This window comes from Lactuca saligna, chromosome 7 (genome assembly GCF_052625555.1).
Source record: "Lactuca saligna cultivar CGN05327 chromosome 7, ASM5262555v1, whole genome shotgun sequence".
NCBI lineage: Eukaryota > Viridiplantae > Streptophyta > Magnoliopsida > Asterales > Asteraceae > Lactuca > Lactuca saligna.
In genome coordinates this window covers 26724345-26796433 of record NC_136423.1, presented here as the reverse complement: position 1 = coordinate 26796433, position 72089 = coordinate 26724345, and the positions used below count along the sequence as shown (strand labels likewise).

Here is a 72089-nt window from a genome sequence, read left to right as displayed (position 1 = left end):
TATACCATGTAAGGTTCGCTATACTTATAAACAATGGCTCTAATACCAATCTGTTACACCCCCAAGCCGGAACAGCGGAAATGTTTGGGGGTGGAGGACGTCATGTGTAGTATCATAACAATTGCATTATAGTAATCTAAGTAAACACAATCATCACATTGAATAATAGAATATTTACATTAGTTTGATACATAATTTGATACACCAAAAGCATAGCAAAATAAAGTCTAGGCTCTTTATGCTCTTTCTACTCAAAAGTCTTCCGAGGTACCTGTCTACTTATTTCGTGAGAATACAAGCGGTTTTGAAAGAGAGTATCAACATAAAGCTGGTGAGTTCATAAGTGTGTTTTTGTAATAAAATCCTATGTAGAAATCTGTAAAATGTATGTATTTTTTCCGAGAAAATCCAATATTTTCTAACATGTTTATTCGTTAAGGTAGGTATCGTATGCCTTGTTTGAAAACCCTGGCTACCGCCAGCATGTAATGTATGATCTTGTTTGATCTGTAAGAAAACTTTTTTATGATCTCCTTAGCTATCATTAGTAATGTAAACAATGTATAGAACGTTACTCTGATTGTTTGTAAAATACTGAAGTTTAACTGGGAAAATCCTATATTTTCCCTTGAATGTGTGTTGTTGCTTTAATGGTTCTGAAACTGTAAGGCATACGTATTTTTCCACACTTATGTTATTAAAGCAATTGTTCATGAGAAGTATATTATTATGTAAACATATCGTTATTATCTACTGGCGAGTTTTATGACCATACTAAACTGATACGACGTGAATCGGATGTCAATATCCTTTATGACATTGTCACTCGTAGACCTGTCGGCCCTACTGTAGCTAACAACAAGGTGAGGGGTTGTCAATTTCGTATAGATCTATACACAAAATTATGTTCTCCCTCGAGAAGACTCTATTTCATAAGAGTAGTCCTCCACTTAGTTATGTTTGTAAGCGCGCAAGGACGTGTCTCCCAACTAGGTTAACGACTTTACAAGTAATAAGATGTGAAACGTATTGTTCTTTTGTACTTGAATTCGATGTATGTCTTGTAGAGTAAATACAGTTATACTTAAATAATTATTAACTATTGTACTCTTGTAGTAATGTATATCACAAACTAAATCTGTCATAATTTATATGTTTACTCATGTGTGAAATCTGAATCAGTAAAAGCTATGTATTGAAATCCCCAAACTATACCCATTATTGTTTGCTTAAAATGTTATGTTCGTGAATTGTAAATTGTTCAGAAAACTATGCAATTATGTTTAAAAAAACGTCCATTATGCTCCGCATATTACAAACGGTTTAAAATATCTATATGTTTTATGAAAGACGTTGCTTTGTATCAATTGCATAAGTTTTAGCTCATTGAAAACCTTTTTTTGTTTTAGTTCACAAAAACCTTTGGTGTTTGGCTTGTATTTCCCCTGAAAATGTTTAAAAACCTAAACGCGTAAGGGTATGAACTCACTGTTTGATGTGTGATTCGAATGTAAGAACGATATGGATGCTGAGCGTCAAGTGAAGTCTCGGATTCAATAAGATCCTAATTATCATGTAATAACATATATATGTATCAAATTAGGGTATAACACCACTTACATATGATGGGGAAACACTCTAGGGACTAGGAAACACTTGAACTAAGTGTTCAAAATCATATATGATTGAATGAGGGAAGTTTACGGTCACACAAAGGTGTGTACGACCATGGGTTTATGGCCCAAAGGAGTTTGAGGCCCAAGAGTGTACGACCCATGGGTTTACGGCCCATGGATGTACGGCCAAGGAGTGTACAGTCGTACACTCTTGATGAAGTGTGCATTTTGACGTGTTTTAAGGTCCTTTCTAGCCTCTCGGAAGTTTTCTAGGTCCCATGCATAGCTTAAAGAAGAGTATAAGGCCAATCTTTCACCAACAAGTAGGGTTTACGGCCATTGAGGTGTGTACGACCGTACATATGGGTTTACGGCCGTAAACCCTTCATGTTCATGCTTAGTTGGTCGATTTCAAGGTGAAAATCAAGCATTTCTAGTAGATAATAAGCATAGGAAGCAGTTACCTACGATTTGGGAGCTTGAAGAGGGGTTTTAGCCACCAAGAACTAGTGTGTGTTCTTGGTGAAAGATGAAGATCTAGCCAAAGATGAAATTTATGGGATGAAAACAAGGATTTACCACTAGATAAAGGAATTTAACAACAAATCAAGATGGGAAGCACTTACATCTTTGAAGATCTTAAATGAAAACTCGTTGAAGGTAGAGAGGGAGAGAGAGAGAGAGAGAGAGAGAGAGAGAGAGAGAGAGAGAGAAAGAGAGAGAGAGAGAGAGAGAGAGAGAGAAAGAAAGCTCTAGACTTGAAGTGTGTAAAGTGGTGAATGATGGCTAAGTACCCCTTATACAGGGGGAGTTTTCGGCCATGAGGGGTGGGGGATGTACGGCCGTAAACTCATGTTTACGGCCGTACACTCCTCTTGAAGGAGTGTTTGGCCCGAATGTTATCCTATGACTCATAATAACTCATCCCTGAATCTAAACATTGATTGTACTGATATTAGAATACCCAAATAGACCCCAACAATGCTAAACAATAGCAGAAATGAATCTAACTTGATTGATTTTGAATGGTTGAACAAAAAGAAATTTTAGGTTGTCACAGTGTTGCTAAATTGATACCATTTAGACACCCTATGAATACTTTTGTTAAAATTTAACCAATCCTAAACTATTTATATTTTACTTTTTGGATAAACAATGCAAATTCAACCAATAAAAAAATCTTAAAAATCAAATAGGGTGTCTAAATGGAAAAATAGAGTGTCTTTTTAGGCAATCTCTTCCTAATAATTACATTTTATTTTTTTATTTAAATAACTAGTGATTACGTAATTATTATGTCTTTTTTATTTTCTTTTAATATATACTAGCGTATTTATTATTTTCTTTTATTAACCTTGTTTTTTTATTTAATTTATTTATTTAGTTTTTTTTATGATTTAAAAATATTTTTTTGACATTTTGTTTGAAGATATTGTTTAACATAAAAAAACATGTTTGATGCTTTGTTCTTTTATATTCTTTTGACATTTTGTTTGAATATTAGTATGCTATTTTAAATCTCCTCATGTTTAGGAATACTCATATTTGGCTACTAAATTACACCAATCGTCCCTCGTGTATATGTCATAAAACGTGTTTAATCCTTAATTTCAAAAATAACTTGAATCGTCCCTCGTTTGTTAACAAGTTACACACTTCATCCCTCCAGGCATAAAAAGACCATTTTGCCCATATTTATTTCATTTTTGATTTATTTATTAATTATTAACTATTAATCTAGTAAATGAAATGGTTTAACTAAATATATGGTTCTTTCACTATTTCCATTGATCAACACAACCATCACTACTGTCGAGTACAAGCACCACCACGACGGTTTGATTTTTTATGTTTACCGGAAGAAGCCACCAGCTCCAATACTCTGGCGAGTGGAAGTCATCTCCAGCGAGACTCTTAAGACTCTAACAACCCTCTATCTCTTCTCCTTTTTTCTTTTGTTCCCCTTTATCTCTCAGATCTCCAACTTTTCTGGTGAATCTAGACTGAAAAGGAAGAATAGATCGGCAAACCCCAAATTGAAAAGGAAGAACTTTTTCAGTGTAGCCCTAAATCATCATCACCATATGAAGTATCAAAAACAAACCCTAGATAGTCGATGTATCCCTTCATCTTTTCTAATGTACATCTGGAAGAGTCATAGTCACCACCATCACATAAATACATAGCCACTATGTTATATCTATATGCTTTCAAATAGAGGCGGTGATAATTAGGGTTTTAGACAACATTAGGGCTTCAGTGTAGAGATACAATGGAAATGACAACTCACAACATAAGTGATTTCGGTGCCAATCTACGGTGGTGAAGGCGGCTCTACAAAGTCAACCTTCTCCGGCGAGGTGATGACCCCAAACATTGTTGGAAGTGAGGGAGTTGGTTAGATACGATGATAGATGAAGAGATAAGGTTCACCGGAGGATGGATGCAGTGATGATGGTTGTGACTTGTTGGTGACGTACCGACCAGCTGTGTTTCATTTTTCCCTTTCATCGAGTGTGTGCCTGTTTGTTTCTGATCAGTAAAAATGTAAGGGCGGGGAAAGTGATGAGGGGATGGTATAGGAGTTTTTTTTACCAAATGGGTGTGGTTGAAAAAAATATTTACCGTTTCAAATATATTTACCAAAACAGCATAGTAGTCAAAATATTTACCAAAACAGTTTTTTTTAACTTTTCTAATATATATATATATATATATATTTTTTAACTTTTAGTGTTTTTTAATATAACTTTTGACATTTTTTTAACCATTTGCTATTAACTTACATAAAAAAATTCCAAATGTATTATATCTCATTTAAGCATCATAACAAATTAATGAAATCTCAAAAAATTTCCTTAATTGTAAATAAGATTAATTGATAAAAACAATAATGTTACACATCGTAGATTAAAGTAAACATCAAACGCACGATATATTTTTTGGGTACAAATCCAATAACGACTTCTTACAAAAACAGAATGAAAAAATAAATATGTCTATTGATTGACCAATTAGCTTTAATGTCTCTGCATTCCCCTTGGTTTAGAGGGACATTTTTTTCCAATTATGACCACTTTGTCTACAAATCCCACAAAGGTATCCATTTTTTCCTTCTTTGATGTCCATTCCATTTCGTAGTCTTGTTGAGCGAGAACGACCTTTTTTATTCCGTAAAAGCTTTAAATTTGGAAGCAATTGTCTAGATGAAGATTGTGGCCAATACGCTTCATGAGGAAGTGGGGAAAACTCGGATGCCCAAGTAAAACAATACTCTGCAATGGAGTAACATTTATGAACATATTGCCAACTATTCAAGGATAGTTTGGCACATACACTCAAAACATGAGAACATGGATATTTAAATATCTCCCACTAACCACATGTACAAGTTTTTTTGTCCAAATTAACTACTTGCACATTTTTTCCTCTTTGAGTTATCAACTCAAATATACCTTTCTCTCGATTAAAAGATCTCAATGAGTGTGCACTTGCTTTTGACATCAAAGCCACTTGTTTTACAATAACTTGAGGAGTATATGCATCTCCATTAGCCTGGGCACTAGATCCTAACGGACGTCTCACTTCAAAATAATGTACCAATCTATAGAAAGTAAGTTGGACACAAGCTGTGATTGGTAAAAAACGAGCACCTTTAAGTACACTGTTAAAAATCTCTGACAAATTTGTTGTAAGAAGCCCATATCTCCTCCCACCATCATGTGCAAGTGTCCATCTATCAAGTGGATGTCTCTCTAGCCACTGTCGAGCTTGTGGATTTAGCTTCCCAATTTCTTCCATGATAGAGTTGAATTTTCGAACTTGATTCTGACTCCCGGCACGATAAGCTAAAGCTTTCAATTCTGAATTGCGAAACTTGTCATTAAAGTTGTTGATAAAATGTCGTAAACAATACCTATAGAGTAAACAAATTAATGTTACTTATAAATAATAACTATGAAAAAAGTTATACAAAAAATAGTAATAATACCTATGAAAACCACGTGGCTCTAACCATGGAGATCCATGCTCATTGACTACCTTTAGGATTCCTAAATGATGATCAGATATTAAACAAATGTCTTCACGCTCTTTCACCACATGACTCTTGATATAAGAAAGAAACCAATTCCAACTATCATATGATTCATTTTCTACAATAGCAAATGCAAGTGGCAAAATCTGATTATTACCATCAACTCCCATTGCAATCAACATCTTTCCCGTGTACTTACCATACAAGTGTGTGCCATCAATACTAATCACAGGTCGACAATGTGCAAACCCCTTAATAGAAAGAACAAAAGCCCAGAAAACACGTCTAAACTCCACATGTTCCGTATCGGTTGATCTTGAAACACACCACTCGACTATAGTCCCTGGATTGAACTTCTGAAGTGCACCCAAAAATTTTGGTAAAGGAGCATAAGACTCTTCCCAATTTCCAAACACTTGTTCGATTGCCTTCTGCTTTCCAGCCCAAAGCTTTTTGTATGAAGGAGTATAGCCTAATTTATCAACTATTTCGGCTCTCAAAGCAGGAACACCAATAGAAGGTTGCTCTTTTATAAGGTGTTTGGTTTCCTGAGCGATCAAGCTTGCATCTAGGTTTGTATGGTCTAAAGAAATATTGTTGTTTAAACAAGTATATGGACCAATGTACTTTGTAATTTCAAAATTTCCACTCCGTTTTCGTTTACTTGCACGAAGTTGCCATTTACAACCAGATTGTAAATGCAACTTGCATCTTATGCTCCATAGAGTTGGGCGTGTCTCAATGACCTCAAATTGTCTATGTGTCTTAATGCATTGGAGCTTGATAGCTCTCATAAGTTCTTCTTTATCCTTGAAAGAATCTTTTTCCAGCTCCCGTGTAAAATCATTCTTGCTTATTGATTGTGACACAGTCCAATTACCATCACTAATCACATTTGTTTCTTCTATATTGGTAAAAGTTGATGGTACTTGATGGTTGTTGTCAAAAGATGTGTCACCCCGATCTACATGTGGTGGTTCATGTTCTTGAGTGATGTCAACTCCATCATCTTCATCATATTCTTCTCCTATGTCATATTCTTCATCAATTTCATTATCACTAATTATTCCATTACTCATAACAGCAGCTTGAGAAATTGTGTAGAAATCTTCATTATGAATCATATCTGATATGGCATTAACATGGTTTGTATTAGGTAATAGTAACTCGTTGTTCCTTTGCTCTTCTAGCACAGCCGGTTCATGATTTCTGCTACAAATATTACAAAATAAGTTGAAACTTGTAAATCGTGTAAACCACAAATGATTATACCTAGATTCCATCTCTATGTGTCGAATTTGATCAATGTCTTCAACCTCTAAATAGAGATCAATGTTACTTACTTCTTGATGGACACGAAGCACATCAAACATGATGCCAACATCATCATTATCTTTGATAGGAAGAGGAATGTATTTTACAACATTTCCAATACCAACCGATGGATATCTACAAATTAAGTTGATGTGGTGGTGTTGTTTATCAAAAGATGTAGCAAGATATATACGGTCAACCAGTTCATCAAATTGTATTCTACAGTTAACATTTATTGCTTTTTTTGGAGCTTTGCTATAATTTATACCATCTGGTCCATCACAAGTTGTCCCACCCTAATAACAAAGCATTGTAACAACCACCATCTACAACAAAACATAAATTCAATCATAAAATTGCTCCAAAATATGAATGTTGAAGCAAACAAAAAAAAAGAAACTGTGGAATTACAATTGCAAATAAGCAATAACCAAAATGAATCACAACAAAAAAAAAAAAAAAAAAAAAAAAAAAAAAAAAAAGAAGAAGAAAAAGAAGCAGTAGCCACAATATCAGTCACGATGAAGTAATAACCATTAAAAATCACAGAAAAGTTGTTTATCATTTATAATAAAGTATGAGCCACAATTGGCAACACCAAGTATGAACTAAAAACCATGTATTATTGTTGGAACAATAGACATATTCAGCATTGATTTAAAAAAATTAGAATTGTGTAGAAGAGATATTGGCATATTGCTATTAATTTGATTGTTTTTTAATTCCAAGCAAACGTATAAGTTGGAAATAGGATACAAGGGTAAATTTGTCAACATTGTAATTGATAAGGAATTGAATCAAGATTCATACAGTTTAAATAAAGAATTGAAAATCTTTTACTTGTAGATTTTAATATACATCCTGGAAATTAGTTTCATGTAATCTAAGAGTTTGCAAATAAGCAAATACAGTAGAATGGAATAGCAAATAGTAGTTGGAATCAATCCAAAACTAACAAGCTGAAATCAAAATTCAATAGAGGATTCGGACTTACAATGAAATCAAGCTACAACCGAGTTTGTTGTGGCTAGAATCGGATTCACCAACGTCGACTATGGCCAAAATCGAAGAAGAATCAGGTCCCTGTCGTCTTCTGCAAGGGAGTACTCGCCGGAATCAAGTCGCCGGCGTCCGTTTGTGTTCGGAATCGGAGCCGTCGGTGTCGGCTATGGCCGAAATCGAATGACGATAGAAGTGTTCGATTGAAGACGGACTTTGGGGTATAGAACGTCGACTGGTCTCTGTGATTGAGTCTTACGTTTTTTTTTTCTTTTTGTTATTTTTTTTTATTTGGTATAACCCTAAATGGTAAATATGTTTAAAACTACACTTGTTTGGTAAATAAGTTTTTAAAAAACACCCATTTGGTAAAAAATTCATGGTATAGTGAGCCCTGTTTTTTAAATTGAAAATAATAATAAAAATATCAAATTAATTGAAAGATAAAAAATCAAGGGTATTATTGTCATTTCAGTTTTGGCATAGACTAAGTTTGCAACAAAATCGTCTTTCAGGGATGAAGCATGCAAGGTTAAACCAAACAAGGGACGGTCCGAATTAATTTTTGAAAATATGAATTAAACGTGCTTTTTGACACTTGCACGAGGAATGATTCATGTAATTTACCCTCACAAATTGACTACGCATGTTGCTATTTCATATTTTTGGCACATTTGTTTAATTTAAAAAAAAAAAATAAACATTTTGGTCAAGTACATATTTTTAAGTTTTGTTTGTTTGTATTTAATCTAAAATTTTATTTTTAAAATTTATTCTTGTTTCTACCGGTGAATTTAAAAAAAATGACTTTTTGTTTTTAAAAAAATATATGTCGTTTTGTTTGTTTGTATAATCAAAAAATCTTTAAATTTTTATTTTTTTTGTATAGTTAAAAAAATCTTTGAATCTTTGTTAAACAATAAATTTAAACAAAAAATGTTTGGTGTTTGAATATATTTTCAATGTTTTATTAGCTTATATTTATGACATCATTATAAAAAAATAGAAAAAAATCTACAATATTGAATATTCTATAATATAAATGAATAAAATGTTAATAAATTATTATAAATTTCAAATCATAAATAAAAAAAATAATAAATAAAAATAAATGATATAAATAAAATAATATATTTAAATAAATATTAAAATAACTATTACATTGACCTAAACAATACAATAATTATTAAGGTTTTAAAAAGCTCGTCTTGACTCCATCATAGCATGCCATGGCTCCAAGGCTTGTATGTGCCGCCAAACTTAACAATAACGCCGCCTTGACTTGTATATGTGTATAAAAATAAATAATAATTGAAAATACATATAAAAATATGATTTATATACAAAATTGCCGCCTTAACTCACACCTTACAAACGATATAGTTCGCCATGGCTCGGAAAAGCTTGATGCTTAACATTGCCATCAAATCACGTTTTACTTTATTTAAAACCTTGATAATTATTAATTTACCTAATAATAAAAGAGAAAAAAAAACTTTTTCACAGATAACATTGTCAGATTGTTATCTTATTACCTAAAATATAATAATGGAGTGAGTATGATAATAATAATTAATAAATAATAGCTCTCCTATTTAAAACACTTATTGAAGTGAGAACCCTAGCGTCTCCAATGTGGCTGATAAAAACATCATCATCACAATGAAAATCAGAATTTTATGCTTCCTCCCAAAGCGTTTGGATTGAGCGAAGATGATGGAACAACGGTTGATGAAACATTAATCATGAAAAATCCATTAATTTCCCTTTAATTGTGATTAATTTCTTTTGGATGTTGCTATTAAGACACACCTTAGACACCTTATGAACATTTTTATTAAAAGTCAACCTATCATAAACTGTTTATAATTTATTTTTCTGAAAAACAATATAAATTCAACCAATAAAACAATATTAAAAATCGAGTAAATTACTGAAATCATCCCTATGGTTTAGTTAAAATTCTACGTTTAGTCCCTAACTTTTTTTTGCATTCGGATCGTCCCTATAATATGATTTTTTTTTTTTTTTGCGTTTTTCGTCCTATGGTTTGGTCAAAATTGCATTTTTGGTCCCTAACTTTATGTATATAAGAGACGAAAAATGCAACAAAATCAAACAAGGACGATCCGAATGCAAAAAAAAAAAAAGTTAAGGACCAAACGTGCAATTTTGACCAAACCATAGGAACGATTTTAGTAATTTACACTAAAAATCAAATAGGGTGTTTATATGAAAAAATAAGATGTCTTTTTAGCCAACCCATTTTCTTTTTATCCAAAATCCCTAAATGCCTCGGAGAGGAAGACCACTAAAAATCTTTTGAAGTTCCAAAAAAAACAAAGTGTGAAACTGCATCACATTCATGATGCATAGCTCCATATACAAAAATGGTTCATCCACAGTAAAAACAATGATGTGAAATCAAAGAAGAGTTCTACTACCTCCACTACAACCAACCGTTAAAAACAATGAAGTGGTATCGGAGAAGATGAAGTTAGTCAACGTTGACTTCTTGACTATATTTGACTTTCTATTAGAGAGTTAGTTGTTTGTTAGCTATAGTTTAGTTAGTTGATCAGAGTTAAGTTAATTAGTTGTTTTACTTGATGTACATAAATTGTATTTGGTTGTTCAGATGAATTAATGAGATGAGAAATTCTTTCCAAATCTTGAACTTCTACATGGTATCGGAGATGGAAAATACGATCATGCGTTCTTCGTTCTTCATACTGTAGATTGATTTTTGTTCTTTAATCTACATATTTTTTTGATTCAAATCACATATTGATTCTTGTTCTTCAATCTGTTTCATTTTTTTTCTTTTTCATTAGATCGATATTGTTTTTTGATCTAATTATGCATCATGTCTACAAATTCATCTTCATCTACAAATTCATCTCCATCTGGAACGATTGAAGTTTCTAATATGTTGTTTCTAGGACCTTCGGATAATCCTAGCACAATTTTAGTTTCAAAATTTTTTGATGGATCTGGTTTTTCGATGTGGAAGAGATTGATGATTCTCACACATTTAGCCAAGAATAAACTTGGATTTTTTGATGGATCTCAAGCTCAACCAGATGAAGCTTCTGCACTGTTTCAAAATTGGAACAGAGTCAACTCAATGGTTATAAGTTGGCTGTTGAATTCGTTATCAAAAGATATTGCTGAAAGTGTTCTTTTCTTACAAACTGCTAAAGAGATTTGGTCATAACTAATTCAAAGATATGAGCAATCTAATGGAGCACTGATATATCAAATTCCTAAACAATTATTCTCAAACAGTCACGGATCGAATGATTTTCCATCTTATTTCACTAAGATCAAGCGAGCTCGGGATGAACTCAAGATGATACATGAAGTTCCAAATTGTTCATGTGGTTCTGCTGCAAAGATTAACAAATTTCTACAAGAACAAAGACTAATTCAATTACTAATGGGGCTTAATGATTCATACAAGTCCATTCGAGGTCAGATCTTAATGATGAATCCCCTTCCTAGCATTGCTACTGTTCATTCCTTGTTGATTCATGAAGAAAGACAACGTGATATCAATACTAGCCCTACTATTGTGTCTGAAGCAATGGCTATGAATGTTAACAATTCTCATAATTCACATAAGAAATAGTTACAATGAACTCATTGTAGAAAGACAAGTCATGTTAAGTCTCAATGCTATAAACTAAATGGTTTTCCTGCAGATTTTAAATTCAGTAAGACAAAGAAAGTTGAGTCTACAATTCATAATGTGAATGATCTATCTTCATCATGTGCTCCATCTACACTTTTTTCTAGCTCTCAATCTATCACTCCTAAACAGTACAAACAGTTGATGCAACTTCTCAATAATAGTGTCAATAAGGGTCAACTTTGTTATTAATGATGGAGCTATGGATACTGCAGGTAATTTTGTTGACTCTTATGGCAAGCATGTTTCTTACATTTTTAATGTAATTGATTCTAATAGCCAAGAATCTACATCATGGATAATCGATTCGGGAGCATCAGATCACATTTGTTCAAACAAATCAATGTTTTTATCTTTGAAAACATTTAGACGACCTCATCTAACCGGTTTACTAAATGGGCAATCTATTCATGTTTCTCATAATGGCAGTGTTCCAATTCATAAGAATATTGTTCTTCATCAAGTTCTTTATGTACCAGAGTTCAAACGCAATCTTATTTTAGTTGCTTGTGTCACTTCTCAACTCAAGGATTGGATTCTTTTTAATAATGAATTCTATGCAATGCAGACCCTTTGTCGAGCAATAAAATCATCATTGGACAAAGATTGAGGAATCTTTACATTAGAGATTACAAATTCATCAAGAATCGTAGTCCTTTAGTTCATTCTCTCAATAATTGTTAGTCTTGTAATTAAGAATGATTTTCATAATCTTTGTCACAATAGATTGGGACATCTTCCTCTTTATAAGATGAAATCCATTTCTTTGTTGTCTAAACATTGTAATGACAAGAACTTTGATACTTGTACTATCTATTATAAAGCTAGGCAGCACAAATTTTTTTCTTGCTGATAGTAATACCAGTTCACATGAGTTATTTGAACTTGTACATTTTGATATTTGGGGACAGTACAAAATTCCAACATATAATGGGTATAGATATTTTCTTACTCTTATGGATGATTATTCAAGATGCACCTGGGTTCACTTACTCAAAAATAAAGGAGATGCTTTTGCTCTTATACAAGCATTTACTAAGTACGTTCAAGTTCAATTTAAAACCCATACTAAATCATCCGTTCTGATAATGCTCTTGAATTGGGGTCAAGCAAAGAAGGAATTCAATTTTATGCAACTCATGGAATTCTTCATCAAAAATCATGCCCTCATACACCCCCAATTCTTCAATCAATGCTTCTTCTGATGCAACTCCATCAAATAACAATTCTGCCCCTGCATACAATGTGCCTTCTCTAAATGTTCCTTTAAGAAGCTCAATACGAGCAACTCATCCTCCAACTTATCTCAATGACTACATATGTAACAATGTAATAAATCGTGATGATAATGGTTATGATTGTCCTCATACTATCACAAACATGTTCATTCCTGATTCTACATGTTGTTCTCATGTTGTTAATTTGACAAAAGTTTCAACATTCAATGTCAATTCCAAAGTTGTTGAACCATTATAGTATCATCAAGCAAAGGGTAATCCATTATGGGAAGAAGCTATGCAAAAGGAATTTGCTGCTCTTGATGCTAATCAAACATGGGAAATTGTCCCACTTCCAAAAGGAGAAAGACCAATTTCTTGCAAATGGGTATACAAAGTCAAATATAATTAAATGGTAGTATTGAACGATATAAAGCAAGGCTTGTTGCTAAAGGCTTCACTCAAAAGGGTCAACATTGTTCGATGTTTGGTCGACTTTGCAGTAAAAAAGAAATGAAAAGTACATCAATTTGATGTTAATATTGCTTTTCTTCATGGGGATCTACATGAAGATGTATATATGAGATTTCCTCCTGGTATGAATAATTCTTCTTCACAACTTGTATGCAAGTTAAAGAAGTCCCTTTATGGCCTTAAATAAGCTTTTAGACAATGGTATGATAAACTCTCTTCTGAACTTAATGCTAAAGGCTTTATCAATTCTAAAAATGATCATTCTTTGTTCATTTAAAAGCTTAAGCATTCTATTGTAATTGTGGTTGTCTACGTGTAACATCCGAATTTCCAGGTATCATATTTTAATTGTTTAATTTGAGTTATGAGGAGGGACTCGGCGAGTTGACGCTTAGACTCGCTGAGTAGGATCGTGATTGTTGACTGGATTAATGAACGAAATCGACAAGTCGATGGGTGGACTCGACGAGTCCACGCTGAGGTCAGAAACCCAAAATCTTCGGGCCTGTTCCCTATTTAAGGGACCTTATAGCCCTCATTTGCGGCTACCAGTACAGAGAGAAACCCTAGAGAGCTTGAGCGAGTTGTGTGAGAAAGAGAGCTATTTTGATCCCTTTTGTTGTGGTTTTGCAAAGAAGAAGGTGTTTCCAGCAAGAGAAGGTTAAGGGGATTATCATTATGTGGTTTTCAAGCTTGGGTCTTCATTTTTGAGGTAGAAAATCGATCCTTTCTTCTGTTTTGTGCAAATCCTTGCATCTAGGGTTTTTATACCCCTTTATTGGCTTGAATTGATGCATATGTTGTCCTTCTTAGTGTTAGACTCTGGATCTGGACCATTAGAGGTCCATAGAGCATTATCTATCCATCTTTATGTTGTTCCATGGAGGAAATGAACCTAGGATGCCATTTTAGAAGCCATTTCACCAAAAGAAGCTTTGTATGCGTTGCATGAGTATCAATATTTGACCTTTACGTGATTATTGGACATGAAGAAGTCAGATCTATATGTTAAAGAAGCAGAACTGACCTCAGGAGGTCGATTGGATGATTGTGATGAAAGAAACTCACCGAGTCCATAAGGGGACTCGACGAGTCTAGTCGGGTTGCCCCGCGACTCGTGATCGGATGTAGCCCGTTGAGTAGAAGGTTCACTCGATGAGTCGAGTGAGGTTTAGAAAGATCCAAAGTACACGCTTGGACTCGCTGAGTCACCTATGTGCACTCTACGAGTCTGGTCGAAGTTTGACCGTTGACTTTCGTTGACTTTTAGGGTTGGGTCAACACTTGGAATTTTAGACCATTAGAAGGGTAAAATAGTCTTTTAGCCTTCTGAGAGAACATTGGAACGAACTAGTCTAGTCTAGAGAGCCGTTATTGATTTGAGATGATCGCTTATATGTTTAGGTGGGGCTAAGTCACTGCTACGAGGTTCAGGGATACCGAGCACGTGAGTTACTATATAGCATACGAGGTGAGTCTTCTCACTATACTTTACCTAGAGTGGTAACTATGTGTGGCCGGAAGGTCTTATATGTTATGCGGAGTATGTGATATGTGTTTTTATGTGATATGTATGTGCTATGCTATGTTATGAGTAGCATGATATGGATCGGAAGGTCAACAGTGTATGGTCGGGAAGGTTAAGATGATGAGGACCGGAAGGTCATACGGTTAGGGCCGGAAGGTCTACCAGAGTTGGGACAGAAGTCCCTTGAGACACATGGATCGGAAGATCCCATAGAGTTATGGCCATGAGTGGCGTATGTGTTGTACATGGTATTTTGGGGAACTCACTATGCATTTATGCTTACAGTGTTATGTGTTATGTGTTTCAGGTTCTAGAGATGATCATGGGAAGGCGCCGGTATGATCCGTACACATTGGCAGGAGATTTGTTTTATAATCTTGGGATATGATTTTATCGTGATGACGTTTGTTAAACTTGAAAATTTGAGAATATTGAATGATTTTATGTTATTTGAAAAATGAAAAATTGTTTTGAAAATTCATGCTGTTAGAAGTTGGTATCAGAGTCTTAGTTTGAGGGATTTGGATGCACCTTCGGGCGTATCTGAACTCAAACTGAGGATTTGAGAAAGTTTTCATACAATAAACAATTTTTCTAAAAAGTAAAAGAATTTGAGAAAGCGGAAAGAAGCAGTGTGTACGATTAATCAGCACCCAAACGTTGATTTCCCAAAATACCCTTACGTTATGTGTTATGAGATATGATATAAAATGCTATGTATGATAGAGTAGGCTAGGTATTCATATATAGGACTAGAGTAGCCTGATCTGTGATGCCTTAGCCTAGGAGATTACTACTGCTATGAGATGTTTGAGAGTGAATGGGTAGCAGTGAGGAGCTTATGAGGGGCCTACTGAAGGGTAGCCGTTGCTTAGCGAGAAGTAGAGTACTTGTGATCTGGGATCCTAGGAGGAGGATTTGGAATGAATGTTGATGTGGTGCGGAAGGTAGTATAGGGCCCGTACTACTGGAAGCACCGAATTAGTGCGCAGTCCAAGTAGGAATCCTTAGGGTACTAAGTGATGGGTTTTAGGTAAAACAAATAAACTAGAAAAACAATTCCTAAGTTCACATGCAACCTACTTTGGATCTATGTTTTATCTATTGAACATACAACTTTGAATTGCAAAACAAGAACCCTAGAGGAGAGAGGCTATAATCGAAATCTACAAACTAGGGTTAAGTAATTACATACCTTTCAATTATTATAGTAAACAATTGATGATTCCCTTGATCTTGATCTTGATCTTCTTGGAAGCTTAGCACCACAAGTGTAATGCCTCTAATGGAATCACACCCAAACTAGCAAGAAGGAAATTAGAGGAGAGAGGGAAGAGGGAGTATGCAAAATTTCGGCCCTTAGGGTTTCTTCCAAAGAAAAGAGTGACCAAAATATGAACCAGGAGGCTCCTTATATAGCTGAGGGATCTAGGGTTTAGGGGAAACCCTAGTTATCCTTTGCTTAGGGCCTTATCCAAGCCCCTATGGACGAAATTATTAGGGTTTCCCCTAAAGATTTCGTCCACCCTTATCCAAGGGAGTTCTAGAGCCTTCCACTCAACTATTAGATAATTGCAAACTAGTCCCTGCACCTTATAATTAATTCTTTTAACCCCGAAATTAATTCTAATTAATTTCTGGCTAACAACTAATTAAACCAAATGATTTCTTATTAATATATTAATCTTTTAACATATTAATAAAATCATTTATATTAATTTATTAATCTTATAATAAATTAATATCTCTCCTTTCATAATTTCCTTGTCCGGTTGCTAGGTTTGAGGGCAACCCAAAAGGACTGTGCTGCTATCAATTCAAGTACATACCAATTTTAGTTATGGGCTTAGACACCTAATCCTACACTAAGGAATAAGTAGGGTTGAGTTGTCGAGTGTGAGTACACTCGAGCAAGTCTCTGATATTTTTATGTTGTATTTCAGAGACATCATGGTTGCGAAACGCCACAGACCAGAGACCAGCGACATGAGTGACCAGTAGCTTCGTCAGATGATCCACAAGGATGTGGCTGCGGCTATTTGCGTAGAGATACCAGAGATGTTTGGGTCTATCAAGACCACTTTGATTGAGACGTTTGACGAGAGATACACATCGGTTACTGAAGTTGCGGCTTCTGTAGCTACTGCAGCTGTGGCCGCTGCTAGACCTCAGGGGGGTGACTCAATGTTGTTCCGAGAGTTCAGCAACACGAAGACACCAGAGTTTGATGGGAGGCAGGATCCGATTGCTGCGATGTATATAGATTTAGCTATAGCTTAGTTAGTTGATCAGAGTTAAGTTAATTAGTTGTTTTACTTGATGTATATAGATTGTATTTGGTTGTTCAGATGAATTAATGAGATGAGAAATTATTTCCAAATCTTGAACTTCTACAAGTAGAGAACACTAGAAGCAGTAGGAACCACCGTTCACAGGAAGTGAGAGGGTAGACCGGCGGTGAAAGCATCTGCAATTAACAATAATAATCTCTGAGTTAATAGAGAATCAGACATTAATATTACGAACATTGGTTGATTGGAATGGCTAAGGCATTTGCATTTGGATTAAGGCTTAAACAAATCCACTTACAGAGAAGAAATGAGAAGAAGCTAGAGTATTTTTTTTTCTTTACTAAAAAGATTACATGTTGTTACTAGGAAGGGATTTTTCGTGCTCGTGAAATCATCATTCTCAATCCCGTTTGACTTCATCCTCCCATGCTGTTGTGATATCGTTTCAATCTCCATGAAATTATATAGGAATTTTTATTTTTATTTTCTTGCTCCTAAGATTTTCCTAAGATCTTCACAAAAACCGAAATTTTTATTTTTATTTTCTTGCTCCTATGATTTTCCAAGAGTCTTTGATTAAAATCTCCATGGACTTATTTAGGTTTTTCATGCTTGATTTCAACTTCTTATGATTTTTAATTCAGATGCATAACCTAGAATTGTTGCTCCTAGGACTTTTTTTTGGTTGTAGGTTTTTTTTTACACTACTAGAAAAAAGGGTGTTTTCCTACGGATAATAGTTACGGAAAATTTTCGTAGCTAATTAGCTACGGAATGACTACGGATTAGCTACAGAATGGGACGCCCTAATTTAGTTACAAAATAGCTACAGAATAGCTACGGAATAACTACAGATGTTATTCCGTAGTTATACCGTAGCTAATTAGCTACGAAATAACTACGGAATAACTACAGATGCTAGCCCGTAGTTATTCCGTAGCTAATTAGCTACGGTATAGCTACGGGATAGTTACGGATGTTAACCCAGAGCTATTCCGTAGCTAATTAGCTACAGAATGGCTACGGAATAGCTACGGATACAATATTGAACCCTTAAATGAGTAAAGGATCTCGAAGGTGCAAACGACTTTATGAACACTATTAATAACTATAAGTTGTTGAAAATAAAGATAAACGAAGAAAAAAAAACGATATTTAATGCCCGAAAAATAAAAAATAAGAAAAATCCGTAGCTACTCCGTAGCTAATTAGCTACGGATTAGATACAAAATTTTTTATTTTCTATTTTTTGGGCACCAAACGTCGTTTTTTTCGCTTCGTTTTTTTACACCTCTACTATACATGATTATCTATAGTTTCACCAACTTATAGATATTAATATCATTCATAAAGTCGTGTGCACCTTCGGGATCAACTATTCATTTCACAGTTTTAACAATCTAATTACTATACTTTTCACCAAATTGTGATGAATTTATTGTTCTATATGTATATTTACATATATGAAAGACTTGTGATATATGTGTACGTGTATGTGCGTATGTATATGTGTTTGTGCGTATTTATATGTGAATGTAGATCATAAGTGTGTTAAACCATTAAACGAGTCATGGATCTCGTATGTGTACACGACTTTATGAATGATATTAATAGCTATAAGTTGGTGAAAATATAGATAATCATGCATAATAGAGGTGTGAAAAAAACGAAGCGGAAAAAACGACGTTTGGTACCCGGAAAATCAAAAACAAGAAATATTCGTAGCTAACCAGTAGCTAATTAGCTACGGATTTTCCTTTTTCGGGCACCAAACGTCGTTTTTTTCGCTTCGTTTTTTTCACACATCTACTATACATGGTTATGTATATTTTCAATAACTTATAGCTATTAATATCGTTCATAAAGTCGTGTGCACATACAAGATCCATTACTCGTTTAATGGTTTAACAATATATTTCTTATGAATACGTTCACATACATCTCACAAACATGTATACCTACATGATGATGATGATGATGATGATGATCATCATCATCACCAGCATCACCATCTTCATCATCACCATCATCATCATCATCATCACTACCACCACCATCATCATCATCATCATCATGAACATCACCATCACCACCACCACCACCACCACCATCATCATCATCATGAACATCACCATCACCACCACCACCACCATCATCATCATCATCACCACCACCACCGTCACTACCACCATCACCATCATCATCACTATCACCATCATAAACATCATCACCATCACCATCATAAACATTACCACCACCATCATCATCATCATCACCACCACCATCATCATCATCACCACCATTATCATCACCACCACGACCATCATCATTATCACCATCACCATCATAAACATCATCACCATCACCATCACCATCGCCATCACCATCACCATCACCATCACCATCAACATCACCATCATCATCACCATCACACCATCACCATCACCATCACCATAACCACCATCACCATCATCACCGTCACCACCATCACCACCATCATCACTATAATCACCCCCATCATCACCCCCTTCATCATCATCATCATCATCATCATCATCACCATCATCACCATCTTCACCACCACCACCATCATCATCACCATCACCATCATCGCCATCATCAATATCACAACCATCACCACCATCATCACCATCATCATCACATCATTTTCACCATCATCATCATCATCACCACCACCACCACTATCATCATCATCTTCGTCACAACGACCACCACTACCACCATCATCAGCACCACCATCATTATCATCATCATCACCACCACCACCATCATCATCACCATCACCATCACCATCACCATTATCGCCATCACCATCACCATCACCATCAACATCACTATCACCATCACCATCACACCATCAACATCACCATCACCATCACCATTATAACTATAACCATCACCATCACCACCACCACTATCAGCATCACCTCCATTACCATCACCAACATCACCATCATCACCGTCACCACCATCACCACCATCATCACTATCATCACCCCCATCATCATCATTACCATCATTACCCCCATCATCATCATCATCATCATCATCATTACCATCATTACCCCCATCATCATCGTCATCACCACCACCATCATCATCACCACCACGACCATCATCATTATCACCATCACCATCACCATCATAAACATCATCACCATCACCATCATCATTGCCATCACCATCACCATCACAACATCAACATCACCAACACTATCACCATCACCATTATCACCATAACCATCACTATCATCATCAACATCACCATCACCATCAACATCACCATCACCATCACAACGTCAACATCACCATCGCTATCATCATCACCATTATCACCTTCATCACCACCACCACAATCACCATCATCATCATCATCATCATCATCATCCATCACCATCACAATCACTATTTCCATCACCATCACCATCACCATCACCATCATCATCATCATTATCATCATCACCATCATCATCATCACCAGCACTAACACCATCACCATCACCATCACCATCATCATCATCATCACCATCATTGTCATCATCATCATCCATCACCATCACAATCACTATTTCCATCACCATCACCATCACCATCATCATCATCATTATCATCATCACCATCATCATCATCACTAGCACCAACACCATCACCATCACCATCATCATCATCATCATCATCACCATCACCATCACCATTACCATCACCACCACCACCACCACCACCACCATCATCATCATCATCACCAGCGCCAACTCCAACTCCAACACCATCATCATCATCACCATTACAATAGTTTATTATTTTTTACAATCTACCAAGCAATTTTATTATATATTTGGTAGGTTTATATTAACATATATTATGGCATGCTGCAAGCATTCTATGAATCAAAGACAGAGGTATATCTTAACATTCTCTTAAATAAATTAAAAACTTCAAGTGAATTGTGTCTTGTGTTGTAGGTGGTTACAATTCATCATTATCGAAACAAAAGGCAAATGAAGGTTGGAGATTAAAAGTTATGTATATCGCTATAAGTATTATAAAAAAATGCATTGTTATAATAAACTAAAGTACATTGCTATTATTGTTTAAGTATTGAATTGTGTTACAATTTTTTTGGGTTGATAGGTTGTGTGCAGAGGTTTCTACCATGGAACAACAACAACAAATGAAAGAACAAATGGAAATGGTTATGTGGATGCTGAATATGTATGGAAATCAACCCGATGCTCCCCTCGATAATCCACCTTAGGACAATTGATAAGTATTTTGGAACAATTGAATTTGTAAACACTTGATATTGTTTGTTTGTGCTTACTTTTGTATGGTATTTTGGACAATGGAATAAAATGTGTCAAACTTGGTATTAGGGATGTTTTTTGATGTATTTTATATGGTTTTTGGGACAAATCTGAATTGAATGTGGTATTTGACAAAAAAATTGGAAGATTTTAAATTATTTTTTTTAAATAAAAACGAAGCTAGCTACGGAATAGCTACGAATTTCCGTAGCTATTTAGGTCCGTAGCTATTCCGTAGCTATGTGCATCCGTAGCTATTCCGTAGCTATTTAGGTCCGTAGCTATTTAGCTCCGTAGCGATTCCATAGGAATTCCGTAGCTATTTTTTCTGTAGTTATTCTGTAGCTATGGTAGCTACGGAATTTTCCGTAGCTATTCAGTAGCGGTTCCGTAGCTAATCCGTAGCTATAATTTAGCCACAGGCCATTTTACTACATCCATTTTTCCGTAGCAATTCTGTAGCTATCCGCTTATTGCTACGGAATAGCTCAACTATTGATCAAGTTTTCTAGTAGTGTTAGAGGGGGGAGGGGGTACAAGTACAAAATTTTAGGGAAGAAAGAAGACTTTAAAGAACATGATGGAGAGTATGGTGGAGTAAGAAAAGAAGAAATGGGTGTTAATAATGGAGAGAGAGACCCATATATATTTATTTTTTCTAAATAAAAGAATATATAAAAAAAGAATAGTTTGTAATAAAGGTAAATTAAATTAAAAAGAAATCATTTTATATCGGCCAAACAAATAGACAAAATTTTGAAACCACGTACATATATATCCCATACCAATTTTAATAGTTTTTCTTTTTCTTTTTTTTTTTTATTCGGAAAACCACAATGACCAATAACAGAATTTTGTTAATAATTTATAAATGAGCTGCAGAGGATAAATTTAGTTAAAGAAGCTTATGGATAATTTCTATAACACGTAACATCTTGCATAAGTTCATAACAGTAAGGCCATGCGGAGCGGAGCGGGAAACATGTGCGGGAGGGCTTCCCTCTCACCGGAGAACCGCACCGTCGGTGAGGGGAGCAACCCGCAGGAAGGAGATGCGGGAGGGGGTGCCGTGTTTTCTCTCCTGTTTCTATTGGTCAGTTTTTTTTTTTATATGTTTTTTAATATTTATAAAATTATATACTTACTAAAAATATATCAAAATTCATAGTTATAATATATGTATGAAATATATTTAAAAAAAAAAATAAAAATATAGTAAAGAGAGATTGGGTTGGGTTTTAGTGAGAGAAAGGAAAATAGGAGAAAAGATGACGAAAAAAGTGAAGGAAACTCTTCACCACCAGTGGTCGAATAGATAAATACTATCACACATTTCTCAATGATATCCACTACAACAAAGTAAACGATGAACCCTACCACATACAAAAAATTTGATTAAAAGATTATACTAGACACGACTGAATATTTTGAAAGCTAGAGGACTTGGACTAATAAATTCTGATCAATATATCTGTAGAATCATTAAAGTCTTCAACCTAACAAAATTAAATACCTGTATCACTGTTGTGTACTTATTTAAACGAGAGTAGGTATCTTCTATATTTCAAATTTAAACGATAGTATTTGTATTCTCTAACTCTAATATGATCACGAGGGTGATTGTGGCACTCTTTGCTATGCTTGTACATGCACAAGCTATAGACATTGCAAAGCTAAGGGTCTTTGCAGCCAAGAACAATGTGTCTTGCATTTTTGTGTTTGGCGACTCTAGTGTTGATCCTGGTAACAACAATAACCTTCTTACGGACCAAAAGGTTAACTTCTTGCCTTATGGTAAAGACTTCTACAATGGCCGACCTACCGGACGGTTTAGCAACGGAAGACTTGCAACTGATCTCATTGGTATCGTACTATTTGAATCATTTTCCGATTACTATATATCACCATGTACTTACGTTACATATCTGTCTAATACCTTAATTTGTTTTACAGCGGAGGCATTGGGTCACACGAAAACCATACCTGCGTATCTTGATCCAAATTTGACAAATGCACAACTTCCTAACGGTGTTAGCTTCGCGTCTGGTGGTTCTGGTTTTGATGATCTTACTGCCGAGCTCTCGGTAAGAACTCTGTAGATTATGTATATTTTTACTCCTTTATAAAAGAGTGTCTTGAACCAATGGTCATATGTTTGATGTTACTTTTGGCATGAATTAGAACGTGATATCACTCTCCAAACAATTGGATTACTTTCGGCAATACAAGGCGAGACTAGGAAGGCTGGTGGGGAAGAAAAGAGCTCAGAAAATCGTCACAAATGGTGTGTTTTTACTGAGCATGGGGACGAATGACTTCCTACAGAACTATTACATCGAGCCTACTCGTGCTAAACAATTCACCATAGACGAGTATCAAGATTTCTTGATTTCTGCCATGACAAAGTACATTAAGGTCTCTCTCTCTCTCTCTCTCTCTCTCTCTCTCTCTCTCTCTCTCTCTCTCTCTCTCTCTCTCTCTCTCTCTCTCTCTCTCTCTCTCTCTCTCTCTCTCTCTCTCTCTCTCTCTCTCTCTCTCTCTCTCTCTCTCTCTCTCTCTCTCTATATATATATATATATATATATATATATATATATATATATATATATATATATATAAAAGTAGTTTTTTTCGGAAAACAATAAAATTTCAACTAATAAAAAATATTTGAAAATTTAACGTATTTGAAAATTTAAGTTGGATGTGTATATGGTAAAATAAGATGTAATTTTACTCATCCCAATTGAAATAGACATGCTAATATGGATTATATTGCAACGTGTGTAAATATGACTTTTTAACCTATTAATGTTCTACTACAAACAAACCTTTCATTAAGCTGCAAACAAACTTTGCATTAATTGATGTAAGTAACATCATTACATAGATTTTACTAAAAGGGTAAGAGAAGTGATTCGTATATAACAATTTTTTGTCATACACAACAATTCATGCATTATATAGTTGTACAATACAACATTTTAAAACACCAATTGTTGTGTATGGAAAAAAATTGTTGTGTACGGATCAACTTCCAAAGGGTAATGATAATTCCACTTAGCAATTTTATCCTTCCACTTAAAAATAAGTGTTTGGACCCTTTTACCCTTAAGTTAAATATTGGAAAGTGAGAGAAAAATCCTCAATTTTAATATTGAAGAGAGGAAAGATAGAAAGATTTTGTCAACAAAAAACACAATTATTTTTATTAAAAAAACACTGTTTATCTTATTTTACGTAAAAAAAATTATTTGTGTTTTTTTTCTATTAAAACCGTGCATTAAGATTTAGGTTCATATAAATTTATTAAGAAAAAGCATTGGCCAATTTTTCCAAATAAACACAGGAAACAAAATAATAATAATAATAATAATAATAATAATAATAATAATAATAATAATAATGTAGTAATAAATTAATAAATAAACCATTCTATTTTATATTATATTGTATTTTTTATGTTTTTTGATACATAGTTTGTCATTATTGTAGTTTAACATATAATTTGTCAATTTTGTATAATTTTGTATAATGTGGAAATTAAAACCTCTTAGTTTAAACCAATCTCAGCAACATGAACTCAAAAAAAATTTCCAACCAAATCTAGGTGTACTTAGTTGGTTGAAAAAACAGATATATGATATGCATACAACCAAATCTATTCATATAGCTTAATATACTCTTGTGAAATGGCTAGATTGATTTGATACAAATGGGACAAAGCTCACATTGGGGTTCATTAAATCCTGAAATGCCATTGGAACGGAAAATATGATTACACGATAAATAAAGTTCTTTATTTTGTATCATATTATTTGATGAATCCATTCTCATTTGTTGAAGCAGTTGTAACAGAACCTTAAATCACATAGACAGGACAAAAAGAAAAAAAGAAAAAAAGATTATGTTTACTACAGCCCCTAAAGAAAAGAAAGAAATAAATAGAAATAAGTGTGTATGTGTAACGGATTGGAAAACTTCTACCTTATCAAGATTATCTGTTTTTGCTTCATTTTCAGTCGTTTGGGCAACCCCTGTTCGTTGATGACTTAGGCAGTTAAACATGTCTTTGACAACTAGCAGTAATTGGACAAATAATGGGGATAGATTCAAGAGTTATAAATCAAATTAAATAAAATTAAAAATAAACGAAAAAAGAAGCAGAACAATGTTCATGTGCTTGTCATTTGGCAGTTGGGGACTCTAAACTTACTATCAATAGTTGATTAGTGATGAAGAAGGAGCCAATCTTTCTCTCGATGAAGAAGTTGCAACGTACAACGATGAAGCAATGAGGAAGCCGTAAAAGTAGGGATTTTTCTATGTCTGTTCCAACATTACTTCAACTAAGGGGTAAAAAGGTCCAAACACTTGTTTTTTAAGTGGATGGATATAATTATCCGGTGGAAATATCAATATCCTTACTAAAAAGTTTTTGTGTTATGTTCTTTTTATTATAATGAGAATTTATAAATAACGTTGCCTAAAAAAACAAAACATGTGTGTATTACTCTATTCAAAATAAATTCTAAAGAAAAAATATCTGTTTATGACTTTGTTCGTGTTGCATAATAATATATAGTCAATGGAAACATAACAAAAAATTTAATAAAAAAGTTGCAGGGGATGAGTTGCTAGTATGTGAATAAACTAATGTCATATTAATGGTTTTATTCTTTGTATATTAATAGTCTTTGTTGGTTTGCTTTTTAGTTTTTACTATGTTTTTTTAATCGAAATTTTAGGAAATGCACGTCGAGGGTGCAAGGAGATTAGCAGTGGTGGGAATGGAGCCATTTGGGTGTATTCCACTCATAAAAGCGCTTAGAGGAACAGTTGAGTGCGATGATGTTTACAACAAGGTGGCACTTACCTTCAACACAAAGATCAAAACACTTATGGCTTCTCTTAAACCATCATTGGGAATCATAAACTTCTACACAGACATTTATAGTCTTATACTGGACACAGTTCAAAACCCAAGAAAATATGGTCAGTTCTTATGTTCAAATTATTTTGCATGCTTAACTCGTAGTATACTAAATATAATATTGTAATTAAACTTGTAGTTTATATATTTCTGGCTAGAACACCTAATTTTGAGAAAAAAAAACCTTGGTATCAAATCGAAATTTTATGCTAATGCAGTGACTTATGATTTGCTAATAAATAAAATTCAGGTTTTGTAGAGGCATCAAAGGGTTGTTGTGGATCAGGATTAGAGTTCGGGTCAAGCTGTAAAGGGTTGTCTACTTGTGTCAATAGAAGCAAGTATGTTTATTGGGATGCTGTTCATTTTACCGAAAGAATGTACAAAATTATTTCTGAAGAAGCTCTTCAATCTCTTATGAAGACTCTTGCTTAATCATGTTACAACCCCTTTACTAATGTCTCTATGTATGTATGTATAAGTGTTCTAGATTTTATTAAGTTTCATTATAATATGTTTTCTATATGTACTTGTATTATATATTAACTATCTTTCATGTAAAATAAATATTTAGTTTTGTAAAAATGGTAGAATTATGTATTAAATTAGGTTCTAATACGTAGAAACCACGGTTAATAGATTAAACCGATATTAATAGTCAAAATCATAATCATTAATCAATTATTTTAAAACAATTATTAATTGACATATTTATATGATTTGTTTCACTACAAGAAAAACAGGTATCAGCGACGGAATCAACGACGGAGAAAATCCTAGCTAGCTAATTAGCGACGGATTTGCAAGGGATTAGTGATGGAATCTATATGTATTTTAATACCCAAAACTGTATCTATCTAGAGAGGGATTACCCTAGTTAATCACTAGGTAAAAATCTATTGCTGATTTTTCATTCCCCCCCCCCCCCCCCCCAATTTATTTCATTAGACTTTTTATTTCCCTCCTACTAATTTCGTTCCCACCCAATGCTTCCTCCTAAATCGACATCCTAATTTATCCTCCCAATATCGACTCAATACCTTGCTTGATTCCAAACTCCAAAAAACATAAAGCCATGTAAGTAACAGGTGTAGCTCGATTCCAAAGATAGGCATCTTTTTGTTTTACCCAACTCGATTCCAAAGGCAGAAACCCTAGCTAAAACCCACCACGACCCCTTCTAGCCGACCGGTAACACTTTTCACTGTAAGTTTCTAAGTGTGTGACTTAATCTATTCGGTTAATATGTGTTTGATTCAATGGATTCTTTTCTTTAGTTTTTTTTGGAACGACATCCTTTCTTCCGTTAATGATGGTTGTGTGTTCTTTTGGGTTAAAAATCGCTTCATGTATTGATCTGTTTTTGCAGATCCATTGCTCGCATTTTAATAGTTTGATTTGGAAACGTGTTTTTCTGGTATGGTTCTATGTACTCGATAATTATAGGGATTAGTTGTGCTTAAATGATTATTATGTTTTAATAGTGTGAGAAAGACTGATTACGAGCTTATGACTCCAATTTTCAGATATGATGTTTCTTGGGTTGTCATGTAGCAAGTAAAAGTCTAGAATATTTATTATGATCTTTAAATGATAACAAAACGAAGCAAGATCTTTAATACATGGTAACTTTTACGCATTTTTTTTTTTTTTTTTGAAATATGGTGCTCATCGTTTTTACCCTCTTTGTTTATATCACAAAGTTCATAACTTTGGCTTCATTTTCAATGAGAAATCATCTTTTTTTTTACCTTTTATTTGTTCATCTTATTATATCACAAATTTCACAACTTTGCTTTTTTCAATGACAATTTTATGTTTTTCTTTGCATCAATCCCACATATAAATAGAAATACAAAACAAACATTATACTTTGAAATTCTACCCATTTATATCACTTTACTCTCAAAGTGCAATACTCTAATAAGAAAACAAAATCTAAAGCTTATGTAAAACATTTTACAAACAATCGAGTCCATATCTTTATGAATTAATGGTTTATTTTCTTATTATCTTGTATATATTTTTTTCCAGAATGAAGGCTGGAAGTTAGACCATACAATGGGTATAAACTCCAAATCATTCACTCGAAATGGAAAACTAGAGTAAGGTCTCTTATAAGTTATAATGTTATCACCAATTAATCAATGGTTTGTTTACATTTTAAAATGAACTTAGTTTTAAAGGATGAAAGATGAGGTTATTAAAAGTACATTTTTACAAATTGTTTTCTTTGTAGGTTACACTACAAAAAATATGTCACGTAGTGACCAAAGCGAAATGGTCACTAACAATAGAATGAGTCGTCACTAAATGATTTAGTGACCAAAATTTCGGTCGTCACTTTTCGTCACTATAGGTCCGTCACAAAACCGATTTAGTGACCAGATATAAATATGGTCACTAAACAGTGACTAAAATATAATCGTCACTAAATCTGTGACGACCCGCTTCGTCACTAAATGTTGTCACTAATCAGTGAAAGTCGTCACTATTTTATCTACTTAGTGACCAATAAAAGTCGTCACTATTTTATCTACTTAGTGACGAATAAAAGTCGTCACTGTTTTATCCGATTAGTGACCATAGAAAGTGGTCACTGGTTTATCCAATTAGTGACTATAACAGGTCGTCACTGATTTAGCCTTTTAGACAAAAAAAGGTCAATATTTAAGAAATTATTAAAATATTAAATGTCATTTTTAAAATGAAATATAATAATATCCAATTAGACAAAAGACATGACAAATGCTATAAATGTTTATAATACGACAACAATAACCAGATAAATTTTCATATAAGAACGGATGATTTCCCACCTAAATTATACATGAAATTATAGAGTTGCTAACACCACAAAAGCAAAATAGAAGTAATCAAATGAAAAGTTCCATTTGTTGGGCATCCTTATGGAATACTTTTCAGACTCCTGCAAAATACAATGATAAAATGGTCATTTACCAAATAGAATGGTCAAATGGTCATTCATTGAATAGAAGGGTAAAATGGTCGTGTACTCAAAGAAGAGAAGGATATTGTTTCTTTTGTTGGTAAGCATTGTTTCTAAATAGAAGGGTTAAACGGTCTTATGTCTAACAAAAGTAAGATATTGTTTCCTTGTTAGCAAGCATTGTTTTTAAATAGAAGGGTAAAATGATCATTGACCAAAGAGAAGGGTAAAATGACCAAAGAGAATGTATTATTTTTGTACCTTTAAGGCATGCAATGAGGTTTATTTGGAGAGCCTTTCGAAAGTGATGTTTTGAGAATTTACGCAAGGCCATACCATGCGTTATAATGTCTTCCGTCAACTTGAAGGGCGTTTTGGTAACATTTTATTCCATTCTCAAAGTCCTCCAATGCCACATATCTGTAAAAAAAAAGATAAATGCATATAAAAAAAGTGATGTAAGGGTGCATTTGTAAATTGTACATGGGACAGGAGTCACAGGACAAGCTTTTATGGATATTTTTTATAATGAGGGTAAGGGCATTTTCGTCTTTTGTACAAACGGGACATTGAGTTTAATTTTTTTCCGTTATGTTGTTGGATGAATGGATAATGTGATCTTTGTCTCGATAATGTGTTGTATATATATGTAAGGTTTGTTTCTTTTTTAGAATGAATATAAAACATATGAACGAGACTAAATGACCATTTTACCCTTACTATCCAAAAAAAACAAATTTCAAAATATGAAAAATAAAAGAAATAAAAAATCATATTCATGACCACAAAGGGTGTGAGCATATGCAATTTTTGAATTCAGTTGTATTGCTCATTGAAAGTTCTTGAGAGCAGTTTCATGGTCTTTTTGCATACTAAAGCAATTTCCCATTGCACACCAGTCATATTTATATTTAAAAAATAAATAAATGAAATATAAAAAATATGTCCTTATAGAAGACATAAGTCAACCACTTATATATATTTAAAAATGGTTACCGTGATTTAGGGCTAATCGATCCGTTAATATTAGCTCTTGTGCCAAATAACTCAACCTCATACCCTCCTTTAGGTGCTACAACATACGAGACCAAAGATTATGTAAAATTACCATTTTGCCCTCTGGAGGTTTAGTTATAGTGTTATAATATCAATGAGACTTACATATAAAAGAGTAGAATAAATATCCATTCCTTCTAAGCTATAAGTCCGACAAAAACACACCTTCCTTTCAACTATCTCCTGTTAACCTCCTCCTGAACCTCTCCAGTTGTAGACAAACACCAGATACAACAATTATAAACCCTCTCTCTCTCTCTCTCTCTCTCTCTCTCTCTTAATAAAAATAAAATATGAAATGACATTCTTACCCTGGAGATGTACTCCCAGGTTCGCTTGAGCATCGATCAGCTTCAGTGTTGAACTCCTTTCATTTCATATAATATACGATAAACTTGTTAGGATTCAATAATAACTTCTGATCTGAAGGAATAATATGTCTGAATGCATACATACCTTTCAACATGACAAATCTAGAAAGATGCAAACTTATCTTTCAACTCCTTTGCTACTTTGCATAAGCTTGTCATGTTCTGGGTTTTCGTTTTCCACAAACCATTCACCTGTTTTTTTTTCATAACACTTACCACATTAACAACATAAACACCACTATAAACCTTTAAAATGTTTCAACACCAAAACTTATGTTTATGTTTATTCACCTCCTATTTTATACTTACTTTCTAATTACTTCCTTATAAGTAGCTTATTAAATTAATATTAATATAAATGAAATGTTTATGCTCAATACTTGAATGTTTAAGAATATGTGATTTTCCTTCAAATGTGAAGTCATTATCTTTGAAGGAAGTAGATATTATAGAGTCGATATTTAGAAAAAAGTAGAATTTGAGGTTTCTATTTCAAATACAAACACAATAAAGAGTTACAAAAAGGCCTCCATAAAGTGTCATGTGAAGGAAATGTGGATTTTGATCTTAAAGGCAACATCTTTAATCATTAGCCACAAAAAGAATGTCACGTTCCATTTACTATTTTATTTTTGAAGTTTTTAGCATGGCATATATTACAATTCTATCCATTTCTAATCTATCATATCAATTTGTAGTGGTGTAACTTTTACTGGAAACAAAAATAAAAAAGGAAAAAAATATACCTGCATACAAAAAAGTTTGGAGTCTCCTTGCACACGGATATGCCTAAAACCTTTCTCATGCTAGTAAACAAAGCACTGCCTAAATTACTCATATAAGTTACATAATCCCATTGAATATATTTACCACTTTTATCAAGAAATAGTTCCGCAAGCCCTAAAAACTAAAAGATGGCAAGTGATTTGTTGACTATTTTGTATGACGGAATCAGAAAAAGGAATGGAATGGTTCATTCCGTTCCTTTCCATCCAATCAAACAAACCAATTAATAGTTTAAAATCATTATGATTTGTTGACTGTTTTTAATAATTGTGATTGTCTTTTTCTTATTATTTGTGCAGGAACTTGTGGAGATGATTTTCCGATCTGCAATGCAGGTTTTAGAATTTCCAACAACTAGAAATTCGTTGGTTTTTACTTTTTAGGTTAGACGTCAATAAGGCAAAAGAAATCTAAGGTTTCTATATGAAATGCGTCTTTACTCTTTAGTGTGAAAAATTAAGTAAATTAAAGTTTATATGTGAAAAGCGGATCAGGATATCATAACAAATTCATGGGAAGGGAAGGTTAGTCAAATAGCACAAATCATGGCATACAGGTGTATATATGACAAGGTGATTCAACTTGATTAAATGTGATTGTAAACTCAGCTAAACCTAGAAAAAGAAGTTGATAGTCACTCAATCGATTGACTTATATTATCATGCAAGTATGGAGTACCTGTTTGACTTCGAATGGAGAACAGATGTGCGTTAATGGGAGGGTGTGGAGGACGATGGACCGACGACAATGGACCGCCGACCTAGAAAACGAAGTTGAGTCATTCAATCGATTGACTAATCTGATGATGCGAGTATGGAGCACCTTTTTGACTTCGAGTGGAGAATAGAGGTGCGCCAATGGGAGGGTGTGGAGCGGCGATGGACCGGCGACAATGGGTCGGCAGGATGCTGTCAATGTTGGTGTATCGATTTAGGGCAAAAGAGAGCGTATTGACTCGATTTAGGGCATAGTACTATAGTCAAAATTAGTCAACCTTGTTTATCTCCTTACTAAACCAATTAATCGTGTTTACAAAAAATTCTATGTATAATTAATTTGGTCAAAATTAGTCGGTCAAAATTAATCAAGTCTTCTTATTTAGTTAAGAAATAAATACAACTATGACTTTTTCTAATGTGTTTATCTTTTTATTTTTTCAACTTTGTTCAAATATTATTATAGTAAACATGTTTGATAAACACCAGTCAATAATGTAATGAGTCTTTACAAAATTATGTATAAAAAAGTTGTAGTTATTTTAGAAAATAAAAAATATTAATTAAAAATATTTTAGTTTTTATTAATTGAAAACTATAATATATATATAATCAGTGACCACTGCTTTATGGTCACTAAATGTTATTTTCTTGTAATTCATCAGTGACCATTATTGAGTGGTCACTAATTGTTTTTCCTCATTTAAAGAGTACCTAAAGAGTAGGTATGCGATATTGAACAAAAGTAATCAGTGACCATTATTTTTGGTCACTAAACCTTCAATACAGTGACCATTTTTTTCGTCACTAAACTTCTAACATATTGACCATTAGTCTTAGCCACTATATAATTAACATAGTGACAATTATTTTTAGTCACTAAATAGTTGTTATGATATGGAACAGAAACAGTTTAATTTTTTTGCATTATAGTGACTGAGTTAGTGACCACCACATATAATTCGTCATTAAATTTGTAAGAATACCAAAATTTAGTGACCACTTAATTTCTAGTGACTAAAAGATACTTTCAGTGACCAAATTTTAAGTCGTCACTAAAAATTAGTCACTAATAACGACTTTTCTTGTAGTGTTATTGTTGGTTGTATTTGTTAGGAGATAAATGATGAGCTTAGGGGTTGTATTTGTTAGGAGATAAATGATGAGCTTAGGGCGGAACGTTAACAATTGAGGCCAAAAAACAAGAAATTGTCAATATTTATAATGACATTCACACTTGATTCACCCGAGGAAGTAACATACCCAACTAATTTGACTCTCACACTTCATTTTTTGTAATTTGGTTTCAATACTTTGAAATCGAATATTAATTTTAATTTTCCTAGTCAAACATTAATATTTAATTTAGTAGTTGAATGTTGTTTTAATTTATTATATATATTATGTTCATTTTGTAAATTATGGTTATATATTAGAACTTCAAAACTAATGATATAACAATCAGCGATAGAAATGCGATGGAATCCACTAGTTAGTTATCTGAGCTTTACCGAAAGGTTATTCTGTAGAGACATCAGCGACAGATTAGTGATGGAATCCAGATGGTCCTTGAGCAATTTGTCGCATTGCTAATTTGTCGCTGAATCCATTGCTAATCTGTCACTAATAACTAGCGACAAGGGTTTTTTGACTACCAAATTATGTCGCTAATCTATCGCTGATAGCCTTCAACGACAGATTAGCGACAAAATTGTACGTCGCTGATACCTTGTTTTCTAGTAGTGTCTATAACTTTATAATGGTTGATTCATTATTAATATGTAAAATATTTTGAAGATACGAAAGACGTGTTTTATGTGTCAATTAATGAAAAAATGATGATATTGTATAATTACATATAAAATTAAATATACTAAAAAATACAACCACAACCGAATGAAATTGTTATATTACAAATTAAAATTTAAGTTATTGAGAGAAACATATACAAAAACATTTAAAAATAAATCTTTATACTGAGCAAATTTAAAAATAAAAATAAAAATAAAAGAAGAAGTAAAAACTTTTATTTTCCAAATACTCCATCGACCCACTTATCATTGCAACATCTTTATTGCGCCATAAGAAACAAAGGTTGGTAATCCACTAGCTAAATTGCCATTCATAAAAGGAATTGTATACCATAAAAGGAATTGTATGTCCATCATATATGTCATATGATCCACGCATGCCCACATTGATACCTATGTAATTATTTTTGAATTAAACATCCTAATTTAATTTATTTTTGTTCCAATAGTATACTTTAAAAAGTAGAATGTTGTTAAACAAAGAAATGAAGTACAATACTATAATTCGCAGAAAGTTAAAGTAAATTGTTATTTATTGTTACAATAATGTAAAATTAAAACTAAATATTATAATAAAGAAAAGTAAGAGTGTGATATTATAATATAAAAAAAAAAAATACAAAGTACAATGTTATTTCTTGCATGTGGCTCATCAAAATTTCTATAGCTAATGACATTAGAAAGACACCATCCTTCGGTAAATTTATTTTTAATATTTTCATGTGTAGTTATATATTTCTCTACATCCTTGGATAAAATATGCACACCATCTTTTAAAAACTAAAACCAAAAACCATAAAGAAAATATTATATATACCGATTTACTTTAAAAAGTAGAATGTTGTAATACAAAGAAATGAATTACAATACTATAATTCGCAGAAAGTTAAAGTAAATTGTTATTTATTGTTACAATAATGTAAAATTAAAACTAAATATTATAATAAAGAAAAGTAAGAGTGTGATATTATAATATAAAAAAAAAAAAATACAAAGTACAATGTTATTTCTTGCATGTGGCTCATCAAAATTTCTATAGCTAATGACATTAGAAAGACACCATCCTTCGGTAAATTTATTTTTAATATTTTCATGTGTAGTTATATATTTCTCTACATCCTTGGATAAAATATGCACACCATCTTTTAAAAACTAAAACCAAAAACCATAAAGAAAATATTATATATACCGATTTACTAAAAATATCTACTAAAAGTTGATGATTTCAAATGATGAAAAAATGTCTATTAAGAAAACATTTGATAAAAAAACCAATTCATTATTATCAAATGGTCAACCAAATTAATCATCGTCCTTTATAGTTTTATGGAGAAATTACCCATATTTGCTTTACCATACTAGATCATGCAATGGCATGTTGCATCTTTTCTTGATTCTTTGCACATTTATTTACATATCTTTCATCTCACATATAGATTAGCAAGCTAAATTTGTAAAGACATTAAAACAATTATCATAAGCAACTCATCCCTTCCTATTTTACCCTTATTCATAAACAACCTATTTAAAAAACAATTGATAAAATCTCTTTCGACATCATTATTTTTTACTTTTAAGAGAGCATAACCATGGCAAAGTGGGATGCTATGTATAATAAACAAATCAAGGAAACCAAATAACACAACCACAATCGTGCTTCAGACTTAAATCATTTTACTTTTGAACAGAAAAGTCACTGAAAATTCCAAGCGCATTGTCTGAAAATGTTAAAGTAATCGGTGAGCATTTCTTTAACCATGGTCACAATATGTTGCTTCAAAGTGCTGAAGAGCTTTATGTAAACAATATTCTTTATTTGCATATTTATCGTTCTAATTCAGATGGATTTTTACCCAATAAGCAATTGAATAGTATATTTAACAAAGAACTAAATTTTGCAAATTACTCTGCAAATTGTAATTGAAAATATAATGTATAACTACCAATTTTATGTTTCTTATTGTTGAATTGACATGATCTATATTATTTCTCTTGCATAATATATTGTTATCCTAACCAAGGAATCTAGAGAATAAAATAAACTTCACCGTAGAAAGAAATTACATACAATCATGTAAACCCTCAATGGTCTAAAATCATTATTTTTGAAAATGAAAGTGAAAATCGACATAACTCGAATCATATACATTGACTGTCAGAATGACAAATCAAACAATGGCTTTATATTCGATCAATAAGATTGTACAAATATAACTTCGTCTTATAACTTGATGAAATTATGCTTCAGATCATAGCAAATTTCCAAATTAGTAATAAACGACCAACATTCACGTGAACAAATTTAACACAAATAATTAACAATTAAAGGAAGAATGAACATGTAAGACACATATACATGAGGGACAGAGTACATGTATGCTCGTTTTTATGTGATATTGGGACTGAGTTCGCATTAAAGAATATCATGGAAGAGACTAAAGAAAATGCGTAGATCATCGTTGTAGCTCTATAATAAAATTGAAAGGATTAGAATCATGTAAATAATTGTTAAACAACTGATTTTAAGGGATTATAATCAATCAATCAATTAGGAATAAAGAATTTGATTTGTTTTGTAATTCCTAATTACATGCTTGCTAACAATTTACATTTGGTTTTTAAATTTAATAAGAATATCCATGAAAATTATAGTGTCAATTTTAGAGAGCAAGAGAAAAATATTATATACTCTTTTATTAGAAGAGAAAGATGTCTTTTATTAAAAACCAGGTGATGTTCCGCACGTTGTGCAATTATAATTAAATGATTGATAAATATATGTTATTAAAAATATATATATACTTTTTAGTAAGTTTAAATTAATAACTCTTAAACTAATTTATTATAAAATATTCTATATATTTTAAATAAATGTTAAGCATTATTAAAAATGAGTGTATGAAATTACTTTCATAATGAATTTATGAGTATCAAATAATAGATCTCATATTATTCTATTTAAAATCATATCATCTCAATAGCCGTTATATATGAAAATAAAAATAAAATCAATTTAGATAAACATATTTTATTTTTAATGGATTTTAAAACTATCTTTTGATGTATGTTTTATATTTAATATTTTATTTAAACTTTTAATATTTTAAATTTATTTTATACTATCTATTTTATGGAAAATATTATTATTATGGAAAATTTATTTTATACACAAATAACACTCTTTTTACACAGAAATTCGATTTTCACACCGTGTTTTTTTTTTTGTGTCAACTTTGACACTGTGTTTTCCAATTTGTTACAATTCTGACCACTTGACCGGTTAACCAGGTTACATGATGACGTGGCATGATGACGTGTCAGTTTTGATGACATGATATGCTGACGTGTCAAAATTGATTTTTTTCTCATAAAAAACACTAAGTTTTCACTTTTTTTCGATTTTGACACTAAGTTTAAATTTTTATTTTAATTTTGACATTATGTTTTTTTTTGTTCCAATCAAACATCTTTTATCAAATTTTGTTCAATTTTATCTATTTTCTATTTGAAACCGTATAAATATATTTTTTTTATTACATTTTAAACCGTATAAACATATTTTTTTCGTTTAAAAACCACATTTTTATTTAAATACAATGTGTTACTTTTTTTCATACATTCAAAGCATTAGTTATATCATGAGAATCACACTAGCTATAAGCTTCTAATAAGATGTAAAAATTTGATGGGTTGCACACTTAATATCTGAGTTTTGATCGACTACACGCCTCCAAACCTCCAAACACATTTTAATGTTGCATATTTAATATAAAATACAGTTTTTATATAACTAATACATAAATGTTGCATATTTAATATAAAATACAGTTTTTATATAACTAATACATATTTATATATAAAAATATGGTTTCAGTGTAAAAAAAATGTATTTATACAAAACTATGGTTTTTAAATAAAAAAACATATTTATACGGTTTAAATGTATTAAAAATATATTTATACGGTTTCAAATAGAAAATTGTCAACATTGAATAAAATTGGAAAAAATGATCTTCGATTTGGAACAAAAAACATAGTGTCAAAGTTGAAAGAAAAAATTAAACTTAGTGTCAAAATCGGAAAAAAAAAATGAAAACTTAGTGGTTTTTGTGAGAAAAAAATTCAATTTTGACACATCAGCATATAATGTCAGCATGTCACGTCATCAAAACTGACACATCATTATGCCACGTTAGCATGTAACCTGGTTAACCGATCAAATGGTTAGAATTGTAACAAATTAGAAAACACAGTGTCAAAATTGACACAAAAAAAAACACAGTGTCAAAATCGAATTTCTGTATAAAAAGAGTATTTTTTGTGTCATTTACCCTTTGTCATTCTCATTTAGATCATCATTTAAACTTTTTAACTATTTAAAAAAAAAGGTTTTGTATATATTATAAAAATTATGTTTTGAATTTAATATCTTATTTAGATTAACAAATTAAATATATTATATTGAGAAAATAGAATTAATATTGAAATTACAATAATATTAGATTTAATGTATTAATTTAAAAAGAAGTTGAACAGTTGGGGGATTCAAATAAATATGGTTGAAGAAAAAAGGTATATTTTATAAGTATATCAATCGAATACCCGTACGTTGCGCATAAATATAATTATTTAATTAAAATAATAACATTTGACAATAATTTAATATTTATATACGAAAACCAATGTTAGTAGCAGAATAAAATCTATAGTTAACATATTAGTTTTATTAATTGTAATAAATTTATTTCATTAGTTATTTTCACTATTAGTTCATGATTTTATAAACTGTTTTATTTTGTGTAAATTATATATTAAACGTATATTAATTTATATGTATAACAAATATATAGTATAAAGAACTAAATAATACAACTTTTGATGATTTTATAGAATATTTTTAGTTGTGGAAATTATATATAAAATGTATGCCTATTTGTATATAAAACAAATAACAAATAGTACGAAAAAACACGATAGCTTTTAATAAAATAAAAACACTACAAAATCTACCATAACATTTACATCAAACAAAACTTATTAAACAATTATAAATCATACAAAATAAATATTTAGAAATCAACATACATTTGATATATAGAAACATTGATATAAAAAATCGGTGTTGAAATAAACATTGTTGCGATAAAACTTATTTTTTTCAACTATTTTATTTTGAATTACAAATCTTTTTAAACATATGATTTTTTTAATCAAAACTTACTTATATAATACTAATATAGCTACAATATGTATCATAAATAAGTGGAAAATAAAAAGACATTACATATTACTAACCATAAATTTAAAAAACTTTTGAATATAGTGGAAAATATAAATGCATGGCTAATTATATTAAAATTGAAATCATAATTACTTTTAAATTAAAAAACTATTGAGTTGTAGTGGGAGTTTAAATGTGACATCCCTAAAATCTCGGCTATAAAAGACCGGTTTCATTTATGCTTTTAAAATAATTTCAGAGTATATCCTTTTGCTTTAAAAGTCTTGCGGAATTTGTTCCCCAAAAACAAAATATGATAAAATAATATTTACCAAAGAATTTCATAAAGAAATGTATTTTCATTATATAATCAAAACTCGCGATGTCATGTTCCGATAAAGACCAAAAAGCATAAACGACATATTACAAGCCATACAACAGTTATATACATGTACGAGCTTATAAGCAAAAAAACTTGATGATTCATCCATCTTATGCCCTCGCACCACTACCTGTAATACAAATAAACTGAGTGGGTCAGGCTTGGGAGTCTGGTGAGCATATAAGGTTTTTAACCCACAATAAATAATTATATTTAATTCAACAATCAACAATAACCCGATTACTTTTTCCTGTTATCCTCACTTTACGCCCCTAAAGCAACATCTATCTCAAGAGACCTAATCTAGGATTTTCATCGGGATGGACATTACTGCAAAAGGGTTTCCTCAACAATAAATGTCATAAAGGTAACCATGAGTGGGATAGAGTACACCAGTGAACATCAAGCTCACAACACCTACAGGTTATGAACCTGTTAGCGTTCCACGAGATAGTCTAGAAAGAGTCTGTGGTCATCATCCATACTCTGCTAGATGACTAGATTAACAACAACAACGAGGCCTCTCATCAATTTATTTCATGACACACAAACTATCTATCCATGTTCTACCCAACATATTAGTAGATAAAATATACATATTTTATACATAACTTAAAACCTGTATAACATGTTCTTTCAATACTCATTCCAAATAACAGATGATACATATACACATAACAAGTATTCCATAGAGAATCATGTAGATCTATGTGTTAGAAGGTAACAATAATACACTCACATAAATCATATACTTAATGCATTCAATCGATTACTTGTATAAAATCGTGTATTTGAAAGGGACTATGCATTCACTTGATCAGTAGATGACCGGGCAACACTACGACTTGTAGAAGTAGTATTCTTCGATGAAACTGGAAGATCTTCACACACCGGGCTTCTCGCAAGCGGAGCTTCGGCTTGGAAACTCTTTTCTTCTTGAGATCTTCAGGCTTCGGGACTTGCTTCAGGTCTCAGGATGATACTAGGGCTTCGGGGGTACTTCTTTGTGTTGGATTAGTGTCTAAGTCCATAACTATTTTGGTATGTACTTAACCCGATTATGAGCATGATCCTTTTGGGTTGCCTTCACCATAGCAATATGTAGGATGAATTAAGGAAAGAGAGGTTTAATTATGATTTATTAATATATTATAAGAATAATATATTAAAGTAGAAATCATATTGTTTGATTAATATTAGTCAAGAATTAATTTTGTGACTAAAAGAGATTAATTAAACTTAGGGGACTGGATTTGTAATTATTAGATAATTGCAATTGGGCTATGGATCACCTAATAATATATTGGTTGGACGAATTCTATGGTATGCCCATAAGGAATTTTGTTCGAGGGATATGTTAAAGGAGTCCACGGACTGCTTAGGGCTTAAGCAGTCAGATTAGGGTTTCCTAGCTATAAACGCTAATAGCCTACATGTATATAAAGGGCGCCTATACCCCAAAAATGTGGCTAAGTATTCTTTTAGGGTTTCCAGCTGTTTTTGGTGCCTCCTCTCTCCTCCCTCTTCATCCAAGTTGCTTAGTTGTGTTTGTGACTCCATTAGAGGTGCAACACTTAAGGCACTAAGTTTTCTAAAGCCAATGATTGATTGTTATTGCTATATAACAATCAAAGGTAAGATCTAAACCCTAACTTTAGTTATAGTTTATTAGATCTAGGGTTTATGGATTTGGATAATCAATTGCATGTTCATTAGACAAACTAGATCCAAAGCTATTAGGATTTGCATGTACACCATAGGATTGATGTATTGGTTAAAACCCATCAGTGGTATCAAAGCCATGTTTGTTTGTCAGTGAATTTGATACTTATTTGATCGAAAATTGGCTGAAAAAATCGAAATTTTTGAGTTTTTTCGAATTGACTCGTCGAGTCAACTGAGTGACTCGCCGAGTCCATAGTGAACTCGACGAGTCCATAGTGAACTCGACGAGTCCATAGTGAACTAGACGAGTCCAAGCCTGACTCGACGAGTCAGAGACGCAAAATGCTGATTTTGCGGGATTCAGACTTGGAGTTTCAGGTGGGTGACATGGTCCTCCTGAATGTGTCACCTTGGAAAGGTGTCATCTGGTTCAGAAAGCGGGGCAAGTTGGGCCCCAGGTATATCGGTCCTTTCAGGGCTATAACCCAGGTGAGCAAGGTGGCATACCGATTGGATATTCCAGCAGAGACCAGCCAGATCAATAGCACTTTCCATGTTTCTCAGTTGTTAAAGTTCTTGGTGGATGAGTCATCGATTGTGCCTTTAGAGGATATTCAGGTTGATGATAGTCTGAACTACATCGAGAGACCAGTAGCTATCCTTGACATGAAGACGAAGGAGCTGAGGAACAAGAGGGTTGACTTGGTGAAGGTGAAGTGGAAGCACCTCAAGGGCTCGTAGTGGATCTGGGAGCCCGAGGAAGAGATGAGGGAGCACTACCCAGACTTGTTCCCAAATGCAGCGGACTTTGAGGACAAAGTCTGATTCAAGTGGGGGTAAATTGTAACGACCTTCATTTGAGGTATTAACTATTAAATATTTCTTAATTATTTGTTAGGCTAAGTGTCTGTAGAAGGACTAATGGAGTGGATTTTTAGCAAGTGGGTCGAGGATTTGGGCTACCCATAAGTCGTACGCTGGGTGTAGCCTTGGTGTACGTGGGCGCGTAGAGACGTAGTGGATACGGAGGACGCATGCATGTACGCGTAGCGTACGTGACCAAATTCCAACACCCTAATTTTTAGGGTTTAAGCCATATAAATATCACATTATGGCAGAAACCCTAGCCTCCTTACTAGCCCCTCACCCTCAGAAACCCTAACTACCATCTCTTACTCCATTCTTGTGTGTGTTTGGTCTTTTGGATCTTTTTTTGGTGAAGTAGAGCTTGGAAGAAGAGAAGAGAAGTTGGAGAAGAAGAACTTAAGTATCTTGAGCTCAAGGATCTGAGATTACCTCACCTTTTGGCACCAATAGGAGGCATAAAGCTTCCAACTTTCCTCATAAATGTTTAGATCTAGGATTATGGAGTTTTGGACCTTTTTAGGTCCAAATAATGGATTTTTATGGTTCCATGAAGTTAGTTGCTATTTTCCAATTTTGATCTCACTTGGTGGGTTGCAAGCCACCAAGTAATCGACTTTATGGGTCAAGACGGATCATTGGACTCAGATCTGTAATTTGGACTTAATGTCTTAAGGGATTAAGAGGTTTTGAAGAAAATGGCTTAACAGAGTAGTATGTTGGGCATACACGCAAGTACGCGTAATGTACAAGCCATGCAAGCTATACGCGTAGCGTGCAGAAGAGTACGCTCAGCGTACCCTCAGACTTTGGGCTTTGTGACATTTGGGCCTCGATCTGGGCCAAGCTTTGGACTTAGCAAATGTTGGGCCGAAATGGACCACCAGGAGTCAGATAATGGACCAAGGACATGTTTGGACTTCGGAGGAAAGCCCATTTGAAGATTTGGGCCCAATTTAAAAAATTAGACCATTAGAGGGCCTTAATGGGCCATTAGTGAGTTTGGAAAGACTAGAAGGGATTGGGCCTAGGTCATGGTCCAAATTAGATCAAGGGGGTAAAATAGTCATTTTACCCTTAAAAGGATGTTCAGTTTTTGACTAAGTGTTTATTGTGATGATGATAGTCGGGGAGTCATTGGAGCAGCTATCAGAGATACCCTCACACGAGTTTTCAGCAGTCAGCTTGAGATGCGAGTTTTCCTCTAGTAGGAATGGGTCGAAGGCACCAATGTCGGCCCGTTTATGTATGTTAGCATATACTGGATTTCGGTCCGTTTTCGAGGGTAGCCCAATGCAGATTATGTGTTCCAGACTTCGGTCCGATGTTGGGGTGGTCCCGAGAAGTATATATGTATGCTTGATGTCTTTGTGATTCATGCATGTTATGCATTATATATTCCGGGACTAGGTCCAATGTCGGGGCGAGCCTGATGTATGTTAGCTTATATGTTATGTGTTATGTGTTCCGGGCTTCGGTCTGATGTCGAGGTAAGCCCGATGTATGTTATATGCTTATGATATATGATATGCTGTGTGTATGCTGGGGCGAGCCCGATGCCGGGCGATGACCGATGCCAGACATGGTCTGATGTCGGGGTAAGCTCGATGTCATGCAGGAGTTCGATACCGGGTAAGCCGATGTCAAGTTCATCCAGATGCAGCTGGGCGGAGTCCCAAAGTTTATGTTATATGTTATATGTTATGTGTATGATATTTGGTAGTTTGGGGGAGCTCACTAAGCTTCGTGCTTACAGTTTTCAATTTTTGTTTTAGTTACTTCTGATAGCAAATGGAATGGCTCAGTCGGGATGATCTCATGGTACACACCACAATTTCTAGCCTGGGATATTTCACTATGATATTTGATATGATATTTTGATACTTTGACAGTTGTTATGATGTTTTTGTGATACATGGTTTATGATGTTTACTTGATGATGATATTTATGCTTTTAATAATGAATTAAAAACGAAATTTTTGGACCATATTTTTGGGATGTTTCATCAATCATTGTAACAACTTACTTGTGCTTGTTTCCCATGATCAAGTTGAGTTCCCCACGCCTCAACTTCCTACTTTGTCTTAGTCTTCCATGTCAGAGCAAATGTGAGTACTGCATCATGTATCAAGAATCCATGAGTCAGAAGTAGATGTGCTATGAAGTTCTAGCATAAACATACCTAAGGTGCCAACCACCTTGAATTTTCCCTTCTTGAGGTCCTCCACATCTTTAGGGAAGCTATGCTTACAATGTCCCTTGTTCTGGCAGTAGAAACAAATAATCTCATTTGGATATGTGGAAGGGTCTATCTTGGTTTGGATCGTTCTCTTAGGGCCTTGGGCAGACTGTCTAGCCTTAGCCTTTCCCTTTCCTTTGTGATGAGAAAACATTTTCCTTTTAGCATAACCACGATCAATCGCCAAGACTGGAGTAGTAGGGTTGGAGTTGTTGGGTTTCTTCATGCTCGCTTCAATTGTTTTTAGCATGTCATGCAACTCCATCAAGGTCTTATTGAAATTGTTCATATTGTAGTTCATGATGAACTATGAATATAAACCGCAAAACGAGTTCAAGACCATGTCGATGGTTAACTCCTTTAGTAGCTCAGTGACCCTATTTAATCTTCTCAAATCTTAACATATTACAAAGAGATGTCATTTTTATCAATGAGTATAAAAAAAGAAATCAATAGGAATGATAGGATCAAAGAAAGGTACATATACATGATGGTCTCAAAAGCTGTTCAGTTGATTAATTATTATCATCTTTCTAGAAAAGTGTATTGATATTGTAACATCGTAATACATGATGGTTTCAAAAGATGTTTGTTGAAGCGTATTGATATTGTTACATCATAAACATTAATCATGTTAATTATTGTCTAGAGCGGAGTCAAGAAATGGATGTAAACATTACAATATGGTCGCGTTAAGTATTTGATCGAAACACATATATAGAAGAAAAATTATTAGAGGGCCTAACATATATTTAAGCTGCTTCACAATATTAGATTGCACACATAAGACGATTGTAAAAGTACATATTTAGTGTTCTTCCGTTTCAATAACCGGAAATCAGTATTAAGGCAAGCAGATATCAGTCAACTCCTTGTTAATTAATCATTATGAGGTTATTACAGCTCGATCCAGTGGAAATGAGTAAAGGAGAAACCTCAAGTCCGTCATCATTATTACCTAGAGAACAGCGAAAAGAAAAAGTCAAGATTATGCTACTAATTAACAAACACATCATATATTCATACAAGACGAAAAGATTAACAAAAATGCGTTTTTCAACATTGAGAAATAGACTTCTTGGAGTATAAATTGTAGGGTTTATCGAAAGTGGAGCATACCTACACTAACCGAAGAGGGGTTTGGTCTTGGCAGGAGTAATCATTATCGGGTTGCAACTCGTTTGTGTGAACGTAGCTTCGACTCTCAAAGGGCTGGTGAGGTGTTACTAGCTCATAATCTGAACTTCCAGGCATCAAGCTCATGTGGTGCTGCTGAGCTCTTTCATTTTCAGCTATCTAAACAATAATTAAACAAATCAATTGATAGTACTCCGATGGTTCGTATGTGTGTGTGTGTGTGTGTGAGAGAGAGAGAGAGAGAGAGAGAGAGAGAGAGAGAGAGAGAGAGAGAGAGAGAGAGAGAGAGAGAGAGAGAGAGAGAGAGAGAGAGAGAGAGAGAGAGAGAGAGAGACCTTTGCACGAAGAAACTGATTGCTGTTATGCAATTCAAGTTCCTGCATTACGAAAAAGTTTAGAAAAGATTCATAAACCAGAATTCGATTATGTATAGATTTGCATCAACGTACAAATATACATTATACATAATGCTAACAGAGAAACTCAATTTTTTCATTGAACATTTGAGATATTATTTTTTCATTAGGAACTGATAACGACATGAATGAACTTGTTCGAGCATAGTTAACAAGAATAAATTTAGTAATGATATCATTACTAAATTTACGTGGTTAGATTAATATGTAATATGCTCATAGAATAGAAGACAACATAATTGAAGATGGAGTTACAGGTTTAAGAGTGAGCTACAGGTTCGGAGCCACTTACTCTTTTTTGCATATACTCGATTTCAGCAAACAACAGTTCATTCTGCGATTTATTTATCAGAAAGCGATGTTTATTATTTGATGATTTCAAAGGCTTAATTGAAATGAATTCTTAATACATGACAAAAGACGCTACCTTTTTGGATCGAATCCTGCTAATCGCTTTCTCTAACTTAGTTTCAAGATTCTTGAGGTCCTTCACCGGCATATCTGCCAAAGATTCCCCCATAATGTTCCTGTAGAATTGCCTTTTTTCCCCAAAAGTGTTATAACTTTGTGTTCACAAAGATATATTAAGTATCTATATAAGCACTTCTAATTCACAAAGGTACCTGTTCTGGTTTTGAAGATTTGCAATTTGCTGGCGCAGTTTCGCAGCTTCTTGCTGGTAAAACTGTAGTTAAAAGATTATAGAATTTCATTAACGCGCTGGAATAACGTATTAACCTAATCATATCCTGTTAGTTAATTAAACTGCCATAAATACTAATCCCTTCGTTTATCAAAGGCCTATTGAAAACACGAAAAGTTTTCAGCAACATATACAAATTATTCTTGCAAATTTCTTATAAGGTTGCAGGGTAATTAATTAATTAGCTACCAAAGTTGTACCTGAGCATTGGCTTCAGCAACCGAGCCACTGGTAGGTGGATCTAGACATGCTTTCTTGTACCTATCGATTGTCCCTCTAACACTGCAATAACAATAAGACAACCATCAATGTTGTATTTCATTCGACATTCAAAACATTAACTCTACAATTTTTCACTTGTTAACTAATCATCTTAAATAATAAAAAATCTAGCATATATAATTATAGCCTTACAAAAAGTATACAATATGTAACTGATTGGCCCAAAAGAACGTAAGCTGTAAAATCTATAGCAATTGTTATAGTCTTGTGAGTCAACAGGTTAATTTTATGAGTCAAGCTAATAAAAATTAGATATGGCTCATGTAGGTTTGTGTATTTAATTTGGTGTTCAATATTTTCTTGGTTTTGCACAAAGGATAGAATGATGCTCATACAGAAACACATAGATTGAGGTGTAATACTCTTTGTATATGCAAATCTAAAAAGCATTTGAAATAGTAGGATTTGTGTGTGATTTTAAGGAAACACAAAATGTACTTCAGTGAATAAAATCTTACTTTTTCTCGGAGATCCTAAGGATACCATGTAAACTCACATTGTATATTGCCTTAATTTGGCTGAAGTTACTGATTGGTTGTGTCTGCCACGCTGTCAACACTCCCATCATTATGATTGGTTACCATTTTCTACGGATAGATTATTGCCACGTCTCGCTAACCTATTACACATTGGATAATCGAGTCAACTCTCACCCTTTTACCCTCTTCGTAGATCCGAGATCTCTGTTCTTTTTTCTCTCTGTAAACCCTGAGTAAATCAGAGCCGTCCTTTTCATTGCAGTAGACATTGTTGTACGATTTCTCTCTCCCCCATGCGTTAGATAGTCTCTCTCTCTCTCTCTCTCTCTCTCTCTCTCTCTCTCTCTCTCTCTCTCTCTCTCTCTCTCTCTCTCTCTCTCTCTCACATACACACACACACTTGCGAAAGCATTTACCTACGCAGGATCTATGATTAGTGCTCTAAATTTGAGACACACGGCATTATCATTATTTCGTGTAACCTCTCTCTCTCTCTCTCTCTCTCTCTCTCTCTCTCTCTCTCTCTCTCTCTCTCTCTCTCTCTCTCTCTCTCTCTCTCTCTCTCTCTCTCTCTCTCTCTCTAGGTTGACGTTTTAGTTTGAACAGCATGATAAGCTTGGAAAAAGTTTTTAGTGGACAATCCAAAGGGAAAGAGTAGTTCTTGTTCTATTTCACCATTGAAGAACTTTTGAACTGAGTATAAGAGCTAATCACTCGATAACTTAAAAGTAAAATCTGGGTTTTGCTTTTCTAAATGGAAAAAGTCTGGGTTTTCATTTTTTTAAAAAAAAAATTGTCATCCATGTATGCATTGTTGTTCGTTTATAGAAAAGAAATTACAAAAATAGTGCTAAAAAATTAATTAAAGGGATTTCAAATAAATGTTCTAAACTCTCACCTGGATGATAGAACCTTAATGTACGTCTAATCTGCATTCAGATATAAAATATACTCTTTTCATAAATATAATATTAATAATACCCATTTTTGTTTTTTAATATGCGCAAATAATATTTCTCTTTTTTCTGCGGTGATTTAAGTTTATATTAAACCCTAATTTTAGGATCATTATAAATAAAATCCATTTGATTAGCAATCTTTCTTCAAAACTCCCAAAATATAGAGATATCTGTTCTATTTCATCCAACATTTAATTAACCTAGAGCTCAGGATTCTTGTATGTCAAATCATCTTCAGTTGAAGATGAACTTAACTTGTGTGAAGAGGGTTATCACTTTTTAGGTCAAGGGTAAAAAAATTATATAGGGTTTATTTAATAAATACTATACTGTTTTTTTTTTTTTTTTTTTTCAAACACAAAGTTCTGAGATTACTGCTTAAACTAGTTTAAAAACCTAAAATTTGTTTTTCCTTTCTTGACTAGACTTTAATGACATCGCTTTTCAAAGTCCTTTCACTTGGCTTTGGACAATGAGTAACTGACATATGTTTATTTAGGAAGTGTCAAACAGATGGATATCTTGAGCAATAGAAACTTGACAACCTCTTGTGTGTGTATGAGAGAGAGAGAGAGAGAGAGAGAGAGAGAGAGAGAGAGAGAGAGAGAGAGAGAGAGAGAGAGAGAGAGAGAGAGAGCTGAAACAGTGATGAAGATAAGAGGGAAGCTGATCTCAGACGTCTGCACATACACTTCCTATATCTTTGCTTACTGGTTTGCAACATATCTAATGGTGGCTTCTATGTTGCCATCTATAACAACAGATCTTGTGGGTACCAAAATATGAAACAAAAGATTGGATCTAAAAAGATGAACCACAAAATTATAAATATAAAAAAAATCTCTTTGTGGGAAAGAAACAAAACACAAAATATAAGAGAGACAAGTGAATCTTTGTTCACAAAGAAGAATAAAAACTCAAAAAAAAATAAAATAAGATACATCTCTATAACCTAAAGGTTGTGTCCTTTGTTCTTAAATTTTTACGACAAGTCACATTCATTTTATGTACTATTTTTCACAACCCTAAAAAAATAGATAAACTTTACCCTAATTTTTAGTTGCCATCAAGTATCATTTTATAAAGAAAATAACACGTACCCACAAAGAATTGAAAACCCAACTAACAATTATAACATGATTCAAAAATTTACCCAGAAATTATTTTACCTGTTGTTAGCATACTCATAAAGGCGACCACGGCTTGAGAAGACAATAAGAGCAACCTCAGCATCACAAAGAACAGACAATTCATAGGCCTTCTTGAGCAAACCATTGCGACGCTTACAAAATGTCACTTGTCGATTTGTGGTATTCTCGATCCGCTTGATCTCGATCTTTCCCTTCCCCAGCTTTCTCTGTGGAGAAATGTCACCGGATTCATTCTGAAACGACATGGATCGATCGATGCAACTGAAATCAAGCTCACACGCATCAGAATTTTCCATGAATAACTGAAGTAAATTATACAGACTTCACACTATAAAAACAAGAGATTAGACTTGTTGATTGTTTGAGCTCAAGAAAAAGAATGGGTGGGGTTGAGGAAAGAATTTTTATGTATAATTGAGGAGAGAAACTAATCAAGTTTCAAATTATTCTCTCTCTTGCTTTTTGAGGCCTCTCACACACAATTCTAAACAGGAAAGATGCAAAAAATGGAAGGGGGAGGTGGGTGAAAGATGAGTTATAAAAAAGTAGACAATGACCCTTTGTCCATGATATTAACAAACTCTCTTAATTTTGATCGTTATCTCTTAATACCAAATCCATTTTCTTAAAAAATTTTGGAATATTTATACAAGAAAAACAATATTTCTATATATGGATCTCACTCATCTTCTCTCTTTAAAAACACTATTCAGATTTTCAGTGTTTATAAGAAAAGGTTGAGAGAGAGAGAGAGAGAGAGAGAGAGAGAGAGAGAGAGAGAGAGAGAGAGAGAGAGAGAGAGAGAGAGAGAGAGAGAGAGAGAGAGAGAGAGAGAGAGAGAGAGACCTTTGAAACTGAAGTGCTCTCTATGATGGGTGAATGAACTTTGGACAAAATTACACTCAATCTATATATCTTAGTATTTGTGATAGGCAACAGTTTGTGAATTACAGGCGGACCCTTTGTACTCCCCCTTTCTTATTACAAACGTTGTCATTTTGACCTTGTAGTCAAACATTTGCCTTCTTTGGTGTTGATTTAACTATGAGATAATCGACAAGATGACCACTTTTATAAACGCATACAACATATTGACAGTCATTTTACATAAGGCCCAAACAAAACAATTTTAAAAACACTATTGTGGCCACCCATTAATTATTCAGAGTGGTAGGATCTTCATAAACCCTAAACATCTTCAAAATAGTACTTCTTAATTAATTAGTATTTCTCTTAATATGGCTTTAAAAACTCGTAGAAAGAAAAAGACCGGGACATGTTTTATTCCAACAGTTCGCACAATGGAAGTAACAACTTTTATCTATAATATTTTGAAACTATACGCAAAAAACTACTTTTTAAGCTCAAATTCAGGCAAATTACAAGTTCAAAACGCTTATAAGATACATTTTTTTTCTTGTTTTTGTGGCTATGTAGACCTTTAAGAATCATCACAACCCATAAATCAATTTTTATAACTAAGAATTAACAAATTTGCACCTCATAAGAACAAGTGGAACACATATGAACTCAAGCACACGTTTGAAATTAATATAAAGTATATGTTTTGTTTATGAAAACCAAGACGAATGAAGACAGTCGTTGAGATGTACTTTAAGTCTTTGAAAAATGATATGAATACCACTGTAGTCTTTACTACCAGCAAATAGAGCTTATGAGCTGAGCTGAAGTCAAGGATGAGTTACACTCTAGCATCCTTAGGCCAAATTGGTTAGTAGGACACTTAACAATAAGGAATTTCTATGGAAAGATCTTTGATATTTATTGACTAGATGATGAGCCACTTACGGATATTAACTGATCCTATTTGTTCCAAACATCCAAGAATATTTCTCTACTTTCCGGTTACAACGATTTTCCTATGAATGATCTAAGTTGTTTCTTGGTTCATCTTTTCATCATTAGGCTCCATACCACTTTAATCATTCCAACCTATGAAACTCTATTTCGGATCATGTGTTTAACGTTATTAACCTACAAGTGGTAAATGGATACCCTTATGGCCTTCTGTTTTGCTAAAGCGAAACTGCTAGTTTTATAACATGTCAAACAATAACTTGTTTCCTATTTATGTCCATAAACATCTCACATTTCCGTCAAAGATCTAGGAATCAATAGCTACTTCTTGAATGATAGCAAATCACATGAAAGATTAGTCTCACACATATACACCTAAATTGGCTTAGAGCTAAGAAGTAGCTAGATACCATTTTGTAGATATTTGGGATCTTGTTATCTCATATAAACAATTGGTAGTATGTCCTTGCACATATATATTGTCTTTCACAATATTTAAGGAAGTTTGGAATATGTTATTCAACCAATGACATTGATATATAGTCCCAAACCCAATATATACATGTAAAAAATTTGTTTGCCATGTTTGAAATTTCAATTTTTACTTTATTAGAAAACTAAGTTTGAACATGCTTTTTGTTAAAAGAAACATGCTTCAAACTCATAAATTAGTTCAAAACTCGGCCATTTTCAAAATATTGTTCATAGTTTTATTTTATCAAAAAGTTGGTTATTAAATTAGTTATGCATCACATTATGAAAAGTAGTCATTTTTTAGATTATCCCTCTACATAGTTCATGGTTTCTTCTATTTCAAAAAATCACTCTAATGTATGATCATTACTATATAAAAAAAGACTTTTAGTAACAGAAAAATATGTCATTGAAATTTCTACGACATATATTTCTATATCGTAAACTCACAACTGACATTTTGTATGTCATAATTTTTAAAATTTTCTTCAAAACATGATAGACATTGTATGACAGACAATATGTATATCATGATATATATATATATATATATATATATATATATATATATATATATATATATATATATATATATATATATATATATATATATATATATATATTTCTAGATTTACTAGTATTCAAATTAAATCACTATAACAATCGGATCCTATGGCGACAACAAATTCAGACCCTATCCAAAGGATAAGTCGTCGGTATAGGGTATGGCGACGACAAGTCGTCGGCAAATGGTCGTCGGCACAGGCATGCCGGCATAGGTCCATTATGTCGTTGGCATAGATGTCGTGGACATAGCTTCATCTATTGCGACGACATGTTGTCGGTACAGCTTTTGTCAACCATATTTTCGGAAAAAAAAAGTTTTATTAAAAATCTGTAGAGACGACATGTCGTCGGGACACCTATAGCAACGACTAGTCGTCGACAAAGGTTTTAGCTATTACGCTGACATGTTGTCGCTATAGGGATTTTAACGGTTGTCAGTTATGGACATATAGCGACGACTTGTCGTCGGAATAACTGTTGGTTGTTTTTTTAGATTTACAGGTTTTGTAAATTACTATTCCTGTATTTTTAACAAATCCAAAAAACATTGCAGCAAATATCAATTGAAATACATTAACTAGGTACCATTGTTCAAATTCAAAACATTAAATTCAAGTTTAATATTACAATAAATAGTTAACTAACATTGTTCATAATAATAAAAAACATCAACCATCATTGTCATAATCACCTTCTCCTTCTTCTTCTTCTCCCCCTCCTCCTTCTTCTTCTTCTCCTTCTTCTTCCATCCTTTCAGCAAATTGTTGAGAGGTAGTTGTTTGTGTGTTATAGTTGAATAGAAAGTTAGAAAATGATGGTGGTTGGAAGTTCAGAATACATATCACCAATGATGCATTATATTGTTGCAAATATTCTTGCATTTGTTGTGCATCAAATTGGGATTGAGATTGGGGTTGAGATTGTGACGATTTGGAAGTGGAAGGCCGTTCATTTGGATTAAACTGAAGTTGGCGGTTGGTCGTCTACCCACCCCGCGAGCATGTCAGTGTCTCGTCCCAAGGGCACGTTCTAAACATTCTTCCTCATTTACTTCTTCACCTTCCCCAATTTCCTTTTGCATTTTCTCATATTCCTCTTGAATTTTCTCCTAAAATAAACAAAACAATTAACAAACAACTAAACTTAAACATTAAAATAATAATAATAATATTCCTTAAACAAGAAACTATAATTAATAATAATATATTTAAACAACACATTTATTTCGTTTATCACTTACCCAATCTTCTTGTGTTCGACTTGTACACCAACTCAAACCTTCTTTGTAGTGCATTTGTCTTCAAACCTCAATATGTTGCAGCTTGATTCCTATTTTTTCCTATAATAAGTGAAAAAACAATAAATATATATTTGTACAAATGTTAATAACAGTTTTAAATAATACTAATGTATTTTATTACCTCTAAATGACATCATTGAGCATAGGGTCTACATCCGTGAGCAATTGTGTGCGGAAGTTTCGATTTCAATTTCATGAAAACTTATGCATATATACAATTTCAATTTCACTAAAAATTACACAAAAAAAAAAAAAGAAAAAAAAAACTAACTTGTGTTTGTTCTTCTTGCTGTGATGGGAACTCCCCTTGTTAAAACCGATGATGATCCTCCAGTGGTAGCTGGTGGTCACTAGAGATAAAAAAATCAGAAAAAAAATACACCAAAAGTGATTGTTCAAAATCGATGTTGTGTTCATGGAATAAATACGAAGGGTGGTGAAGGAGATAACCTAGAACAATGGGCGTCGGTGAACAACTCGCGGTGGGGAAGCTTCAGGCGGCGAAAGACGGACAGTAGTGCTTCACCACCAGTGAAAACCTATAAACACCAAAAAACCCCAAATTTGGGGTAAAAATCACTAGCACACATCAATATTCAACGAAATAGGAGTAGAAAATGTTTACCTAGGGCTAATCACCGGCTAGTGTTGTTGTTATCAGATTTTTTGGAGAGAAAGAGTTTGTTGCGTCGCTGTACAAATAAACGAAGTTTGCCCGCATTCTTTAGGGTAAACCCCTATGCCGACGACATGTCGTCAGTATAGGCTCAAATAAACGTTGTCATTTTGCTTTTTGCCGAAAAAAAAATAAACAAAAACCTATGACGACGACAAGTCGTCGGGATAGCACTGTGGCGCGGATCGACACGTGTCATGCCGATGACAAGTCATTGGTATAGCATACACAAAACAACATCGTTTTGTTTTTGTGGCATATGGATTAAAAATAAATGGAAAATATACTTTTTTGATACCTATACCGACGACATGTCGTCGGTATAGAATTTCAGCATACCACCAATATTTTTATCGTTCCCGTCACACTTTCTCCGACGACTTGTCATCGGAATAGAGGTAATGGTCAAACTAAATTGGTCAAAGTTCCCAAAATGTATGGCGACGCCTAGTCGTCGGGATAGGGGTACTTTTAGCGATGACTATTATCGTTGGGACAAGTGTCGTCTGTATAGGTTCGTATCCTTGTAGTGAATCACAATAATACAAAGTAAAGTAAATTATCAAGTCACATTTTAACAAAATGATATATTAAGTCATATGTGTATAAAAAAACTAAGGCAATATGACACATTAGTCCAACGATGTTTTTGAAATTTGCCAATCGGACCGTTAACTTTGCTAGTGTTTTATGAGCGCATAAGATCTGTTTTCACCTGCCTATTTGGTCATGTTACCTATTATTACTAGTTTTATATATCAAACGGCTAAAAAAAATTAAATTAAACCCATTTCATTGCTTCTTTGCATCTCCAACTATTGAAACTCTATCCATATTCTCAACATTTTTTAGATTAGTTATACACCAAAAAAAAGCTCTTATTTTGATCCCTACGAACTAACCCAAGAACAAATCATGTAACTTTTTTCTAGCAAGTTTCCACAGTCATGACGTTCTCTAGGAGCTATATGATTACATCTTTCCTTCTAGTCTTGATCCTTTACGCAACTTTATTTCACTTTGATTTGTAAGATATAGGTCTAAGCAATCAAATTGTTCACACGGTAACGAAATGTGACGGAGCTTATATCTCAAACAGTAGTATGCAGGTAACCTCAAATGAAGAGCCATAAAGCAGGCCCGACCATATACTTCGAACCATTTCATATTTGGGACAGCAGTTCTAATGACCTCACAATCTTCTCTACAAATTTAGCCTTTGTTAATGATTCAAATAGAAGTCAATATTATGCCGATGGCCTCACATTCTTCCTTGATCAGACTAATTTCGTCATAAGTCCTATTTGTGATATGGGGCTTCCAGTCAATGCTACCACATAAGTCCCACTAAGACTTGATATTTACGTCAGGGGAGACGCCGACAGTTGCAAACAAGAGGAATAAGCGTGAAGGCATGATAAATCGATCAGTCTCGTCATCACCACCCCTTAATCTTCTCTAGTAGCAGCATTGGTCGGCGCGCCTAATATCGTCACCGGTGTTCGTCGTCCCCATTGCCACCACTGACATTTGTTTTTCATTTTTTTTATTTGCATCTTTATTCTTTTAGTTTGCAATTTGAGATTTACGCATCCGCTTTCTTTTTTTGAGCAAAACAACTAAACACCCATAAAAGCTAATCGTAAACTGATGCCCCATTCCAAAATGATGTCGTGGGTCGTTCTCCATAGTGGAGCTTTGAATTTTAGTATGCTAAATTTGGGTGGAGAAACTAAGATTTATGTTTTGTAGACGTGGATAAGAAAATTGTAGACTTTTGAAAGTCAATGTAGGTTAAGGGGAAAATGGTCACGTACTTATGTGGCAAAAGGTAATTGAGTTACCCATCCAATTTGTCCGGTATAACCAGTTAGACCTGACAAAAAACTTTATACCCTCATAAAGCACCCAAAAAAAAGTTCAGGGACTGATTCAGAATATTCCGAAAACATCGTTCGGCTAAAAGTCTGAAGCTTGATATTGTCGTCACCTCACACCTAATGTTATTTTAAACCTTCAATGTGTATGTGCCTATACATATATATATATATATATATATATATATATATATATATATATATATATATATATATATATATATATGGTTAGGTTATTTTGTTTTTAGTAACTATTGTGTGTCAGAATGCACAGATCTGGACTATTGGATGGAATATAATCAAAATCATGATCTGAGGGTCTATGATAGTAGAATAAGATAACATATACCATATAATCACACAAATTTGAGCATAAGGGCATTCTAGTCAATTAACCTATATTAAAAAAGGAAATTTTCGGATTTTTAGGGATAATTAATTCCTTTATTTTTTAAAATCTAAATATTTTAAATTAATTTAAATTTAATAATCCGATTTTTATTCTGTCAAAATGATAGAATTTTAACCATAAAGTAGTAAACATATTTTTCGATTTTATTCTGTCAGAATGATTGAATGTCAACCATAAACTAGTAAATATATTTTGAAAGAATACACAAAATCGATTCTTGAACTAATAATATATCAAATAATTACATTGTACGATTGTGATTCATTGAATTATAACAAACATTCTGAAAGAATAACAAATATAATTCTTAAAAAATAACAAATTCGAGATGTCTTGTGTATGTTTGACCTCTAAGCCAATTCAAAATATGCTAGCATTCTATAAGATTGACATTTTGTGACATTGACATTCTGTCAGAATTGTATTGCATGAGAATGATTTTATACAAGGAGCCTTTCCCATCAGGTCTTCAACCATTCTTCAAGCTATTTCTATCACAAATTCATTGCCAAATACTTTGTAGTAATACACTTGTAACAACTGCACATTAAACATATAATTAATTAACTACAAATTCTATCAGAATAAAGCAATAATATTCTTATATAATAAACTATTCTTTCAGAATGGAGATATTATAAAAAGGTAATAGTCTATCTTTCATCATCTGTAGCAATTGAAGCTTGATTAGAATATATATAATATTCAGCACAGAACATAAACCATAAGTAAAAGTAGTTAGAATAACTAGTATACAACATACATTAGAATAAGTAGAATAATTTGAAGTAAACATTTTATCAAACCACCATGCATAGAATAAATAAATGTAAACCCTAATGCTTAAAATATTTAAGGTATACATAACTTACAATATCCAGAATAAATCAAAAGAAATCATTATCACATAAGAATATGTAGAATGTTTAAGGAAGAATGATGCAACGTTGGCATTATGTCGAACACCTGGTGGGTGGAAGTTACACTTTCACATTACATATAGCAAATTAACATGTCAAGATCAACATGAGATTCAACAACAAGGTAAACATCATGTGCAATTTCAGATAGCAATTAGATTCAAGGTGCAAAATTAGAAATCAATTTCAAAACCAATCCATCGATAGACACTCAATCAGAATCATAAATCAATTTTGACTCAAAGTGAATAAGTCTCGATTCTTCAAAGATGAAACTTCTAACAAATAAGAAATTAAGGTAGAAGAAATCGATTAAGTTGAATAAGAAATAGAGGAAATATAACTAACCTTTTGGCGTCTTGAGAAATAGAATTCGTTTGAATTCGTTGCTACTGGTGCTGGTATTTTGATTATCATTCACTCCCTCAATCTTGTAACATTTGTTGGTTGTAGTAGGGTTATGGTCAACATGTTCATCAAAACTCAACTGATGCGGCCGAAGGTAAATGGAAGGGGGAGGATACGATTTTGTGGTTGCCGATGGAAGAGGCAATAGGGAGGACGCATAAGTAGAATACGTATGATATGAGAAGCTAGGGTTTAATAGTTGGTCAAAGAGATTTTTATGGTAATTTCCATGAATTAAGGGATTATATTTTAATTATCATGCTAAAGTTACATAATTACCCTTATTACAATTTTGAATTATTTAATTATTCCTAAATTCCTATTGGTGCATTCATGCACACAATAGTTGCTAGAAACATTTGAACCTAACTATATATATATATATATATATATATATATATATATATATATGTGTGTGTGTGTGTGTGTGTGTGTGTGTGTATGTGTGTAGTTGCACATCTATTATGTGGATATACACACCAATCAAAATTATAAAAAATAAAAAAAATAAAAAAAAACATTAATTAAATAAATAAGGATACTTTTGTAATTTTATTTTAAGATATAATTTCCTGAATTACTCCTTCAAATCATGCTAACTGTATTGACTTCCTCTAACCTGATTGTATCCCCTATTTATCTTAAACATCATATTCTTATTTGTGTTTTATCTGTATGTATAAAAAATCATGGCGTGCGTTTCTCACGCAAGTGTCCGGTTGCGAAAATGGTTATACATGGCAATAGAGAGATGGTGATGAAGCTCTGATGGTATTGGTGTGATCTAATGTTAAGAATATTATTAGGCTTTAATCTATAACAAAAACTTCTAAGATCTTATTCTTATACAATAACTATAAGTAACATTAAACCATATATTATTTTTTATTTTCATTTATAAGTAACATACAGGTAGAGGTCATTCAAACGATTGAGATTATACAATTTTAAAATATATATATATATATATATATATATATATTTAATTCAAAATAATTAATATATTACAGCAATTTAGTATACGAATTATTATATATCAAATTTAACAATGTTATTGGTATATTTTAGGAAACATATATTTGTAAAGATTTCAATTATATAGATGTTTCTGCGCAACGCATTGATATTCGCATAGTGTTTATATAAAACTTGCAAATCATTAAATTCTATTTATTCTTGTAAATCGTAAATTCTACTTATGAATTAGGAGCAAACTCATATTTAGTTGAGGCATTATGTTTTAATTTTATTATTGATTTATATGAAAGTTATGTGTTGTTTTATTACTATTATTCTATATAAATTAGAACCTTTAGTTTGCACAACCCCTTACACCAGACAACTTTACTATTCAATCATTCTTAAAAAAATACTCTCATTTATTTTTATTTTTTGTAGGTTAGCGGCGATTCCACTATGGTGCTCATAGTGGCACCGATAACCCTTGTATTGTATAAAAAAATTATTTTTTTTTGGTTTTCTGCTATTATATAACTACATAAAAAAAATATATCACTGACAACACTTACTACTAAATTCTGTTTCCGCCCATACGTAGGTCATGAATAAAATTTGGAGATAGACATACATAATGTTATTGTCATGGATTTCTATTTCAAGGCAATCATTCTCACAAAATATTTTTCTCATTGATGATTTGCACTTCAAGATTCAAGATTGTCGGAGATTATTTTATGATATATGAACTTTTATTGTAAGATTTTTTATTGTTCTTCGAGAATGAAATTTCGCTTGTGTTTTGTACATGTATTTTACTTGGTTTTTAAGAACACCATCGGTGTAACGTCCAAAAATAAGACCCAAAAACTTTTCATTTCTAAAATTACTAAAATAGTAAATCATCTCATTTTCATGAACCAAGGTACTTCAACCTTTATTAATACATCATTGTTATCAGGGTAAATACATAATACGGAAACATGTGGTGTGTGCTCTGCAATTATCCCACGCTCTTCCAATTGAAAAAAGAAGTACACGAAACATAAACTGAAAATCATAAGCACAAAGCTTAGTAAATTCCCTAAGATACCACATACCAAACGTACTAAATCGCATATTAGGCCCCCACCTTCCATTGGGCGCCACCCGACATCGAGTCTCACTCAGCTTCGAGCCCCACCTGGCATCGAGTGCCGCTCGGTTTACAAATCTATCAATCACCAGGCCTCGCCTGACATCGGGTCCCGCCACATACATGTAATCATACCAACACATGCGATAATCACAAAGGCAATAGCGTTAGGGATGGAAATAGGGCGGGTATGGGGCGAGGTTGACCATCCCTATCCCCATCCCCAGGCGCCTAACAACGTCCCCATCCCCGACGCATGCAAGGAATCAAATCCTCTCCCCTTTAAATTTAAGGCTTTTCCCCTACCCATCCTCAATACATCAAAATAATAAACTACACTTAAACAACAAAAAATCAAGTTTAATAAGTGATAAAAAAAAACAGAAGCCATAATCATATTATGTTTACATCAATCATAAAATCTAACATGCATCAAAACAAGGAGTGATGATTTGGTATACGAACTGTCGATAAAAGTGAGGATTTAAGAATTCTTGGAATTAGGAACATAATTTGCTATATGGACTCTCGGTCCAATACAAATCAATTCATTCTTAGTGGACTTATTTCATTATTAATAAATTATTAATATAGTAATTATGTATGTATGTATGTGTGTGTGTGTATATATATATATATATGTATATATATGTATATATATATGTATATATATGTATATATATATGTGTGTGTGTGTGTATGTGTGTGTGTCTGTGCGGGGATGGGGTGGGTTGGGGATTGGTAAACCCGGCCCCAGCCCCAGCCCCGATACTCCTTTTTGCAAGGAATATCAGTCCCTAATTAGGGCGGGTCAACCTGGTTCCCCACCGGACCGGGTGAAATTTCCATGTCTAAATAGCATACCATACACTCATCGAGCCCTGCCTGACATCGTCCCTTGCCAGGCGGTATAAAACACATACTGATAACTAGCATACTATATACTCATTAGGCCCCGCCTGGCATCGGGCCTTGCCCTGTAAACATGTCATCACATAACACATGCAAGAGTCAAGTAGACATCTAGCATCCTAACATATAAACCATGGGCTAGCATTGGTTCCTTCTACCTGCTAAACTCAGAAAGGAGACTCACCTCGCACTATCGAATCTCACAAAAAGAATCTCTGGTTGCTGGTCCGCAAGAATCCCCGCATTATCAATTACAAGTTAATCATCCATCAATAGTCGGATCCGATCCACACTGTAACAGCCCGGAATTTCAGGTAATTCTTTAAATTATTTTTGGGCACATTTAAGAGGGGACTCGGCGAGTAGGTGCATGACTCGCCGAGTAGGGCCATGGTCTTGGTCGCAGTCGCAGATACGCGACTGGACTCGACGAGTCCAAATAGGGACTCGGCGAGTCGACGCTGTTTCAGCTGAACCCTAGCCGTTTCATTTCTGATCGTATATAACGATCTTATGGCCGTCATGTCGCGTCTTTTGGCCGATTGAAGATACCCTGGGAGTGTGTGAGCATCTGAAGCAAGGGAGAGGACTTGAGGAGGCTTGAAGAGATTGTTAGACAAGGAGGAGCAAGGTGGTGATCAAAGGAATCGAGTACTGGAGGTTTGGAGACACAGGGAACACGTTTCCAGGTAATCTTCGGATCGAAATCTGTAACTTTTACGTTGTATGCGAGTTTAGGGTTTAGGAAACCCATTTAAGGATTTGTTAGATTATATTGTTGTTATAAGTGTTTAAAAACCCCTGTAATAGTATATGTGAAAGTTCAGGAAGCCCCATATCTATATACTTCGAAATCATGCAAAATACAGGAGGCAGCGGATTGACTGCATGGCGAGGACTCGCCGAGTCCAATGATCAGACTCGGCGAGTAGCTTGAAGATTCACTAGAACTCGCCGAGTTGTTCTTCAGACTCGGCGAGTAGCTTGAAGGTTCACTAGGGCTCGCCGAGTTGTTCTTCAGACTCGGCGAGTAGCTTGAAGATCGACTGGAACTCGTCGAGTCGTTCTTCAGACTCGGCGAGTGGTGTCAGGGTGTCTATACTCGTCGAGTTACCCTTTGGACTCGACGAGTCCGGTCAAGATTGACCGTTGACCTGTATATAACTTAGTAGGGTCAGTTGTCTTGTTTGATAAGATCATTAACAAAGGATGTGGTATTATAGGGAACCTGCGGATTAGCGGATCGTGTGCGAGTAGCTCGAAGGGTTTGTAGCTTGCATACTACGAGGTGAGTCTTCTCACTATACTTCACCCGGAAGGGTTTGACTGTGAGACCGGAAGGTCGTATGTGTTATATTCATGCTATGTCTAGAGAGGTAGATGCTTATATGTGATGTATGCTTATATGTGATGTATGCTTACACGGGCCGGAAGGCGAGACTTTATGTGATAGAAAGGACGGTATGATGTATGACTTGTGTGCTATGTGTATTATGTTACATGTGTTATGTTTTATACTATCATGGGCCGGAAGGCAAAATACTATGGGCCGGAAGGCGATATATATTATGGGCAGGAAGGCGATTATGTTACGGGCCGGAAGGCAATGTTATGTGGACCGAAAGGTCCGGGCCGGAAGGCGTATGTGGGTAAGTCGTATACTGGGGAACTCACTAAGCATTTATGCTTACTAGTTGTGTTTATGTTTTTCAGGTACTAGTGATGACCGTGGAAAGGCGCCGGCGTGACACGTACACACTGCCACTGTTGAAGATCCTGGAGATTTATTTGTTATATTTTTGAAATAAACTTGGAATAAACCCTTTTGTCGAATAATGATGTTTTGTTTTAAATGAAAAATTTATTTGAAAATTTGAGCTGTTACAATTGGTATCAGAGCCTTGGTTTGAGGGATTCGGGTGTATCTTTGGGTACAACTGAACTCAGACCGGGGATTTGAGGAAAAACTTTTTCTTAAAAATAATAAGGACATAACATTTTATAAAGGGTAAGGCGGTAAAAACAAGGGTGGAACAGTGTGTACGAGCAGCCAGCGTCCGAACGGTAAAGACCCCCAGAATACCTTACGATGTTATGTTATGCACTGAATTATGAATTGTTATGCATGCTAGAAGACTAGGTATACATGATAGGACTAGAATTGCCTGTTTTGTGATGCCTTAGTCTAGGGAGATTGCTTATATGAGATATTTAGTAGCGTGCAAGTAGATAGTGCATACTAGAGGTAGAGTACTCATTATTCGGGATTCGGGGAGGAAGATTTGGGACGAATACTGATACGGTGTGGTCGGTAGTATTGGGCCCGTACTATCGAAGGCACCGGATCAGTGGAAGACTCAAATAAGAATCCCTGGAAATCGGAGACTGGGTAGGGCGCGTATCGAGTACAATTGTACTTGGTTGAGTCTCTGATGATTTTATGTTGTATTTCAGAGACATCATGGTTATCACACGCAATGGGGTGAGTTCGAGCGGTGCGAGTGACGAGGAGATTCGTCAGATTATTCAGGAAGAGGTAGCTGCGGCGGTCCGGGCTGAGATCCCGAAAATGTTTGGGTCTATTAAGACCACGTTGATGGAGGAGTTTGAGGAGCGGTACGCCGCACTTACTGAAGCTGCAGTTGCTGCCGCTACCGCAGCGGTGGCTGCTGCCAGGCCGCAAGGGGGTGATTCATTACTATTCAGGGAATTCAGCAACACGAAACCCCCTGAATTTGATGGGACGCAGGATCCGATTGCAGCTATGAGGTGGATCGCCGACATCGAGGGGTGTTTCTATACTTGCTCATGCCCGGAGCACTTGAGGGTACGGTTCGCCTTGAACCAGCTCCGTCTGGGAGCGAAGGATTGGTGGAAGTTCGTGACAGCGAACTTCACTCAGGCAGAGATTTCGGCGGTGACATGGGAGAGGTTTACGGAGATGTTCAGGGATGAGTACGTTCCCCCGGTAGAGAGGGAGCGATTGATTCAGGAGTTCTTGACCCTTAAGCAGGGTATTGATTCCGTGGCAGTGATCACACGGAAGTTTCATGAGAGGGCAATGTTCTGCCCCGAGCTGGTATCTACGGAGCAGTCGCGGATGAGCCGCTATTTGGGTGTTTTGAAGAGGGAGATTCGGGAGTTTGTGTCAAACTCCACCTATCGTACTTTCACTGAGCTTCAGGCGAACGCCAGGAAGCGCGAGATTGAGTTGGAGACTCAAGCGAGGGAGGAGGCTGAGTCTCGGCAGGTGGATCGACGGCTGGCCCAGTCTCAGCCGGCAGCCAAGCGGACTAAGTTCGCTGATTCGAGGATGGGAGGTTCGAAGGGTCGCACTTGCGCGAAGTGCGGCAAGAGTCACGAGGGGGCGTGTCGAGCTGGTGGTTGCTACAAGTGTGGCAAGGAGGGACATATTGCCAGGGATTGCCCTAAGGGGTTTATGGTTTGCTTTCACTGCAACCAGACAAGCCATCGGAAGGCCGAGTTCCCGCAACTTCGTCAGGGAGCTACACCTACTACCCGGACTACTGAGACCCGACCGGCGAAGGTCGAGGCCCCGAGGGCTCGCGGGAGAGCCTTTCAGCTGACTGCGGAGGAGGTCCGCGCTGCGCCCGATGTTGTGGCAGGTATGTTATCATTCACGTATTTAATTAAAGGTCGAAATGTTATGCTTATGTTAATGTATGTGTAGGTACTTTCCTTGTGAACTCTATGCCTGCTCTAGTATTATTTGATTCGGGTGCGAGTAGATCGTTTGTATCGTTAGCTTTTAGTCAGCACATCGGCATTAGCCGTGAGCCGTTAAGTCGGCCTTTGAGCGTTTCTATTGCGGCTGAGAGGGTGATTTGTGCTACGGAGGTTCTTAGGGGATGTGTGCTAGAGATCTTCGGGGTCGCGTTTCCGATTGACCTCATTCCTATTGCGATGGGTGATGTCTGTGTCATCGTAGGCATGGACTGGTTGAGCCGATTCAGCGCTGTCATCGACTGCGAGCGTCAGCTGGTGACTATACGAGACCCTAGTGGGGGAGTTCTTACGGTATACGGCGAGGGTACCCGTTCGAGATCAGCTTTTTGTTCGGCCGCTAGGGCGAGGCAATGCCTACAGCGGGGATGTAACGGTTTTGTGGCGTATGTGATGGATACGCGGGAGAGTTCCGAGAGACCGAAGACATTGAAGGAGGTTCTAGTGGTGCGCGAGTTTCCAGATGTTTTTCCCGAGGATTTGCCGGGAATACCTCCTGCGAGACAAGTGGAGTTTGGTATCGATCTAGTTCCAGGGGCTGCGCCTATTGCGAAGGTGCCTTATCGTCTTGCACCTCCAGAGATGCAAGAATTGTCCTCGCAACTTCAAGAGTTGTTGGGGAAGGGATTTATTCGGCCGAGTAGCTCGCCGTGGGGAGCACCGATTCTGTTCGTCAAGAAGAAGGATGGTTCACACCGGATGTGCATCGATTACCGGGAGTTGAACAAGGTGACAGTTAAGAACCGCTATCCGTTACCGAGGATCGATGATCTATTTGATCAGTTGCAAGGGGCATCTTGGTTTTCCAAGATTGACTTGAGATCAGGGTACCATCAGGTAAGAGTGCGGGATGAGGACGTCCAGAAGACAGCCTTTAGGACGCGGTATGGGCATTACGAGTTCGTGGTGATGCCTTTTGGACTCACCAATGCCCCAGCAGTGTTCATGGATCTCATGAACAGGGTATGCAGGCCGATGCTGGATCGGTCTGTGATTGTGTTCATCGACGACATTCTGGTGTATTCGCGGTCTAGGGAGCAGCATGAGGGACATTTGAGGGAGGTCCTTGAGGTACTGAGGTCGGAGAAGCTATATGCAAAATTCTCCAAATGTGACTTCTGGTTACGGGAAGTTCAATTTCTGGGGCACGTTGTAAATCAGGCAGGGATATTGGTCGATCCGGCCAAGGTGGAAGCGGTGATGAGTTGGGAGGCACCGAAGTCACCTTCGGAGATCAGGAGTTTCCTTGGGTTGGCGGGGTACTATCGAAGGTTCATTAGGGACTTCTCCAAGATCGCGGTGCCACTTACCAAGTTGACCCGAAAGGGTGTTACATTCTCATGGGGACCCGAGCAGCAGACTTCCTTCGAGACACTTCGTCAGAGACTGTGCGAAGCACCAGTACTGGCTCTTCCGGAAGGGATGGAGGACTTTGTCGTATATTGCGACGCATCGATTTCAGGACTGGGTGCAGTGTTGATGCAGAGGGGCCATGTGATAGCCTATGCATCGAGGCAGTTGAAGCCTCACGAAGCGAGATATCCCACACATGACTTAGAGTTGGGGGCAGTAGTGTTCGCCCTCAAAATTTGGCGTCACTACCTGTACGGGGTTCGTTGTACCATATACACGGACCATAAGAGTTTGAAGTATTTGATGGATCAACCCAACCTAAACATGCGTCAGAGGAGATGGTTAGATGTGGTTAAGGATTATGACTGTGAGATCCTATACCACCCAGGCAAGGCTAATGTGGTGGCTGATGCATTGAGTCGTAGGGCGGAGAGTACTCCATTGCGGGACGTATGTTTGAGATTGACGGTGATGACTCCGGTATTAGATACTATTCGTGGGGCACAGGCCGAGGTTGTGAAGTCTGGGATGCAGAAACAGGAGAGGGTCGTCGGGTTGATTTCAGAGTTCGTTACGGATGGGCGGGGACTTCTGACATTTCAGGGTCGGATCTGGGTGCCATTCGTGGGCGGTACGCGTGTTACTTTGATGGAGGAGGCACATAGATCGAAATTCTCGATCCATCCCGGTGCTACGAAAATGTATCTAGATTTGAAAAAGGAGTACTGGTGGCCTTGCATGAAGAGAGACGTTGCCTGGTTCGTTGAGAGGTGTTTGACCTGCCGTAAAGTTAAGGCTGAGCACCAGAGACCGCACGGTAAGTTGCAACCCTTGGAGATCCCTGAGTGGAAGTGGGATCAGATCACGATGGATTTCATCACCAAATTGCCGAAAACTGCCAGGGGAGTCGATGCGATTTGGGTGATTGTGGATAGGCTAACAAAGAGTGCACACTTCCTTGCCATTAGTGAAAGTTCATCAGCAGAGAAGTTGGCAGAGTTGTACGTGAGAGAGATAGTATCTCGGCATGGAGTGCCGACCTCGATTGTTTCGGATCGCGATGTACGTTTCACTTCCAGGTTCTGGAAGAAATTCCATGAGGAGTTGGGTACTAAGCTGCATTTTAGTACCGCATACCATCCCCAGACCGACGGTCAGAGCGAGCGGACGATTCAGACATTGGAAGACATGCTTAGAGCGTGTGTGTTAGACTTCGGGGGTAGCTGGGATGCGCATCTGCCGTTGGCTGAGTTTTCCTACAACAACAGCCATCATTCGAGCATTGGTATGCCACCTTTTGAGTTGTTGTATGGTAGGAGGTGTCGGACTCCCATTTGCTGGGGAGAAGTGGGACAGAGAGTGATGGGCAGTACAGAAATTGTACTTCAGACGACCGAGCAGATTCAGCGTGTGAGGCAGAGGTTATTGACCGCCCAGAGCCGACAAAAGAGTTATGCGGACAGACGCCGATCCGAGCTCGAATTCCAGGTTGGCGACTTCGTTCTCCTAAAGGTTTCTCCTTGGAAAGGGGTAATTCGGTTCAGGAAGAGGGGCAAATTGGGGCCCCAGTTCATAGGTCCATTTCGGGTAATTGCAAGGGTAGGTCGGGTAGCTTATCGGTTGGAGTTGCCAGCAGAGCTGAGTCAGATTCACAATACCTTCCACGTGTCGCAGTTGAGGAAGTGTATAGCCGATGAGGCAGCAGTGGTTCCGTTAGAAGATATTCAGGTGGATGCGAGCCTGAATTACGCCGAGAGACCAGTAGCTATCAGGGATCGGAAGATCAAGGTTCTACGGAACAAGGAGATACCTCTGGTGTTGGTTCAGTGGCAACATCGGAAAGGATCGGAGATGACTTGGGAGCCGGAAAGAGAAATGCGGGAGCAACATCCAGAGTTATTCGCAGAATGAGAGACTTTGAGGGCGAAGTCTAGTTCTAGTGGGGGAGAGTTGTAACAGCCCGGAATTTCAGGTAATTCTTTAAATTATTTTTGGGCACATTTAAGAGGGGACTCGGCGAGTAGGTGCATGACTCGCCGAGTAGGGCCATGGTCTTGGTCGCAGTCGCAGATACGCGACTGGACTCGATGAGTCCAAATAGGGACTCGGCGAGTCGACGCTGTTTCAGCTGAACCCTAGCCGTTTCATTTCTGATCGTATATAACGATCTTATGGCCGTCATGTCGCGTCTTTTGGCCGATTGAAGATACCCTGGGAGTGTGTGAGCATCTGAAGCAAGGGAGAGGACTTGAGGAGGCTTGAAGAGATTGTTAGACAAGGAGGAGCAAGGTGGTGATCAAAGGAATCGAGTACTGGAGGTTTGGAGACACAGGGAACACGTTTCCAGGTAATCTTCGGATCGAAATCTGTAACTTTTACGTTGTATGCGAGTTTAGGGTTTAGGAAACCCATTTAAGGATTTGTTAGATTATATTGTTGTTATAAGTGTTTAAAAACCCCTGTAATAGTATATGTGAAAGTTCAGGAAGCCCCATATCTATATACTTCGAAATCATGCAAAATACAGGAGGCAGCGGATTGACTGCATGGCGAGGACTCGCCGAGTCCAATGATCAGACTCGGCGAGTAGCTTGAAGATTCACTAGAACTCGCCGAGTTGTTCTTCAGACTCGGCGAGTAGCTTGAAGGTTCACTAGGGCTCGCCGAGTTGTTCTTCAGACTCGGCGAGTAGCTTGAAGATCGACTGGAACTCGTCGAGTCGTTCTTCAGACTCGGCGAGTGGTGTCAGGGTGTCTATACTCGTCGAGTTACCCTTTGGACTCGACGAGTCCGGTCAAGATTGACCGTTGACCTGTATATAACTTAGTAGGGTCAGTTGTCTTGTTTGATAAGATCATTAACAAAGGATGTGGTATTATAGGGAACCTGCGGATTAGCGGATCGTGTGCGAGTAGCTCGAAGGGTTTGTAGCTTGCATACTACGAGGTGAGTCTTCTCACTATACTTCACCCGGAAGGGTTTGACTGTGAGACCGGAAGGTCGTATGTGTTATATTCATGCTATGTCTAGAGAGGTAGATGCTTATATGTGATGTATGCTTATATGTGATGTATGCTTACACGGGCCGGAAGGCGAGACTTTATGTGATAGAAAGGACGGTATGATGTATGACTTGTGTGCTATGTGTATTATGTTACATGTGTTATGTTTTATACTATCATGGGCCGGAAGGCAAAATACTATGGGCCGGAAGGCAATTTAATATGGGCCGGAAGGCGATATATATTATGGGCCGGAAGGCGATTATGTTACGGGCCGGAAGGCAATGTTATGTGGACCGAAAGGTCCGGGCCGGAAGGCGTATGTGGGTAAGTCGTATACTGGGGAACTCACTAAGCATTTATGCTTACTAGTTGTGTTTATGTTTTTCAGGTACTAGTGATGACCGTGGAAAGGCGCCGGCGTGACACGTACACACTGCCACTGTTGAAGATCCTGGAGATTTATTTGTTATATTTTTGAAATAAACTTGGAATAAACCCTTTTGTCGAATAATGATGTTTTGTTTTAAATGAAAATTTTATTTGAAAATTTGAGCTGTTACACACACTAAGTGTCCAAACTAAGGTAAAAGACCTTTTTACCCTCCTCATAACTTGGCCCACAGACAAGGCCCAATTCAATAATCCAAAATCCAAAATTCCAATTAAACACCCAAGGCCTAAATATGGCCCAATTTTCCAAATTGGGCCTAAATCTCATAGTGGGCCTTTCAAAACAGGAAAATTGGGCCTAAATCTCATAGTGGGCCTTTCAAAACAATTATCAATCTAAAACCCGATGGTCCAACAGGGCCCAAAACATCATAGCCTAAAGGATAGCCCAAAACAAAGCCCAACCACCGAAATCCATTCCTGCTGAGTATGTAGGGCGTACTCAGCTTGTACTCTAAGGGTACTGGCTTAAGGGTTTGTGTGTTATGCGTATAGGCTTGTACGCCCAGCATACTCCTCCATTCAGCCCAATCTTATTTTTCCTCCTTAATCCTTTAAGACATTGATCCAAAACATAGATCTGACTTCCTTGAACTGGATAATCACGTAAAGTTGCTAATTTTACCTTTATGCATGACTTCTTAAAGCTCAAAGGACTTATTAGGTAACTTAACACATGCATGTGACCTTAAACCTAATAAATCTTGTACCTTTATGCTTAAGAACCTCATAACAACTCAGATCTAAGAGAATAACTCCTTCAAACATCTTAACTCATTAATCGACCCAAAAAGGAACCCAAGAGCATGAAAATCAAGACAATAATAGATCTAAGCCTAAACAAGTCAATATTTGAACTTGAAACCTATAAATTCTTGCAAAATGATGAATGATTCTAGATCTCTAAGTTCCCCACCAAGCTAAGAACCTTCATCCTTCTCTAATCTCTTCAAAATGAGCAAAACAATACCAAATTCTCCTCAAGAGCTCAAATGCACATTAATGGAGGCTAAGGGTCGACTTGAGGGGTTTTAGGAGATTCAGGAGTTGGTAAAGAGACCAACCTTAAAGACTTAAGATGCTTAAATAGGGTACACACACTTAAAATTAGGGTTTCTTGCACCCCTTATATGCCCAGCGTACTCCTCGTACACTTAGTGTACGAGACCGAGGCTTTGTGATCCTTCCCACTTGGTACGCTATGCGTACAACGGTGCATGCCCATCATACTACACTCAAATCAGTACGCCCCATGTACTAAGGTTTCCCCTTAAACCTCAAAATACTCCGAAGGCCATAACTTGTTTGCTATAAATCCGATATTGACGATCCTTATATCCAAGAAAAGCTAACGAGAAGCTCTACGCTTCTATTAACTCATGATTGCCATAAAATTTCCCGAACAAGAATCCAATTTCCATAAAAGCCCGCACTGACATATTATTAAAATACTCTTTAGCTCCAAAACACAAACTGAACACCCGGATCATCTAAATTACATCATCCACCTCCAAATGAGTCCGGATCTTAATTCCTCATGGGTTGTTAGTCTGCTAATACCCAATCCTTGATCACTACCCCGAATTGGGAAACGATTCGGAACAGGGCGTTACAACTCTCCCCCACTTAAATAAGATTTTGTGCTCGATATTATTCCTTACCATCCCCGACATTCCAGACCACTTGAGCAACATGGATACAACCCCAAGCAAATCACAGCCTTCCCAAGGCAACTGAAACCAACCCTATCAGGTCCCTTCAACCCGGAGATAAATGAATGCTTAATCTTACGCAGAAAACCACCTCTACTTTCCGTAAATCTAAAATCTTGAATTGGTCTGGCTCCCCGATAGACCGCCTATACTGAATTACTACCAGGTCAAATCCCCATTGAAGTCCAAACTTCATGCCTCTATAGGGAACAAAATCACTGACCATATTACTGCAAAACACTTATACTTGAAAGAAGGCTCAAATAATCCTTCATGTAGAAGACTCATCCCTGCAACGGTTAGACTTAGACGAGATCTACACAATAGTGCCAAATCATTTACTCTGAGATTATTTAATCAAGCTACAAGTGACTTAGCATATTCTACAAGTAACAAGTGACTCCACAAATGAGTTCCAAATCACCAATACCGCCTTGACTTATTGTGATGCCCCTCATAGATAGAACCAAACCAAAACACAATCACAAGATCCTGATCTACCATTAAACTGAAACCATCCTTTAACCCTTAACACATCAACTGATCCCCTTGGCGTAAATATTCCTTAACTCATATCCCACTAAAATGAGGACCTTGCCAGCAAATGCCCGAGATCCCAACGCGAGTTCCCACTAAGAACCAACTTCGTACTTGACTCATAACCCAGGATCCAAGCATCTATACTTTCATTTCACCCGAAACCATCTGATTCACAACAACCTCTCGCTAACTCGGGATAAATAAATGCTCCCAAACAAT

The 72089-nt window shown here is 35.2% G+C and overlaps 3 protein-coding genes across 4 annotated transcripts; 1 reads left to right on the top strand and 2 right to left on the bottom strand.

The window, feature by feature from the left end:
• Positions 1–4699: 4699 nt before the first annotated feature.
• Positions 4700–10780, bottom strand: LOC145006764 (uncharacterized). The gene is made up of 5 exons (XM_078965818.1): positions 10750–10780; positions 9333–9436; positions 6925–7262; positions 5608–6864; positions 4700–5532 (listed from the first exon to the last, which is right to left on the bottom strand). Exons 1-5 carry the CDS (start codon positions 10778–10780, stop codon positions 4992–4994), a joined length of 2271 nt encoding a protein of 756 aa, XP_078821944.1. The 3' UTR covers positions 4700–4991.
• A 12269-nt stretch (positions 10781–23049) lies between these two features.
• Positions 23050–27026, top strand: LOC145006469 (GDSL esterase/lipase At5g45950-like). Its single transcript, XM_078965551.1, has 5 exons — positions 23050–23354; positions 23445–23575; positions 23673–23906; positions 26237–26483; positions 26672–27026. The coding sequence occupies exons 1-5, from the start codon at positions 23096–23098 to the stop codon at positions 26854–26856; spliced, it is 1056 nt and encodes a 351-aa protein (XP_078821677.1). The 5' UTR covers positions 23050–23095; the 3' UTR covers positions 26857–27026.
• An 18092-nt stretch (positions 27027–45118) lies between these two features.
• LOC145005244 (floral homeotic protein AGAMOUS-like) lies at positions 45119–50568 on the bottom strand. Of its 2 annotated transcripts, XM_078964306.1 has the most exons (9): positions 50457–50568; positions 49629–49871; positions 46940–47021; positions 46660–46721; positions 46464–46575; positions 46329–46370; positions 45956–45997; positions 45603–45779; positions 45119–45441 (listed from the first exon to the last, which is right to left on the bottom strand). In XM_078964306.1, exons 2-8 carry the CDS (start codon positions 49853–49855, stop codon positions 45603–45605), a joined length of 744 nt encoding a protein of 247 aa, XP_078820432.1. In that variant the 5' UTR covers positions 49856–49871; positions 50457–50568; the 3' UTR covers positions 45119–45441. The 2 variants fall into 2 exon arrangements, with proteins under 2 accessions (XP_078820432.1, XP_078820431.1); XM_078964305.1 differs by lacking the exon at positions 50457–50568 and having other exon boundaries at positions 49629–50210.
• Between the last annotated feature and the right edge of the window lie 21521 nt (positions 50569–72089).

Excerpts from the sequence above, each read along its gene's own strand:
- LOC145006469 (XM_078965551.1), top strand. The coding sequence starts at position 23,096 with ATGATCACGAGGGTGATTGTGGCACTCTTTGCTATGCTTGTACATGCA. Across the intron at positions 23,355-23,444 it reads ACTTGCAACTGATCTCATTG|CGGAGGCATTGGGTCACACG; the intron begins GTATCGTACTAT and ends TTTGTTTTACAG. Across the intron at positions 26,484-26,671 it reads TCAAAACCCAAGAAAATATG|GTTTTGTAGAGGCATCAAAG; the intron begins GTCAGTTCTTAT and ends AATAAAATTCAG.
- LOC145006764 (XM_078965818.1), bottom strand. The coding sequence starts at position 10,780 with ATGAAACAGATTGAAGAACAAGAATCAATAT. Across the intron at positions 9,437-10,749 it reads TGAAGAACAAGAATCAATAT|GTAAATTAATAATTATCAAG; the intron begins GTGATTTGAATC and ends TTTTATTATTAG. Across the intron at positions 7,263-9,332 it reads CGAACTATATCGTTTGTAAG|GGTGGGACAACTTGTGATGG; the intron begins GTGTGAGTTAAG and ends CTTTGTTATTAG.
- LOC145005244 (XM_078964305.1), bottom strand. The coding sequence starts at position 49,906 with ATGGAAAATTCTGATGCGTGTGAGCTTGATTTCAGTTGCATCGATCGA. Across the intron at positions 47,022-49,628 it reads TATGAGTATGCTAACAACAG|TGTTAGAGGGACAATCGATA; the intron begins GTAAAATAATTT and ends TTGTTATTGCAG. Across the intron at positions 45,998-46,328 it reads TCGAGTATATGCAAAAAAGA|GAACTTGAATTGCATAACAG; the intron begins GTAAGTGGCTCC and ends TTCGTAATGCAG.